This window comes from Sphaeramia orbicularis, chromosome 21 (assembly GCF_902148855.1).
Source record: "Sphaeramia orbicularis chromosome 21, fSphaOr1.1, whole genome shotgun sequence".
NCBI classification, from domain to species: domain Eukaryota; kingdom Metazoa; phylum Chordata; class Actinopteri; order Kurtiformes; family Apogonidae; genus Sphaeramia; species Sphaeramia orbicularis.
The window spans coordinates 15,826,935-15,899,023 of NC_043977.1; the positions used below are offsets into that span (position 1 = coordinate 15,826,935).

A 72,089-nucleotide genomic window follows, 5' to 3' on the forward strand; every position below is an offset into this window, starting at 1 on the left:
AGTTCATGTCAGTCAACGGTCCTTGTTTGTTTCTTAACATTATCGCAAACATCTTCTATGCGTTTTGCTTGATCTTCCCACCGCTCAACAGACGACCGAAACCGCCTTTAAATTTTCTACTGGGCTCTCTTGTTTGGTGCCCGATTCTGTTTTGTGGTTTTTTGCTTCCTGTGAGTCTGGAATCTAGTGACGATGATTTTTTTGTTGTGTTGCATAATATTGTCGTGTGCTTCGTGGATCACAGTATGACATGTTATGTGTGGCTCAACTTCTACTACTACATCCAGATTGTTCCTGTTCAGTGTGCTCCTCTCATGTGGGTGAAGAAAAACATCAAGACTGTCATTTACATGTTTTTGGCTCTTGATGTGACTCTGTTTTCACTTTATGGAACCGTAAATGTTTTCCGTCACATTTCAATGGACACTTTTGACTCCCACGGCAACCAGACAATGACCATATATCCCATACATTATACAAAGGTTGCATTTTACTTAATCACCAGAGTGTACATCTTGTTCTGTCTGTGCATAAGCGTACTGTCTAGTTTTTCCACCATCCGTTACCTGCACAAACACATGAGAAGTGTGGCCCAGAGTGGCAGCGCCTTCTCTGCAGCGAGGCTTCAGAGTCAGATGAGAGTCACCATCACCGGGATTTGTCAAGGAGTGCTCTACCTCTTCTTCTCCATTTATTATTTCATGGATTCAGTCTCACTATTTTATGGGGAGTTTTCCTTCTGCTCTGAGACAACCTTCACTGTCACTTCACTGTACATATCAGGTACCACAGTCACACTGGGAGTTGGTCAGGCTGTGTTTAGGGAAAGGATAACCAGTGTGTGGAAGGCACTCAAAGCCCTCAGGGCTAATTGTTCTGCCATTAAACTGAGGGAATATTTCGATTAAAATTCTCTCTCTTTTTTTTTTTTGGCCTGGGTAGCAACAGTCAGTCTATTGATTTTGTGTAAATACAGTCCATTTATTCCATTCTTTATCCAGTTGTGGTTTTTGTAGTCTCAGTCTGTGTGTTCATTTTATCATTAGAAATATTTCTTCAGTTGTGGATATCCACTGGTCCTTTGATGTTTTAAGGCAAGAGGTGGTAGATGATGATGTCGAATAACACATTAAGGTTGAAATTTTGAATTTCTGAGTATTTCAATAAGTGCCCTAAAAAGGGTTAAGGTTGGATTGTAAGAGTAGACGTTTAACCCTCAAACACCTAAACAGCCGCAGGTGTCCAAAAGTATCTACTGATCTCAAATGTTTAATAACTTCTTAACCACTAATAATTCATGTAAAATACAGTTTCCCAGCTTTTCAACAATAAACTTAGAAACATATAGTTTCTTCATGGTTGTGGAGACACTGACAATTTCACAACACTGATTCACCAACAGAACTGTCAAACTGTTCCTGTTCAAACAGGAACAGTTCAAACCAAATAATCTCTACCAAAGTAGAAACTATTCTTCCTAGGGTCCATTCCCAATATTAAAGTCTTTCAATTTATACATTTACAAAGCACATAGACAGAAAAAAAATGTAGTTACAGCAATTTAACATTGCTTCATTATTGACTATAGGTTTCTTAAGATGTATTTTAAAAACAACATGATTGCTTGTTAACATACTTTCTGGAGGTAACATATTCCAATATGAGATGGCTTTATGTTCACTTAATAATGCATTTTATTTAATAAGTCATTTTGCTTCAGTTTTCTTTCTGCTCTGATAGAATTTTCTCTGAAAAATGCAAAATGCAGAGGATAATATTATAATACATGGTGATAGGTTACTCGGGAAACTCAGGAAAAATTAATTTAGACGTCACCACAAAATTAGCTGCAGTATTTAAGGGTTAAGTTAGGTCTATCTATTGCATATTTAGGCAAAACCACAGGTAGAAACACATAAAAACAATCAATCAGTCAAGTAGCAAATTCATGATGAGGCAGGTAACCCCAGAGGTGGTGGTTTCTGCCAGAGTGGAGCATCTTTTCTGTACTTTCCTTTTGTTTAATGTTTGATTCTGTTATTATCTCATGTAATTTGATGTGTTTCTACGCCTTTGTAAAGCACTTTGAATTGCCTTGTGGATGAATGATGCTGTACAAATAAATTTGCCTTTCCTTGCCTTGCCAGTGTGTTTCTTTATGTACAGGTTCTGTCAGTGTTCCAATCCCTGGTTAATCCTTAAAGACCCAGTGCTTCTTTTGAGGCAGTTCCCAAATGATTATTTCTCTCTATTTCACTTTTCTTAAGCAATTCTTCAGTATTTATCATAATATTGTCTTGAGTGAGAATCATGTATTTTCCAATATTTAGTTCACTGATCATGTAGATGTTCATATACGCTCTGATTAAAGCTGAGGGTTAATATATTAAAAACAGAGAAAACTGTAGAAAAAGTGACTTGTTCAGCCAAATATATCAATAACAATAATAATAAAAAAAAAGTGTCCATCCACTATATTTGATCCAACTCCATGGGTTTTATTGATGAATCAATGTTGTAGAAGATGGCGGTGTTTCTACGTTCACTATGGAGCCTCTGAACGTCCAAATGGGTCATATCTGACGACCATGAAAAGATGACAAACTGTATTTTACACCAATTAATTATATGTATTGATAGGATTAGTGGATCAACAGGTATTAAACATTTTAAATCAGTAGATGGTTTTGGTCACCAGTGTCTGTCTGGGTCTTCATGGGTTTAACTTATAGGTTGATGTAGTAGTTTACACTCAGAAGAGCTGGCGCTACTATTATTGACCAGTAGGCCTACACTGTGATCTGCTTACATTTACAAATCTGGCCAAATCCGGCCCACCGAAGGCTTCAATCTGGCCCGTGGGTTGAATTTGTAAAATGAAGAAATTACACTGAAGATATTAACGATCAAAGATGTTAGAATCATTTTAGGTCAATTCAATCTAAAGTGGATCAGAACCAGTAAAATACTATCATAATAACCTGTAAAAAATTAAAACTGCTAATTTTTCTCTTTGTTTTAGTGTAAAAAAAGAGTTACATTCACAAAAATGTTTACATTTACAGACTAGCCTTTTACAAAAAATTTGAATAATCTGAAATCTCTTAACAGACCTATGTGGAATTTTAAAAATATTCTCCCTGTTATTAAATGTTTTGTGTATTTGTAGATAAACTATGATCTGTAAGTTGTGATTCACATGTATTAATGATAAACTAAGGTGTAATATTGTTAAAACTGCTCTGATTTTGCTTAAGAATTTGCACGTTGTTCATATTTGTTCATGTTATGTTCAAGTACAATTCGTAGATTTAGACATTTTCATTACAGAATTGTGCATTTTTCACTCAAAAGTTCTTATCCTATTATTTATATTATTTTACTGGTCCGGCCCACTTTAAATCATATTAGGCTGAATGTGGCCCTGAACTAAAATGAGTTTGACACCCCTGATCTAACCCATAAAGACTCAGTGGTACTTATGTGGCAGTTGCCTAATTCATTTTTCTCTATATCAAACCTTTAATAACTGATTTATCACCATTGTTGTGGTGTTATCCTCTTTATTTTGTTGTTTTTGCAGTATAAACTATATATTTTCCTATATTTAACTCACTGATCATGTAGATGTTCATAAAGCTCAGAGTAAATTCAAAGTTTATTATATCAAAACAGAAAAAACTGAACAAAAAGTGACTTTTTTAGCAAAATATAGCTTTAACTCACAGGTGTCAAACATGCGGCCCGGGGGCCAAAACTGGCCCGCCAAAACTTCCAATCCAGCCCGCGGGATGAATTTGCAAAGTGCAAAAATTACCCTGAAGATATTAAGTCAAGGGCATCCCACTCAAAAATAATAGCCTAATAACCTATAAATAATTACTCCAAATTTTCTTGTTTAATGTGAAAAAAAAAGACATTATTCCTATAAATAATAGCAACACCAATTTTTTCTCTTTGATTTATTGCATAGAACATTAAATTCTGACATCCTTTAACAATAAAATGTCAATAAACAGAACAAATATGAACAACCTGAAATATCTAAAGAAAAATAAGTGCAATTTTAACAAATGTTTTGTGCCTTGGTAGATGCACATGTGTAAATCATAAGTTGAGGCAAAATATTGACAAAATTGTGCTTATTTTTCTTCAGAAATTTCTTTTTTTTTTTTTTTTTAGATTATTTACATCTTTTTTTGTTTTGGATAGTTTGTAAAGTGTAAAAATTTTCGGAATTGAAGTTATTTAAATTGTTTTTTGCACTGAAAATTTTGGAGTTGTCATTATTTATAGTTTTTTCTTTATACTATTATTTTAATGGTTTGGCCCACTTGAGATCGAATTGGGCTGAATGTGGCCCCTGAACAAAAATGAGTTTTACATCCCTGCTTTAACTGAACATAAACCAAGTGTCTCCATCCACTGTCATTGATCCAACTCCATGGGTTTTACTGGTGAATCAACGTTGTAGAAGATGACGGTGTTTCTATGTTCACTTCGGAGCCTCTGAACGTCCAAATGGGTCATATCTGATGACCATGAAAAGATAAACTGTATTTTACACCAATTATTTACATGTATCGATAGGATTTATGGATCAGCAAGTAAATCAGTAGATGGTTTTGGTCATCAGTGGCTGTTTGGGTTTTTATGGGTTAAAAAAAAGATTTATAAACTACTACCTATAAATGCTGCACTGGGGGATAATCATGAATTCCTAACATTTTCTGACAAACTGCCTACTTCAGTCACTGTGCACTTAGAAATCTGAGCTCTATCAGGGGACCTTGAAGGCACCATCAGTCTGGTGCTGTTCATCCTCCTTCCATTAAAATGATATTGAGGGAAACAAATGGCCTTTACTCGTTCACAGCTCTGCCTGGAACAGCCCTTCATCAGTGTCAATTCATGAAGAAGAGACTGTCTCTAGCCCATACTCACCCACACACTGGACATCATTTCTCTTAAACTGACACAGGTGATGTGTAATGATAGTTTTCTGTCACGTCAATGGCATTAATGGCTGTAGAACCCATTTGACCAGCTGTATCCACACCACGTACGGGAATATGAGTGAGTGAACAAACTGCCATTAGTACGTTTTGCAAGTAAAATGTATTTTCAATATAATGTACACTGTCTGTGCTTTTGCATGGTGTGGCTCATTTATTTTAAATTAAATCAACAATTGTCTGTCTGTGTTGATGATACTTTAGTGTCTAATGCTGTCATGCAGGAAGCCACTGATTTCCATTAATATCACCGAATCACGAATAACTATCTGCTGACATTTTTAATATGACCAAGCATCCTTACTTTTCTCTCATTACAGTGTTGTTATTTTTTTAAATGTCATTTTATTTAATAAAAAAAGAAAAGAAAAAAAAGGGGAAAAAACCACAGTATTGTTATTGATAAATGTAGATTAGTTCCATCTCCATCTCATGTACCAAGAAGTAAATGTATTTTTGTTAGCTTTCCATAAATAAAACGAATTTGAAACAAGGAAATAGAATGTGATCTGTAGTAAATAGACAAAACATGCAAAACCACTGATCTGGTCGTTTGAAAGAACTTTGACATAATTGAAAGGGGCTTATTTGCTGAACTGATGCAAGAGTTAATCTGTTGAACCATCCGTCTTTACTCTACAGTTCATAATCTACATAAACAGAGTGTTTTGCTCTAAACCTTGGTAAATTAAAGGGATTTTCAGTAATAATTTCAGTCAAAACAAGCCAGATCTTATCTTATCTTATCTTATCTTATCTTATCTTATCTTATCTTATCTTATCTTATCTTACCTTACCTTACCTTACCTTACCTTACCTTACCTTACCTTACCTTACCTTACCTTACTTTTTCTTTTTACTTTCATTGGATCTGTATATTGTGATTTTGCATCCTGAACCTTTTTATTTTTTAGAGGACTAGCCTGGCATTTGTGCATCGGCTAATGGGGATCCTCAATAAAGAATAAACAAGAATAAACTTTACCTTACCTTATCTTATCTTATCCTATTTTATTTTATCTTATTTTATCTCATCTTACCTTACCTTTATCTTATCTTATCTTATCTTATCTTATCTTATCTTATCTTATCTTATCTTATCTTATCTTATCTTATCTTATCTTATCTTATCTTATCTTATCTTATCTTATCTTACCGCAACGCAACTTATCTTATCTTATCTTATCTTATCTTCATTGTTTGTACATTAAAATAGGAGCCAGTGTCAAATGGTCCAGAAGACTGACAACTATCGCTGAGTCTGACCTGCTCTCCAGGTACGTGATCTGATGCTTTCTCTGTGACTCTCATGGCCCATTTAGTTTGGTTTCCCGGTTTGCTATAACATCTGTGGTTGTGCTCCTGGTGTTTAGAAGAAACCTGAACACACACGGAGACACAACTACCTTTTACTATTTGGACTTTTCTATATGAAAAATGTCATCTTATCAACAGGTCTCTCTAAACAAGAAGCTGGCATTAATAGGAACCCCTCTGGTATTTAACTTTGTGGTGAACATCTTCTACGCCTGTTGCTTGATCTTCTCACTGTGCAACAGACAGAGAATGAAGCAACCTCTGAGTTTTCTACTCGGCTTCCTCCTCTGCTGCTCCATTATGTTGTGCGTGTCTTTGGCCGTGTTGTCAATTAACATAAAGGGAAAAGCAAACCCCGAGCAGGTTAATCTATCGTATATGGTTTCCAAGTACTTGGTAGATCACAGTATAACATGTTATGTGTGGCTGATCTTCTACTACTACATCCAGATTGTTCCTGTTCAATGTGCTCTGCTTGTGTGGGTGAAGAAAAACATCAAGTCTGTCATTTATACGTTTTTGTTTCTGGATGTGGCCATTTTTTTATGCGGTAAAGCGAACAGTATAATTTTTCCGACCTCCTTAAATGAAACTGGAATCAAGGATGACATTTTTTTCACTAAATCAAGCAGGAGTTCTTCTGTTGTCACCGTGTACATCTTGTTCTGTCTGTGCATAAGTGTACTGTCTAGTTTTTCCACCGTCCGCTACCTGCACAAACACATGAAAAGTGTAGCCCACAGTGGCAGCTCCTTCTCTGCAGCCAGGCTTCAGAGTCAGATGAGAGTCACCATCACCGGGATTTGTCAAGAAGTGCTCCAGTTACTCTACGGCATTTTCTATTTCTTGGACTCTGTTAGCATTTCTGATTGGACATCCTTCTTTGTCACATTGCTGTACATGTCAGGTACCACAGTCACACTGGGAGTTGGTCAGGCTGTGTTTAGGGAAAGGGTAACCAGCATCTGGAAGGCACTCAAAGCCCTCAAGTCCTAATGGTAATGATAAAATACTCATATGTATGTTAATGATGTTAATGATGTTAACAAATATATCAGTGGTTCCCAACCTTTTTTGGCTCGTGGCCCCATTTTAACACCACAAATTTCTCGAAACACCAGACATTCAAAACAGAGACTTTGTTTTTTTTTTTTGCTAAAATTAACTTGTTTTTGATTATGTAATAGTTTGCTATACTATGTTGCAAATAAATGTTAATTGTAGATGACATTTAGGCTATATAATGTATATTATTATGGATGGAGGCAGAAAATCCAGGTGCAGATTACTGCACAAAGTGAGAATTTTATTTTCCTTTCCTTGTACAGTCAGTCCAGCTTGGATTTACAAGGCTGACAATTAATACTGAACAAACAATAACTCAAACTATGAATTATGAAAGAGCTGCAGCATCTGAAACCGACCACAATGAACATTTGACAGATAAACAGTACCACAGTGCTTCAGTTTCAGACTCACAGTTTGTCATGTCTTTTATGGATTGGCATTGTCTCTCTCAGCTCACCATATATTTTTTATTAGTAAGTTTTTATTTTTATCAATTACTAGAAATCAGGCGACCCCATTTGAATTCAAGGTGACCCCACATGGGGTCCCGACCCCAAGGTTGAAAAACACTGATATATGTTAACCCATAAAGACCCAGTGATACTTTTGTGTATATAAATTTTTCTCCATGTTTAACCTTTCTTAAGTGATTTATCACCATTCATTATAACATTATCCTCTGTATTTGGCATTTTTTCAGTGAAATTCAGGTTTCATTCTATATTTAATTCACTGATCATGTACATGCTCAAAAAGCTTAGATTAAGGTTTAGGGTTATTAAAACTGAAGAAAAAGTGACTTTCCATAAAATATATCATCAACTGAACATAAACTGTCTCCATCCACTGTCATTGATCCAACTCCATGGGTCTTGCTGGTGAAACAATGCTATAGAAGATGATGGTGGCGTCCCTGCCTGTCTTCAAGAAGCTCTTGAAGACCCAGCTCTTCAGAGAGCACTTTCACACAGTCCATGTTTGAATGTATTATTATTTTTTATTTTATTGTTTTATTTGGTATTTGGTTTATGTTTTATTTTTATTGTTTTTAATTGTAAAGCTGTTTTTATGTCTTTTTAATCTATTGTTATATTTTATTCTATTGTTTTGCTTTTTTTATTCTTCTGTACAACACTGTTTTTAATTGTACAGCTGTTATATGTCTTTAATCTATTCTTGTATTTTATTCTTTTATTTCGGTTTTATTTATTCTTCTGTACAGCCCTTTGGTTCACTGTAGTAGTTTTAAAGTGTTTTACACACAGAGAGAGAGAGAGAGAGACAGAGAGAGAGAGAGAGAGCTTAATTGTTATCTTCCCCTGTAAGTCGCTCTGGAAAAAAATGTCTGCCAAATGCATAAATAAAATTAAATAAATGACGGTGTTTCTATGTTCACTACGGAGCCTCTCAATATCCAAATGGGTCATATCTGATAACCATGAAAAACTGACAAATAAATAAATAAATTAATTAAATAATAATAATAATAATAATAATAAAACTGTAAATATAAAATAATATATAATAAATAAATATAAACATATAAATAATAATATAAATAATAAATAAAATAATAATTATTTATCCCCATGGATGCAAGATGGCCTCAGAGCTTGGACTTAATGTCAAACAGTGTAATTTATAAGCCTACTTATAATATTGGTTATGCATTCATACATAAGTAATACAGTGTCACGCTTGTCTTTGTATTTATATAGTATTTTGGCCAAATGGGTGAAATAGCTGAAATATACTTAAGCATGATAGCATTTGTTACAAATGTTATTTATTCCTACTAGTACTTCTGATGTGCAATTCTATTGTTTTTTTTTTTTTTTCAAACTTGTCATATTCTTTTCTTGAATTCATAGACGTGAATTTCTCCTTGTGGATTAATAAACTGGCTAAAATTTACTTAGGGGGTCAAATGAGTGGCCATTTTTGTCTAAAAAAAAAGTTGTAAGAAATACATAGAACTGTGTTGAAATAATGCTAATACATTTGTGCACAGACTACTGATATTATTTGACAGTGGAAGCTATATTTTCAGAAATATTGAATTTTGAATAGCACGTGTATGTGAAACCTTTTGCTGGTGGACGGACGTGACGTTACCCATGATGATCTGGTCAGTACCAGTACTTTATTCGTAATAAAGTTATATACTTACTATTAATAATTATCCTCTTATTCATAAATATTAGTATTGTGGATCTAAAACAATAACAGCTTAACAAAAACACAAAATGTGGCAGTGGACGGATGTGACATGGTTGTTACGGATCCCATCATACTGATGCTCGGCAGCCATGTCACCGTTTCCACAACTGATCCCTGTGCAAAAACTAGGATCAGAATTATTTATTGTATAGTTTATCATCATACTAAAGAGTAAATAACAATATAGAATTGTCATTTCTTCATAAAAATGCTTATTATTAGAAAACTGTTGATTTAAAAAGTGATGTGTGACATTCTTAATGTATATATTCAAGTAACATAAGCAGGATGGATCAGCATGATACTCAATATTGTATGTACACTGTGCTGTCAAATGACAATAAAGGAATCTGTAATCTGTAATATTGCAACCTGTACAAATAAAACATGTGATATGTAGTATATAATCTTGTAAGAAAGTTGGGGAATCTAAAAGAATAGAATATTTGTTTTTCAGGTAAATTCAGTTCAAATATAACTTGGCCATTTGTGACATGAAAATATAGCATTAATTGTGATGAAATTGGACATTTTTGACCTGAAAACATAGTTCATATGACCATCAACATGTTGCAACAGAAGTGAAATCCTGTAAATTTGCATAACTTGCATTTACCAACACAAAGTTCCTTTGGGGATTCACTTCTATTGATTTCTTATGCACAAAGACATAAATAAGACCTGTAAGCAAATTTTAGCTGATAGGTAATCTATATCTCATGTGCATTCAACTGGGTAACATTTATTGACAAAAAGGCCTATTTCAGTCTCTTTTTATTGCTACATATTATTTTATAAACACAGATGTATATGGTTTTACTTAACCCTCCGGTATCCGGGTGCGCCTTTTAGGCACACTTTGCACTACGTTTTAAAAAAACTTCATATTATTTTTCACAATTTAAATAAGGTTAGAATTCAAAAGTTGTTCATTTTTGCATGATCTTTAAAATTCTGGCCACCAACTAGAATTTGCACATTGTAAACAAAAGAAAATGATCAGACTAGCATCTGTCTCCCAAGTGTGCCTAAAACACACTATTCCTTCCATTTGATCTGTATGATTAGGGCTGACCTTGATTTACAAAAATAAAATAAAATCAGAGCAGAAAAATAAATCAATATATAATATTTAATAATTTGATTTATAGCTGTGCATTTTACGCACACTTGGTGACAGATGCTAGTATTTTTGAACATTTGACCTAGCGCCAAAAATAATAATGCAAATTAACCGATGTTGGAGTTAATCATTGACATATGCCAGGCTGCAAAAATCAAATAATATATGGTCCACTTTTTATGTAGTATATTGAAAAAAAAATTGTATGTGTGTGTTTTGTTTTGTTTTGTTTTTGCATCCAAAAAAAATGGTTTGTTTACATTACAAACACAGCATTTAAAGGGTTAAAAAATGTGACAGTTATTGAGTATTTGGTATTTTTATTTACAGCTCAAGTTGATGAAATAGAAAAAAAGTGTAAAAGAATTAAAAACAAACTATGATTTATTTTATTTTATTTTATTTTTTTAACATTATTCCACAAGTGTGCCAAAAAGGCACACTTGGTGCTTAGTAAGGGCCTTGCTGGACGGGATACCGGAGGGTTAAAAAGCCTCATGGGTGGGAGGATAATTATAAGATCCCATGATATATATGTAAGATCTGTTTTTTTCACTTATCATATTTCACATGGTAAGATCCTATAAGTGTTTAACAGACGCTGTATGCTGTAAATTCTGAGCTTGATTCGCGGACCCTGAAGGCACCATGGGCTCCTCCTCCTCAGATGTGTTTGGTGTCGGCAGTTGAAGGAGTGAAGGAGGCAAATGTCAGCAAAAAAAAAAAAAAACGACGGCAGACACAAACTGAGGACATTCTAGGCAAAAAATACGCTTAACTTCCATCAAACAGACCTGGATTTCTTCAATTTTCTTAACGTCAACAAAAGAAAAGACGTCTTCCGGTGAAATTCTGCCTTAAATCTCAGGAATAAGCGATGTTAAGTCATCGTTTTACCTCCTGATCAGGTAGGGGATTTCACATTGAACGTTATTTTTGACAGTTTCGTCCGTTATTTATTGTTTTTAATAGGATTTTTAGGTGGGTTTTCTGTTAAAACCTGCAGTTATTATCCCGGTTTTAACGTTTGGTTTGGTGCACGGTTCACGTACTGTTTGTGTACTAACTTGTAGTCAGCGTTACCTGGGTTTGGTAAAGGTAGATCTGTTCAGGTTTGTTAATGTTTGGCTATAATATGTTCCCCCCCCCCTAGATGTCAATCATTTTTAAAGATACAGAAATATGTGTTAAATCAATGAGGTGATCAAAACAATCACTAGACCGTTAATTTGTTATGTTAACTAGCATATTTGTACCTGGAGAAATGATCAACAAAATGTTCAATAAGGAGAAAAAAAAAGTTATTTGATGTATTTGTTAATATTTATATGTGGGATTTAAAAGTCTTCATTTAGGATCCTTTAACCATAAACTATAACTATCAGTCAATTTATCAATAAGTCAATCAATACCCTACAAAATAACAGAAGAAAATGATTAATATCCACACTACATGGTTGCCATTTATTTATTTATTTATTTATTTAGTATTGTACCACTGAAATGATCTATCTATCTATCTATCTGTCTGTCTGTCTGTCTGTCTGTCTGTCTGTCTGTCTGTCTATCTATCTATCTATCTATCTAATCGAGTTTTGCTTTCTGAAAATCATGAGAAATTCCTAAATCGCTAAGAAAAAGAAGATATTTGATGTATTTGATATTTGTATGTGGGATTTAAAAGTCTTCATTTAGGATCCTTTATCCATAAACTATAACTACTAGTCAATTAATCAGTAAGTCAAGCAATACCCTACAAAATAACAAATGAAAAAGATCAAGTTCCACACTACATGGTTGCCAATTATTTATTTATTTATTTAGTATTATACCACTAAAAGTATCTATCTATCTATCTATCTATCTATCTATCTATCTATCTATCTATCTATCTATCTATCTATCTATCTATCTGTCTGTCTGTCTGTCTGTCTGTCTGATCGAGGTTTGCTTTCTGAAAATCATGAGAAATTCCTAAATCGCTAAATCAAAGATTATTCCTCCAGACTACAAGGTTGCTTCTTATATTAGTTTTGTGTTTGGTTCACATAGCTATTAATTAATCAATTAAAAGCATAAATTGTACACGCTAAAGGGAAAAAAAAACGGGGAGATTAAATTTTTTTAGCCATCTCACTCAGCTCTCTTTGTAATTTTATCAATACTAAAACTACTGTTAACACATTGCATTTCTGTGTTTTTTTTTTTTTTTTAATTTCGCTATTATGTCATAATAATATAATTACAGTTCGTTTCTCTATAATGGCTTATTTTGCATCATCAGTGGAGGTTGACACACAACGTATGTTTGTGTTACCAGCCCATGTCAGATGAATGATGATACATGTCTGTAAAGTCTCCTCTCTGGCTGTGTCTATAATTAGTGCTTCTGAAACGGGGTATGGCTCCAGCCCTAACCAAAATCCTGAAAGATGGCCATGGGATCCACTTGTCCTCTCCTGCCTCAGATGGGAGAGTCATGGAACTGGATCCAACAGATGACCTGAACCTCCAGAAGATGTTGCTGAACCTGCCTGCATTCCCCTCTCTGGATTCCTATCTCCATTTGAACCCCCTGGACCTCCCTTCCAACACCGAGGTTTCTTCAGATCTACAGCCATGTGCCAGCCAGTGTGAGCTGCCGGTCCTCCCCAGGCCAGGTTCTCTACTCATGATCTGCAATAAAGGCCTGAGAGATTCTCATCAGGTGGCATCCATGTTCCCAGGTGTACCCGACATGTTTTTAGTCCCTGTTCCTGAGCACAATAGCCAAGAGGCTTGTTTGCTGCGTGGACACACTGCTGCTTTTCAATGTGAACCAGATGGTGGTGATGTGCATCAGTCCCTCCCTACTCTCTCAGCTATCTCTGTTCCGTATGCTCAAGGGGATTTGAAATCATCTTCTTTCTTTGCACCTTCATCGATGTCTATCCAGGAAACCCCAGCTCCTATGCACATGTTGGAGTGTGATCAGCTGGTACCTAGTGCTGTACTCGAGGGGAAGCTGTCCAGACAGGCAGGACTGCAGAACCGAGCTTGGACGCTACAGAGGAGACTGCAGATCCTGCTAGGAGAACATGCTTTGCTTCACTGCACCCAGCAGCTGCAGGGGCTGAAGAGACACTGTTGCAATGGAGGTGTACTTTTTGACTCCATTCCTGCTGGGGTACCGCTCTCACAGGTGGGCAATAAACACCACTATCCTTGGCTGGAAAACCTGCCTTCCTTCACGGAGCTTGAAAAGTTCGCCCAGTCCAGCCACGCAGTGCTCGGACGCCTGCAGGAGGCCTTGGACTCCGAGGCCACGGCCAGCAGCAGCTCAGACGAGGAGCTGGAGGACTTCAAGACCAGAGAAACCAAGGCCTCAACTATGTAAGTCCACTGCAAAGAAAAAATGAGACGTGCATCTGCAGGATATTATAGTCCTGAAGATTTCATTTGGTGTTATTTTTAGTTTTTCAGCTTGTATTTTGACTTCAGTTGTAACCAGGTTTAACTAGTTGTGGTTTAGTTTTTTTCAGATATTATGAGGAAAGTTTAGATTTTTAAAGCTGAAAAAGATGGGATAAACAAATGTATGACATGAGATGTTTATTATAATCTTAAGCAAAAATATCTTGTTCTTGTCCATTATGAACCACTGGGAAAAAAAAACAAAAAGAAAACACATTTTCCAATCAATTTTATATATTTTTTGTTTGTTTTTTTGCAGTTCATGTTCATTTTAGTGTCTTTTTTTAAAATTTCAGATGACAAAATATTTTTTTTCACTGCTACCTTTAGTTTTACTCTTTGCATATATAGTTTCACTGGGACACTCTCTTTCCACTCTTACTAAATGGACCATACAAGCATTAAAACTGCTGGATCTCTGCAAAGCTAAACTCGTATTTAACTTGGCCTTGAGCTTGAGTTTACAGTGTGGCGTCATGAGTGCAGGTTTTGTCCTCCCAGCTGTGGAGAGTGTGATGACATATTTTAGCAATGCACACACACTCTCCGTTACTTTTTCCAGCCTGCAGTCATAACAGATTCAACAGCTTTCCTTTACCCTTCAGGCTAGGAAATAAACAAGGATCTGCCAGCAAGCCTGCGAAAGGCTAGCCATTTTTGTGCCATCTCGCCTCAGCTCCTCCTTTCAGCTGTGAAAAAAAGAAAAGTGTGTGTGTCTGTGTGTGTGTGGTTGGGGTGCTATGGGGGGAATGCTGTTCTTGTGTCCTTCCTTAGAGGGAGTGGCAGTGTCCCAGAAGAAGGAAAAAGGCTTAAACAGATTGCACGTCATGTTTTCAGGGACGTGTTGGTGAAATATTAGTGTTTGTTTCCTTTATTACACAGTTGTCAGCAGAGAATTACAGAAAACACAGTGAGAACGATGGTGTTAAGTGCAATAAACAGAACCCATTTACAGAGGCAGAGGGTGTTTACTAGCACTGAGAAAAGAAATGTTGTTTGTGTTATGTGTTGTGTTCTATTTGTTTGCCAGCTCTAGTCGTTTTGTCCTCCCATAAGGAACAATGCTCAGTGCTCTGTGGTCCTTCAGTAAACCTTGCCTTAGGGAGATTTTTTTTTTTCTTTTTTTTTTTTAATGGCAGGTTCCTCCTTGAAGAGGATGTCAGTTCGCTGGAGAGCTCACGGGTCACTGCTCTCCTTTAGAAACAGTTCACCTTTAAATGCTTTAAGAATTCACTTGTAAACAGTTTGACTTCTATTCAGACACCCCGACAAGCTGTCATTGTTCATTTCCTTCCTTCTCGAGCAGCCGTCCTTTACATCTGTGGCTGCCGCTCATGTTCAGTTTTCAGTCTGGAATGCACAATAGTGGAGTGCTTGAGTGTTTGGCAGATTTTTAACACCCATACACACCCAAAATAAAAAAAAAAAAGCTGTGTCTCTGTGAGAGCCAAGACACCCTGGTTCAAGTAGGGGAATTTAGACCTGGAGCGACTTGCTGAGGCTGGCCTTTTCATTCAACCCAGATTTCCGTCTGATTGCTCATACTTTCTCTTTGTCGAGTACTGCTGTTGAGATGCCAGGAGCCACATTTTCTTTAGCAATGTCTTTATCGTCATTAAACATAGTGTATGTAATTTGAGGAATAGTGAACTTAAGAGTTCTCCGTGTGTTGCCTGTATTCGTGGGTCAAATGCTTACCAAATATTCCTGGAATTTTCTCATAATACAGTTGAAACGCTGCAGGGTAGTCAGGTATTCTTACCGTCTTTTGTGCGAGTGAGGAAGACAACTCCTTATTGCACAGTTTTTAGCTGAGGGTTAGCGTTGGATTAACAAATTACAGGTAATCTCTGTTCTTTTTCAGAGCAAAGTTGCCCTTCGTGTTGACCGTAAGCTGGTTGAAGTGAAGGTTGTCAGGTTTTGTTCTGCGTAACTGCTGTATTGTCTGGCCCTCGCTGTGTGTAGCTACACAGTGAGTGATTGGCCTAACCTTTCTCTGTCCTGTATCGCAGCGTTTGAAGTGGGGGAGTCCCTCCGTGTCCCAGCCAAGGTCCAAGAGCAGTGCCATAGCAACAATAGCAAAGTCAGCCAACCAAACACACACACACACACACACACACACACACACACACACACACACACACACACACACACACACACAGGGTAAATGCAAAAGGGCCCAGTGCCATGGAGACACACATACATACATCACACAGGTCTTTTATTCCATGGCCCAGATAAGCCTTTGTCCTTAAGCAAAATTCATCTCCACTCTCTGTTTGGACACTAAGCGTGGCTGCGTAACTAAAGTCTTGAAGTCACTAGCGCAAATAACGTGTGAACTGATAAATGGTTCAGTCTGTCCATGTCTGTCGCTCATTCTTAACTCACATATTCCTTCTGACTCTTATGTGTAACATTTTATATGTGTTTTTTTTTCCCAGTGGCCATGGTGGTGCATAGTAATTTGATTTTATGCTGCTTTCATGAGTAATTTTCAAAGAATTATGAAGATTAAAGTACCACAGCATAATTTTTTTTTTACATTCAGATTCAGGGTCAAATTGACTTTAATGATCTCTAGGGGAAATGAGTTTGTCCTTCAGCTCTTAGAAATTAAAGTAAAGTTAAAATAACCTCTGTAATTTTAGTTGGTTTTAGATCATTTCAGTTCATTATCAGAATAAGCTCATTAACTCACTTAAAGACTGTAATTTTCAGCTCCATGAAACATAGCTTTTGTGCTGACTTTCGCTTGTGCCGCATCATTTTCCAGCGTTTAAGGCTCAATATGTAACATTTGCATCCATTTACTTTGTGGTGAAGTTTGTGTTGGGGTCTTACTGCGCTAGGAGCCTGTTTTTTTGTGTCCATACTAAGCTAACGGTAGATAAAACTGCAGCTGTAGAGTAGCAGATAGAGTCTGTGAAGAACTTGGGAGTGAGCAGGATGATTTTTACAGAAAAAGTTACCAGAGTCCTCTACATAGACTGTTTTTACATGCACGGTAGTATCCTGGTTACCGCGTTTATCCTGGTTTTTATCTTATTTGGAATGTGGTGTTTACATGGAACGCAAAGGAATCTGAATACTTACAGCCCCGTATACATGATATATGCTAGCATCCCTGTTACTTATTACTGCTAAGCCTGTGATGTTTACAACATATTAATGCACACCTGTTAATTTAATCTTACATTTCAGTAGCTGTTGTATAACTTTGAAGTTATTATGACTGTAGAAAAGGAGGCCACTTCAGTTGTTAGCAGACTTAGCTCTATTAAATAAGCCATACTCTGTTAAATTTGTCGTACTGGTATTCATCTACTGTCAGCAACTTGAGATGAGATCAACGGGTAAGCATGCCTTCCTGTTTTTCTGTTACTGCCACCACATGGATGAGGATGACGAGAATGATGAAGATCTCAGCTGTCACTGATGGGAGATGGTTGTCATGATGGAGTTCAGTGACTGGTTTTAATATTAACTCATATAGTAATGTTTCTGTGGTGTTTCCACTGTGACCTCACTTTTCCTGTTCGTGTTGTTACTCTGACATTTAGGTGGTTCTTATGAATTTGAAAAGGTCAGCTTCTAATCTGCCAAGTGTGTTTCATTTTTTCATTACTTAGAGACAAAATATGGTCTCTGTTGCTGGGATCCAGTGTGGATACTACTGGAGTAGCAGTGTACTGTTGTACCCAGGTTTGTTGAAACAGGGATACAGTCTTATCCAGGTTATTGATATTGGGATATGATGCTCGCATGTCCAAATAAAAAGACAGGATACTTCCAAAACCTATAGGTGAATAAGTGCGTGTAAACATAGTCATAAAATCAGTGTCTGTTTTAATGGATGCAGGCAGTCAAGTCATCTCCAGCACAAACTTCACATAGTCACATGACCATATGCAAATCTTCCATTTTATTCTTTTATTTGTTAAAATGATGGAGGTGTTTTTCAGATGAAGCTCTGAAATACCCTGTGGGCTGAATTTTTCACATGAAATTCTTAGAGAAGTTTGCAAAATATTACAAAAGGGTAAATATGGTTGTATTTTTTGCAGAATTACTGCCACTAATAAACATTGGAAGCAGATAGTTGGTATTTGCCCTAAACATGCAAGATATAAAATTTAACATATTTCCTCTCATCACACTTAATGTGGGTCTAAAGGTTTTATAGAAAGTAGTCTAGTATTAGGATACTGATACTTGTCCTGGGTCTATGTCCTCTCTTGTTACCCCCCTGCCTGTCCTGCCAACAGCTGTGAGAGGCGTTGGCTGGAGGAAAGAGCTGAGCTGGGCAGCAGATGGAGCTGGTTGCAGCTGCGTTTGGCGGAGCTGGACGGGAGGATACAACAGCTGGGGGAGCTCCACAAGCACCTTCGCTCCACCAAGGTAGGGACAGGTGCAAGGTGTTAACCAACCGCCATTCTCTGAGGGCCTTTTGTCAGATTGTGGTATATTTGACCAGGTCTGTGTGTAAAGATAACATGTTTGCAATAATAAACCAGTAGCTCACTGTGTGTTGTCTGTTTGGTCTTAGGGTGGTGTGGTGCTCGCTGAGTCTCAGCCAATGACTGACAGGCAGATTCAGCAGACGTTGCTGAAGGAAATGGCATGGTTATCCTGCACACCCCTGGATGCTGACAGTGAACCCTGCAGCCCAACACGCCTTCTCCACAACATCGAGAGACAGGTATGAAGAAGCAGCAGGCACACACAGCCCTGGGCATGCAATTAATGAGAAGCCGAAATGTTATTTTAGACATCCTTCTGTTTAATATGTGTAACCACATCACATACTAATCTTATTCCTAATTTGTACTTGCCTTTTAGTTGTTGAGTATATCCAGTCAGGACCGTAAGAATTTGGAGAGTGACACACATTTTGTAATTCCCTCTATACACCACAACAGTGAATCTGAAATGACGCGATCAAGATGTGACTGTGGGCTTTCAGCTTTGATTCAAGCGTTTCAGTAAAAATATTGCATTAACCATTTTGGAATTACAACTAGAGCTGCACAATATATCGTTTGAGCATTGTCATCGTGATGTACATGTGTGCAATAGTCACATTGCAGTAATGTAGGAGACAAATGAACTCAGCGTGTTCTCATCTAATTCCAAGGATACCTGACACACACTACACGCAGCGATTCACCAATCACAATAGTTTTTAATCAGTTTGCCGAAGCAGACCACGCCCATGCACATGGAATGGGTCGCTGGTAACAACATTAAAAAATGAGCAACGAACAAGAGAAAATCAACAAAAACAAAGACTTGGTGCCAAAAAGAAAAGCAACGTCAGTTTTGTAGAATTCTTTCAGCTACAAGAAGGATGACACTGAAACACGTGTTCTGTGTCGATAATGCCTTGCACCTGTTGCGACAAGGATAGGTAACACAACTAATTTGTATGACTGTTTATGTCACCACCACACAGCTATTATATCCTCCTGAGGATTTTTTTCATATTGGAGGGTTAAAAAAAATGGCTCTGTCAGTTTTTTCCAATATCATGCAGCCTTAACTGCAACCATTAAACAATGTAGGCAAAGCAGAACAATTTGTACCAGACAAAATGACACAATTTGGGTGGACCTGACTAATTCTGAATGTAATATGAGAAAGGCCTGTCGAAATGGTCATTTTCTATTGAGTCAGTCATTTATTTAATCTTCAGAAAGTGTGCTGTATTCTGATATGCATCGTTATCTGGATATTAAATAATATTTTTATTAATCATCTGGATATGATATTTGCATCATGTGGCACAAAACCTTATCTTTGGTCTTTCTCATGTGACTTTCTGAGAGCTTCTAGGCTTTTTTAATGTATTTCACTCTTCAGTTGAAATGCATGGTGTCTCTGATGTCTTTGTTGCAGAGTGCTCAGCTCAGCGAGATTGTCAACAGTCTCATGCTCCCTCTGAACTTTTCACCGCTTTCAAAACAACCAGACACTTGGAAAGGCAAGAGAGGCTTCAATAGGTAGAGGATATACACCCACCCACCCACACACACACATACACATACACACATTAACAGAAGTTATAGTTAAAATGAGGTAAAATACAAAAAAAAATAGGTTAGTCCATGTTTTATTTTAGTTTAGTCCTGGGCTCAAGGCTAATTTATCTATGCTCCGTCTTTGAAATCTAACCCACTGGAACACCCACCATCTGGCCCAACTTGAATCACCCCTTCATTGCCTTTTTTACTCGGAAGATGAAAGCCATGTGAAAAAGAAAAAAAAAAAAAATAAAGGACTGGTGCTTTTTATGCATGTAAGACGAGGTTAGAAGCCAGTGTTGTTTTGTTGCTGATAGTTTTTTTTTTTGTGAGTGCTTCTCTGATCGCATCTGCTGAACCTCTCTGTCCTGTCGTCTGCAGAGGTCACACAGAAGTGGAGGATGTTGGACTTGGGAGCTCTAAGAGGAGGAAGTTTGGGGCAAGAAGGCAGCAGCTCCTCAAAGCCGCTGCGTCTTGCGTCTGTGCCCGTACCCGACCCCTGGTGACCTACCACAAACCCAAACTGTTCAGGTTTAACGCCTGCAGAGCAAAGGTAAACCATACACAGTCCCATCGACAGCCCTGTGTGGTCATCTTATAACGTTCACGTCTGAACCTGAGCATGTAAATGTATTTGAGGATTTGCATACACATCTCAGAGCGGGATTTATACGGTTCTATTTGCACTATATCCAGTTAGTGTAATTACTGATTTGCGTGTTCCAGTTCTTTGCCCTTGAAGCAAATCAGTTTCCACCCAGGCTTATGTTAGCCTCTGTTTAGATTCGTGGACTGTTCACAAAAAACAAAACCTTTGCTTTATTGTTGCACAGTTAACCTGAATCTGTATAATGCTGCATGAACAGCTAATTTTTAGAGGTGAAATTGTGGCTCGTGCATTTGGAGTACCAGATTCTGTTTGCAATCTAAATTAATTTATTTACAAGTATTCCTGGGAGGTGCAGCTTCAAAGTAGCTGCTCCTCGGGCGTCAGATGTCGAATGTCACTGAAATAGCTCCCCGAATTAAACAGGAATTAATGCTGCAATCCTGACACCTGCTCCTAATGAAAACATAATGTCTCCTGGATTGGATTCAGATCGACAAATACGTGCGATTGTCTTAAATCTCAGGTGCCATTTTTATCGCTGCACAAACAAATGTTTGGTAACGATGCTTTAAAGGGCTGTGGGAAATATCAATACAAGGGTATTGAACTGGAGAATTACAATAGAGCTGGATAATATCATCACAAATGTTATCATGACTACATGTTTTGATGTGTTGATAATTGTCAAAATAAATGCAGAAGCACATTTAAAAGCTCAGAAGAAATACAGAAGCAGACCATTCAAAATAAATATAACAGCAGACCCACACTGGACACCGAAGTAGAATATCTAATTCTCGTGCAATTTTTTTATGAGTTAGAATTCTATTTTCTAAGATGTGTGAAATACTTATTTATATCATAAACAGAGACACTCAAGAAAATGGAAGTGATTAAATGTAAGTGTCTGCTGGGGTGTATTATGCCTGGATAGCAGACTCTACAGGGATTTAAATAAAACTGCGTGTCCTAAGACCTCGAACTTTGAGATTTTGACCCGAGGATGTATAGGTGACCAGGGCAGATTGTGGTCAATGTTGATCTACTTGTCATGATTTATCATCAAATTATGATACAAACATAATCACAAACAAACACAGAGATATTTGCATGGGTTATGGTGAAATATGAAAATATTACATTTGGTGAAACAACAAAAACAATGAAACATTTAGTGTTTTAAGGTAACAATATGAAATTAAAATAAACCCCTATGATAGAGTAATATTGCTGTACCGATAATTATTATGTTGTACAATTATATTATGGTAATTATCATTCAGCTTTAAATGACTGCCTGTCTTTACTCTCCTTTGGAGCTTTTCATTGTCCTTTAGTCCATATTTTTCCATTTGAGTTGGCATCAGCTGTAGCTGCAGGTATTATGTTTTCACATTTTCTCTTCTAATACAAGTATTTTTAGGCTAATTATGATGAAATTTAAGTAAATACTATGTAAAATAGGATAAATTATGAATGAATGAAGTTGCATTTCATATACGAAAGGTCAAAGATACTAACTTCACTTCCTGGCTGTTACTCAGGAATATAAGATCAGTATTATTATACTGGTCTATCAGTGTACGTCTGTGCTGATGATGTGTGTGAGACGTCCAGATCTTAGAATTTGTGGCTTTTTTGCAACAACATCTCAAGATCATTGGTTTTGCTGATATTACATTTCAGGCCAAGTGTAAAGTTACTCACTGGAAATTAGAGTTAACTTGCTGAAACTGCTGAAAATGACCAGTGGCAAACTTAGCGACTGGCTGGGTAACACATCTTCACTAAAGTTTTGATGTGTAACACTACGGCTGATTGATTGGACACAGTGGAGCACGAATCAGTGTTAATTCTGACTGGAAGCTGTGAGTCAGAGTTCCTTATCTTTCTGCCTGTTTATGGACTGAACGCTCATATTCAAACTAGCATCGAACCCGGAGTTACTATTATAAGAAGCAGTACTGAGCCAAAGCTGGCGTGATATTTCTAGATGTCAGAAGCAGACTTCAACAACGAGTTTATTTTAAGACGTGCTTGAACAGAGATCAGCTTCTTTTACCCCTACACAAAACATAAACACAAGCTCTGTATCACCACTTGTTAACATGTTAAGTGGTTTGTGTTGTAACTTCTTTCCTTCTTGTATTTCAGAGCTCAGAGAGAAGCACATCCATCCACTCATCTCTCATCTCATCACCGTCATCATCTTCCTGCTCACGTTGTTTCTCTTGTAACCCCGTGGCGCCATGCTCCAATCTGGACTGCAGCTCCAGCAGGACCCTGCCCTCCAGGACTCCCAGCTCAACACCTCACCATGTGGTGTTTCCTTTGTCTGGTAGGAGAAATGTACACATAGCTGCATAGTTTAGAAAGTAGAAATGTTCATTAGTACCTTAAGATGCTTGAAAAAACAAGTTTTAGAGTTATATTTTCCGATGCTGTCTTCTGAAATGTTATTATTGATGTTGTCTGGGAAAGTTGATGGATCTGTATCATAATCTGATCTGATCTGAGTCACAGTTTTGCTCAACTTTTGATGTGTAATGTTTTTTTTTTTTGCTGCTGTGAGTGGATACAGTGCATTTTTGCCTATTTTTAACCAATTTTATTCCAATATTTAGACAGTAGTTAGAAGAATCACGAAATAATTGCACTCACTGATGAAGTAAACACCATGCAACTACACTTACACTGAGGTACTGCAGCTCATCATTTCTCTGACAGTTCCCATTGTTCACATGGGTTCATAATCTGTAGCAGCTGTTAATTGTTGACTGTCAGACATTCTATGATTGATTGGGGCAGTACACTAGTTGTCAGTATACACTGTATAAACAAAAGGATATCGCAGTGCTGTTTTCTCCCACTGGGAAAGTATGAAGCCAAAATTAGATGGTCATGGGAGCTGCCCTGTTGCATAACTGACAAAATATAGAGTCAGAGTCTGCCCATTTGAGACCGTGGATGATATGTGCACAGAACTGATTGGTTCCTCGCTACATATCTGAGAGAATCTTACCACAGCTGGTCGTTACAGGTGTTAACCCTATAACGCCAAACATACCATATTTGATACATGAGTTTTGAAGCCCACTACATGATCATTGTGATATATTTTTTCTTGAAAAACCTGATGTATACAATTAGATACATGCAATATGCAATGGGTAATCCACCAGGGGGAGGAATTCGTTCACCAGAGGCCTTTCCAGTGACACTACAAGATTGTCATTAATGAGGAAGGAGGCAGAACTTTGGCAATTTTGAAAAGGAATTACCAGTTTGTTTGACATGTTTGTGTTATATTATGTTTTTGTTTGTTCAAAAATAATAATATTTGAGCATTGAGACCCGACGTATCAAATATGATAAAATATTTAAACTCATACATGGAAATTGATGTTTGAAAAAAAATTTTTTTGGTTGTTCAGAAGGACCAATAAAGGCTCCAGTTTCAAAGAACTGGAATTTTCTGTCAATGATTTAATGGTTCAGGCTTTACAGGGTTAATAATCCATATTCATAGCATCAAATTATTTATTCAAACAAACTGATAAGAAAAATAACAATTTGAACACCTGATGACATTTACCTAAAAAGTCTGAAATCACCTTTGGGAACAATTTAATGGATGTGTACAATGGGTTTTAATTTTATTTAAAGACTCACTCGATAACATGAAGGAGGTGGGGTTTATAACCTTTACTGCAGCGAGCCACCAGGGGGAAATTGACATGTTTTGGCCTCAGAAATGATTTATTGGTTTTCATTCGTCATTACTTTATTTCCTCAGTGGCAGCAAAAACATGTTAAACTCCTGCAGGTTACATTGGACTAACAAACTACTTTTACTGTGGATGAACACTTAAGAATCACCATTAACACACTTTAAGAAACCCACAGGATTTTCAACCTTTACACTACGAATTATCTGTAATGCAGCACCAAATGGTCTAATTACAGTAGTACTCTGGCCATGTAAAATGAACAAAACTGGAGTAGGAGCATTTGAACAGTACTTTCACTGATTTATTTAATCCTGCAATATATGCGATTCAACATGAAAAATCAAGATCATCCATAATATAAGATAATCAGATCACCCCGCCCTAATGTTGCATTAAGAGAAGACTTATTTTCTCAAACAGCTGTGCCTGTGCTTAACATAATTGCTGAACATGTTTTTTTTTCTTCCTCCCAGTCATTCCACAGTGCAGTCACTTCAACAAAGTCCCAGCCAGGGAAACATGGTCTCAGATACCTCTGGTTATTAACACCCAACCGCTGAGGTCTGGACATTACAGCAGATACAGCCCCACGCCCCTGCACAACAGTAAGGACTACATACAGTATGATACAGTACATACACTGTCCTGTTACATTGGATTTACTTTTATTTACATGTTTGAGCTGCAATAAAATCTCTCATCAGTCACTAATGAAGACAGCATTAAACAGGGACATATTATATTATCGTTAACCCTTTTAATATGTTTTTTTAAGACACAGTGGGATAAAATGTCAGTAATTAGTATTAAATTAACAAATCATTAATAATTTATTCATTCATATATTCATTTACTGTAAGCACTTAATCCCCTGTAGGGTCGTGGTGGGTCTGGGGCTTATCCCAGCAGGCATAGCACCACAACAAAAATGACAACATCTGTTATTTGTACATACTTTAAATATAGTATTCTCTTAAATGACACACTTTGATTTGTTGGTTCTAAAAAGAATGTAAAAGTAAGTACCATTAACTGACAGTTTAGCATATTTACACATTCCATGACCTTAAAGAGTGAGAAATGAGTGTGAAATAAAATGGCTGCTTTAAAGTCTACCACTGTGTCGGCTTGTTATCTCCCTGCGGACCGACATAATTGGTTCTTTGCTCATCCCATTTCCCACTGGGTGTGTATGAGGCTTCCAGCTGAGAGGGAGATAGAAATGAAATCACATGGCATTTCACCAGTGGCATTGTGTGTCTTGTCACATTAGACGGTGCTAATGATTTTTTATTTAGAAACCTCTGCTCTTACATGTCTTTGGCATTTTCACCACTGTTTCACCGCTGTTCACAGTGGAGGCTAATGATCCAGATAAAAACTGAAACTATGATTGGTTGGGAGTAGATGTTTGTTTATCCTGGGGTGGTGGATTTTTAGGGCAGATTAGAACATGATGTAAGCACCACACACCCTTCATGATTTCCTGCCTCATTTTCCTTTGTCTGCTGATAAAACATTTTGACATTTGATAAAACATCTGGAAGAGGAACAGACTCCTCCAATTGTGAAGGAAATGGAAGACAGTTATGTGCTTGTTCTTATCGTTCTGATTACAAAATGATGTTTGGGTTCTTGGGTTTTTTTAAATCTGTGTGTGTCATTATAGGCCACAAATACAAGCAGCATGCGCGTCCCCATGAAAATAGAGTTCTGGGTCCGTCACCCATCAGGCTGTTGGGCTCGGCTCAGAGTCAACACAGGAAAGCATATCAGAGGAAAAGGAAGAGGAGACGCATTCACAGGCTGATGGGAGGTGTGTGTTTGTGTTTGTGTGTGTATGTATATGTACGTTCTTGTTGCAAGTGAAATATGTTGAAACTTAGTGGCTTCATCTGACACTATTACAATTTTGCTGTTTTGCTGAGTTTTTAGTGACAAGTGAACAGTTACTCACAGAAAAAAAAATTGAAATGTTGGCAAAAACGTGTTCAAAATATTTTTTTCCATATTTAGCACCATGTGCTCAAAGAAATTAAAAATCTGTGACATGCATTTTGCAGGGAAACATGGATCAAATCAGAAATCTTCAAAAGTCTTATCAACCCTTTAAAACCATTTGTATCATATTTGCTACACCAGGTTGTGAGACCTCTATCTTATCAACATTAAGCACTTTCCTTAAGAACTTATTGTATGTGACCTGATATGTGTTTTCTGCCCCCTGGTGGATTATCATCCCACTGCAGCCAATAGAAAGGCTTTTTTCCCCCCTTTTCAGTATGGCCGTTATCGTTAAATCATCCAGTACACATTTTGTTGGACAGTCTCTGGTAATTTTCAAAAAGTTTGGGAGGAAACTAAAGGAAAATCACCACGACATCGGAAACAACAGTTAAAACAAGAAACCCCAAGGAAACACAGTGTTTAAACAAAAAAGTTCAAACCATCTATTTTTATAGTGAGTCGGTCTCACTCACTGCTCTGTGTTTTACCCACCATTCCACAGGTGGCGGGGGGTGAACTGAGCATGCTCAGATGTCTATGGAAAAAACAAGGTGTATTCTATTAGCACAATTGGAAGTTTTTCCTACTGAGCAAATGGTGGAATTTACATGAATATTTAAAATAAATCATACATTCAGAATGCTCACCGCAGACACGTCAGGGGTCAAAGGGTTTATGAAAATCTGTAAAAAAATGATGAAAATCTGCAAAATTATGAACTTTTGGGTTCATTCCACTTTAGTCATTTTGATGTTTACTGGAGAAAGCACTCTTATTTAGCGATTAAAAATCTGCATACTAAATTATTGGCTAAATAAACCTTTTATGTGTATGCAAGTGCATTACAAAGGCAAAGCAGTGGCAAAAAATAACGGTTTAAAAACATTTTACACATTGTTTGACCCACCAGTAAAAACAGCTACATACAGGTTGATTCTCCTGTCAGTTCCTCTGACCACAGTGTTTATGAAGATCTGGAGTTGGTCCCTTAGCCCCTTCAGTAGCACCTCACTGCTCCTGATGTGTGTTATGTGCTAATGCTAATTGCTAATACTAATCCTAGGTGCCGTGTGTAATAAGATGGGTAATGTGTGGAGTCCGAATTTCCTTACAAGGATAATACACTGAGTTAACCCTTAATACTTCTTTCTTTCTTGAGTGGTTAGTGGACTGAAGACTACTAACCCTCTTTTCCAACACTCCCCACTATTACCATATTGCAATGATACTCCTTTACAGTTTCCAGGCTTGCTGTCCAAAGATTATATACAAAAATCAGATGGTGTGTGTGATTAAATTCTGTTAACATTGAATCTAATAAAACTGCCGGTTGGAAAAGGTATCCTAACAATGACTGAAAGCTGAAAAGAGTGGGTTAGATAAGGACAATGCATTATAATTTACTTAAACAAAGGAAAATAAAAAAAACCAAACAAACAAACATGTAAATCTTGCATGTTTTAAACAATGCTTATAGACTTACAATATTTGAGGACTTTTGAGTTAAGATTTCAGAGTTTCACGGTGCACTGGATGCATCATATGACTGTGTCTGTCAAACGGAGACACAGACAGCAGCAGGATGTCAGCAAATGACTCAAGGTTACAGTGTGACAGGGGTCAAGTAAAATATTGCCAACAGGTTTCAGCACATTTACTCAATGTGTGCTTACGGTAAAGTTTGAATTACCTCTTGTCATTAAACGTTTTGCTATATCCTTTAATGTATGATATACCTGTATATGATATCATGGCCATTATAACAAAATATTAATATGATTACGTCTAGATGATGATGACGTCTCATATTGTGACCCAGAGGACAGTTCAGATGAAGTACTGGAGGAGAGCTACACACCAGCCTCAAAAAAGCAGGCCTCACAGGTAACATGTGAAGCTTTCAGGATTATTATCTTAACTGTGAGAAATCTGATTAGAAACAAAGCTGAGTCAGATAATATTTATTTGTGTGTATGTTATCTTAGTGGAAATTGTAATGCCTTGTTCTTCGGTTCCTTTTCAGGGCTCTGTTCGCAGACGTCAGGGACAGAACATGTTCAATATCAACAACGTTGTCATCCCCATGTCACTGACTAAAGTAGAGAAGCTGCAATACAAAGATATCCTCACACCCAGGTATGAGGAAAACTCTGAAACCAACGTTCTAATTGTATGATGTCCACAGAACAGATCTTGCAGTTTTGCTCCTAATTTTGTGTCAGGATTCTATGAAGACCTACAGAAGTGAAAAACTGATGCGCAATAATGCTTACAGTCAGTTAGCTGTCATTTAAACTGCTTCATCTTTTTTAACCTGATTTTTTTTCCCCCAGTTTTTAGGCTATTTGATACACATCTGGTATGCGCTTTTACTTCCCATCACTGCTGTCAGTCACTTTAAATGTTATTTATGTCACTTTTTCTGCAGCTGGCGAGTTGTTGACACCCAATTTCTTGTGAGAACTGAAGCAGAGATAGATGAGGACAAGGACGAGCAGGTAGTGTCTCATCTTTTTATGCAAAACCGATTTATTCGTATGTGTTAAGTCAGTGTCATCCTTATCTCTATGTGTTGATGTGTGCAGGTAGAGATTGTCACTGACGAAGTCTTTGCTCAGAGACATCTAGCTTTGGAGCAGAAAGAGAAAAGGCGTTGGCCTTTCTGGGGAAAGAGAAAAGGCTGCAGGCATCCTACAAGGTAAAGACACCGCCTGAATACAGGTACTGGTATATATCAGCTGACAAAGTGTTTCCACCTGGAAATTCCCCTTGTGGGACTAATAAAGGCATATCTTATCTTATCTGAACAGAAAATGTAAAAGGTGGAAAAGAAAAGCACATCCATCAGCTGAGTTGAAACATCAGTAGTGTTCATCAGTATTTGATATTTACTAGTATGTAATTATTGCAGACACTAAAGACATTTGATCTATAGGCCTAGACGCAGATTTAAACAATGATCCAAAGCTGGTAATTAAAGTTAGTATTGTTACAAATGCAGGCACTTTTGTCTTGTATTTTGCCATTGACACCATGTGCCCTCAGTCTACTCGTGGCAGAGGTTTTCACAGGGTGGCATCAGAGCATGGTAGGTGGGAATATATGTAAACGGATGCAGCAAAAAATCATCAAAAATACTTGATTTGTTATTATATAATGCCCTGTTGCAAACACTACTAAGTGTTGTTAGAAACAAGACCAGTCCTAAAACGACAAAAAAAAGTGTAACTCTTAAGTATTAATAGAAAAATGAAAATATTCCAGTTTTGCTGTGTAAAATATCGCAGTTAATGGCCTTTAAGATGTAGTGGAGCAGAAGAACAAAGCATTTCTAAATCATTTTTGGCAAATTTATTGTTTGCTTCCATGGATTAAAAAGCTTGTAGACATGGTGGTGGTTTGTTTTTACAATTACAGCTTTAAGAACACAACAGTTAGGGGGGGTGAATTCTACAGTGGGGACAATGTACCTTACACACTCCCCATTACTGGCAAAAAACCCCGCCTAAGTTCAGTTTAAGCATCAGAACAACCAAATTAATGGCTTAGAATTAATTCCTTCCCATGTGCATTGCATTGTTGCGTTGTTGTTGTTGTTGGGATCCTGGTAAATTACTGTGGGAGATTACACAGGTCCCAGTAGAATACTATGCATGAGCTCTGCAGATACGGTGTGTTTCAATATTTAGGAGCAAATGGAAAGTGATAAATAGATGCAGCAGGAAACTCCTTAATATACAAACCATTCACATAAAATTAGTACTTTATCACTTTGCATTATACTTTAGAAAACCTGATCTTAACACTTTCAGTGCCATGGGCCGATTAAATCGGCTGTACGAATACAACCTTTAAAGTGCCACGGGCCGATCAGATCAGCTTTGGAGAACACGCCACATTTGTGTACAAACAAACCATCCACCCCCATTTCTTTCTCACATTTCGATGACGTTCTTTCTGTGTCCCCCTTTTGAGACCAATCAGATGGGAATTTGAGGTCACGCGACCGAATAATATTTTTATTTCTTTTTAATGTTTCTTATTCTCCGGTGTTTCATCAGAGGGAGCCCTCCATGCCGGGGGGCGGCTGTGGACTCCGGGGGCTGTGGCGCCTTCTCTCACTGGGGTCCGCTCCTTTCTGGTGGGTGGGGGTCCCAGTTGGCCCTCTGCCACTAGTTGGGATGCGGGGCTGTGTTGCTGGTGCCTGGTCGCCGGGGTCGGCGGCTGCATCCTGGTGCGGATGGCTCCTTGAGACAGCGCCTCCTAAATTGATGTTTTACTTTTACTTGTACATTTTTGTTCTGGTCTACCCGTGCTCAGTCAGTCTTCTTAAGTATGTGTGAGCTTGTGGGTTTGCATGTATATGTGTGTGTGTGTGTGTGTGTGTGTGTGTGTGTGTGTGTGGTGGGTGAGTGGGTGGGTGTGGGTGGGGGGCGGTACTGATTTTTAAACTGATATGTAAAGCACTTTGTGCTACAGTTTTTAATGTATGAAAAGTGCTATATAAATAAAGATTATTATTATTATTATTATTATTATTATTATTATGAATTATGCAAATTATGATCAATAATGAATCGGCTGCGTCCGGTGTGTTTTGAATCTAATTAGCAATCCGTCGGATGTTACCGAGCGGTTTCCTGCAGGATTCTTCAAATATAAAAACGATGAGAAATACTGAAAAACGGCCAAAATCTGTGGCACTTTTAAGGCTTATTAGCCCCTTAACTGTCTGGCACCGAAAGAGTTAAAAAAAAACCCATTAAATCACAATCTATAAACCTAGTATTTGTAGATGGTGTTAAGACCTCCCTACTGTACAAGGTGACATGTTAGAAGTGTTTCCCAGTAAAGTTTTGCGAGGTTTGTTTGTTTTCCCATTCCAGATCTGGCAGCAGGTTGTCAGGCAGTGGGGGTGGGATGTGCACATCAGGCGAGGAAAGCTCTGTGGAGTGGAGTTGTGCTCAGCTGGATCCTGATGAGCAGCCAAGCTCTGAGGAATGTTTGGTAAGATCAAAGTGAAACAGCTGGAAACCTCAGTATCCAAAACAAACTGAGAATATCACAGAATGCTGATTCAGGTGCAAATCATGCTGAGTCAATGTCATTTCCCATAAACCTTTGTGTTATGATGTCATGCAAACCATGTCTCCTTTCTCTGTTTAACACAGTGTAAACACAAGCACGAGAAAGTACACTGAATTTCCCCCTGGATTTTTTGCGATTTTTTTTTTTTTTTTTTTTTTAAATAATGCTGCTAGTTTTGAGAATATTCTAGCAAAGTTCATCACAGTGGCCTCTGTTGGTAATAGGAATCATTTTGTCCAAACAAAATACAACACTTCTACTTGCAAACTACCATCTCCTTCTGGAATGCAATCATAAATATCAGTATGTGTGGATAAGGTTGGACTTGGTCAAGACTCATGAGGATTATTCAAAAAGAACAAAAAATGTATTTAACTGGTTAAGTCCTATGTTTCCAGTCGGGATTATTTCAATGTAACAAAACAATGGAAACTTCACTCATATAAAATCAAGTTATGATCAGAAAACAGCAAAGGATGGACAGAATTCATAATCATTTCATAATGTAAACTATTTTGTCCAAACAAAATACTTTTACTTGCAAACTGCCATCTCCTCCTGGAATAAATAAGTAAAGTAAACATAAGCAAGTAACTTGATGGTGGATTTTTACATATAAGGCCAAAAATATTTCCATGATAAGAATTTCCAAATCAGTTGATGATGATCATTATCACAAACAACTTCCAGTCATTGTTTCCTACAGGTTTAAAGGCTGATTTTTTTCTATCCTGATTGAAAAGTTTCAGAAGAACTGGATGATTATCTGTGGTTTTAATCTAATCTTATTGTCAGGAAATCACACAGTGTAAAGGTCGACCAGATCAGTATCAGAATTTGTAAAATTAGAATTATGAAAAAATAAAATTAAGTAACAACAAAACATAGAAACATGACTGAGTCTGCTAAGATAAAAGTGATATTGTGATCATGTGAATTATCAGAATATTACTATCAAAATAATCATAGCCACAAGGAAAACAATATAATAGAAAATGGATGTATTTATGTATTCATTTTTAATTTTATTTTTTTATTTCGAATATATATAAGAAAAACAAGTTAAAAAAAAAAAAAAAAACATTCAAAATGAAGTACAGGATGAAGGATGGGATGAAGTACACCCCATGTCAGTTCCAAGTCAGTTTCTCAAAGCACCTTATCAAATCTTACACGTCAAAACACAAAAAATATTATACATATCAAAAATAAACTCAGTCCATTTCGTAACTGCAGAGTTTCAAATGTATCTCAATCAATTCATATACTGGAAATTATAGTTAGTTATACCTACGTGAAGCATATAAATGTGCAATTTCAGTCTAATTTTTTGCCTGATGTATGTTTATTTATTTTCTAGTCAACTCTAGTTTGTGTTTTTTGTGCTCTATAAGACACAGGTAAGATGCACGAGAGCAAAAACTGGTTACAGAACAGTCCAAACCATCTCCCAGTCGCATTGTGTGAATTTCCCATTTGAAACCCTCGATGAATCCTTGAACCCACACAGACACTCGTGTCTGATCTGCTGCCATTGACGACGCCCTGATTGCAGTGCTTTCTTCCACTTGGCTCGGATTGGAAAAGAAATGAGTCGCTATCAAAGCAGAGTGTCCCAATCAACCTTCTCCAGGCCACGCACATATCTTCCATTACACTGTTTCTGTTGTCCCTGTGCACTCCAGCAGTCATGCAAACCCTGATTAGAGCACAGCCGTTGTATAGAATAATCATGTGTTAATGCTATGAACACCTCTGACACAGCTTTCATAATCTGAACTCAGTAGATGTCTGATATGGGAATAAGAATTACTAAAAGTGATTTGTTAATTCTGTATGCATTCAATGAGTTTCAAAGGCACATGTGTCAAACATACAGCCCAAGGGCCAAAACCAGCCCGCCAAAGGGTCCAGTCTGACCCATGGGATGAATTTTGGAAATGCAAAAATTACACTGAAGGTATTAACAATCGATGGTGTTAAAATCATTATATTTCTGTAGTCACATATGAGCCAATACGATCTAAAGTGGATCAGACCAGTAAAATACTATCATGATTAACTATGCAAAATGTCAACTCCAAATGTTTCCCTTTGTTTTAGTGTAAAAAGTAAAATTCCATAAAAATGTGGCCATTCATAAACTATCCTTTCACACAAAATGTGAATAATCTGAACAAATACAAACAACCTGAAATGTTTTATGAGAAATAAGTGCAATTTAACCAATATTCTACTTGTTACTTTATTTTATAGATCCACTGTCATCTGTAAGTTTTAATGCACATGTGTAAATGATAAACAGAGCCAAAATATTGTTCAAATTGCATTTATTTTTTGTAAGAAATTTCAGGTTCATGTTATTCACATTTTTAAGGAAACTTTAGAGATGTAAACACTTTCATAAGGGAATTTTACTTTTTTTGACTGTTATTTAACTGGTCCAGCCCACTTCAGGTCATATTGGGATGAAATTGGCCTTTGAGCTAAACTGAATTTGACACCCCTGCTCTAAGGGCTGGTTTTCATTTTGATCCACACATACAGGACACTGTTATAAAATATTTTATTCAGTGTAGTAAATAAACCTTTCAAACATGGATCAAATGAACACCAGACCTCTTTGTCCTCCATCAGCCTCAAGCCCCCTGGGAGCCACGAGTGTTTCCCTTAAATGACGATGAGGAGCAGCTCCTCCTGTCTGAAGAAAAAACTCCAGATCGTATTTCTACCTCCTCTTCATCAAAGAACTTCAACTTCCATCTCTCAACACCTCAGTCATCTGGCGCCACACCGCCCTCTGGTGGACAAACCAACGGCAGCTGAGGAAGCAGTGCCTTGTCTCTTACATGTGAGCAATTTCATTGTTTATATTGTTTGTTTGGAAGTATTCCTTTCCATTTCTGTTTTTTTTTTTTTTGTTTTTTTTTTTTCAAATTTTGTATAATTTGTTTGTGTCTTATGTGATATGGAGACAATGTTTGCGTCTTCTGGTTGTGCCTCAATGCCACCAAATTTTGGTAAAAACACGAACAGTGGTTAACCCTTTATAGGGCACCCATTGAAATACTCTGAAATCAAAATTTCAACCGTAGTGTGTTATTGGACATCGTCATCTACCTCCTTGTCGGTTGGCGTGACAACAGTCTCCCTCTTCTTGCCATAAAACATCCGAGCAGCCCTGGCTAAAAAGTAAACACATGCAATAAAACAACTGTTATAAGGTCATAAACTGACAAAAATCACTCATATTCACTGTTTACAGCCTTGACTATAATACTCTTTTTTTCTGAAATAAAATCCCATGGGGCAAAACTGAAGGGGCGGGACTTCATGTCCTCATTCCGGTCTTAACAAGTTACTGATTAGCATAAATTTAACTCATTACTTTTTCCTTTCGATGCATTATTAATTCATTACGCTGTGAGTGATTGACTCTGGCCATACTTATTTAATTAGGTATGTATTCGGTTATTATTCATTCTTTAATTTGTTTCATTTATGAATTAATTAATTTGTGCCGTTGTTCATTCATGCATTAATTCATCCATTAATCCAGGTTCGTATTTGATCTTTTGTTACTCTCTTTGATGCATTCATCTTTCTGTTAAGTCATTCACTGAACTGGCTCCTAATCTTGATGTCTGGGGTCATTTTTTTTCATCACGTATCTCTGTTAATTAATATAATTACTCATTAAAACTCAATCAAGAGCATACATGTCAGTAAGTGAGGGTGAGAGGCATGTGTCATGGGGTTTTAACACATTAGAGCTCCTGACACCTAATAACATTGTTTTGATGTATCATGACTGTATATTTTTATAATAATAATAATAATACTGTTTATTTTTTTTCAGATCCCCTTAAATGTTTGGGACCATGAAGAGAAAAATCTGTCCTGGAAATCCTAATACAAATACTTCCATTCCATGAGTATGACGTTTTTAATATTATTAGTCTTATTACTGAGCAGAAGTGTATATATTTGAGATTATTATATGTTATTACGTTGTGTCACAATAGTTATAACAGACTACTGTAGCTCCTGCAACACTTTCAGGTTTTACTGTACGAGAGGTACTACTGTACGTTCAGAAATACACACCAGCGCAACCCTGTTATCGTCTCAGGAATGTGTAATATTTACAGTCTCCATGTTATATTTATTTCCAGTTGTACACAAAAGCCTGTATAGAAAAACTTCAGAATATATATGTAATCTTTATTTTATTTACTTGTGCTGTCTCTTAGCTTTTTGTATGTTGCCATTTGTGTTTATATTTTTATTACAAATTGCATTTTATTATATTAAACATAATCAGTTGTAAACATGGAGTGGATGTCATATTTCAGCTGGAACGTCTTCTAAAGTTGTCCAGTATGAAGTAGGTGACGGATCACATCCTGGTGCCCTGATCGTTGATTTAGAGGGTGGTGAGGGTAATAGCTGGGAGACAGCATTAACCTTCACATATGTTCGCCTTTTCATGACTCCTGTGATATATCTGCAGAAGCTCTCTGCTTGTACCGTCACAGAGCACATTGTAAATTGAAGCTGAGGGGGGAAAAAAAGGAGAGGACAAAGAGCATGTTTCTTCTTGACCTTAAATTGATATACTTTGGTTACAGCTCTGAGGATTTTAGATTTTTTTTTTGTTTTTTTTGCTCCAAGTCTTTTTATTGGTATTCATGCAGAGACTATACAGACAATATGTTACAGACATGAGTCAATACAAACAAGAACAGTCCCCACCCCCCTTCCCACCCTCGCTCCAACAGAGCCCCACCCCTAAAGAAAAAAAAAAAAATTTATTACTGTACCATTGAGCAGGTTGGCTTTAATTCTGCATACAACCACATATATTATATACATTGTAAAAGAAAAGGGGGATACATTTTTTAATTATACATACAAATCGAGCAAAAGCGGTCCCTATGAGTCATAAGTTCTCAATAATGAAGGGTCAGTCTGAGGATTTTAGATATTTTTGATGAAAATTTTCCAAAGCCACTTACATATGTCTACAGTTGTGGAAAAAATTATTAGACCATCAAAAGTCATCAAAAACAATGGTTATGCAATCAAGTACTAACTCTTGTGTGTATCATGTGACTAAAACAGACAGAAAAGAAAACATGGAATGCCTAAAAGCACTGTTTTTGTCAGTACAATGTCATAGATATTGATGTAAGAACTGAAGTGATTTTGGTTATTATCAAGTAAACATGGAAAATGTCTAGAGATCAGCTCTGAGATTAAACTCTTATGAGCTATTTTTGTTGTTATCATTATATTTGTCCAAACAAATGTACCTTTAGTTGTACCAGGCATTAAAATGAACAAGAAACAAAAGAAAACAAGGGTGGTCTAATAATTTCGGAAAATGGCTGGATATTAGCTCTGAAATTAAACTCTTATGAGCTATTTTTGTTGTTATTTTTTTTAAGATTAAGATCCTTTATTTTCAGTTTAAAGTACATTTTATCACACACTGAAATTCAACCTCTGCTTTTAATCCATCTGTAGAACATGCAGGAACACACCACACACTGTAAACTAGGAGCAGCGGGTTTGCCATAGCAGGCGTCGGGGAGCTAAATGTTGTGCTCAAGAGCACATCAGCCAACAATTTTTTTCTGCCAGTCTGTGGAATCAAACCGGCGACCCTTTGATCACAAGCCTACTCTCCAGACAACTCTCTAGGCCATGGTTATCATTATATTTGTCCAAACAAATGTACCTTCAGTTGTACCAGGCATTAAAATGAACAAGAAACTGAAGAAAACAAGGGGTGGTCTAATAATTTTTTCCGCAGCTGTACATAATGATTCAAATATAAGCATAAGAAGAAGAATTATGAAACGGGAAAAATTTTAAATACACTCATGTTAGAGACTTAATGTAGAATAATGCTGCTTTTGCAACTTCTGGAGAGTATATTTTCTGTATCTTTCCCACAGTGAGTGTCTGATTCTCCAGTTTCATACAGGTCATCGTGTCCGTTATCCACTGTGCGAATGGGAAGGGCAGTGTCGTTCCACAGGGAAACAAAAACTGCAGCTGATCGCAACTCCTCTACAGTGATACCAAACAGAGCAACTGAAGGATTTGGTTCCAGTCTCGCATGATGAATCTGGATGTTGGATGATGAAAGCCGTCTGTCTAGTACATAGTGACACTGGGACACGACCAGTACTGAGGCATAATGAGGAATTTCATCTTCAAGCAAGAATATTAGAAATAGTGAACAAAAGTGTACACAGAGGACCTGAGATAGCCTGTATCCCTTGTGTCTCACTTAAAAAACCTTCTCTGAGTCTAAAAAGATGGCATAAAAATCTTATATATTCAAAATTTTTTCCCTTGAAATGAATTATATATTTTAATGATCTGAAGTCCTGACTATAACTGTCAAATATTCATTATTTTCTGGAAAATGTTAACCCTTTATGTTCCATTCGAAAGAATATGACCCTGTTTTTTACACCTAAAAACATGATTTTCCATTTAACAAATGCCAGATGGATTTTTAATTAATTAATATATTTAATTATTTCTTTGTTTTTACTTTTGCAGTCCGGTGAATAATGGGCACTAACATCAGTTTTGATCCATTTTTATTTTTTCCAGGGTCAGTTTAAACAAAAATAAAATAAAATAAAATAAACAAAACAAATCTACAGGGTGGGGAAGCAAAATTTACAATGAACATTTAGTTGTTTTTTCTCAGCAGGCACTACGTCAATTGTTTTGAAACCAAACATATATTGATGTCATAATCATACCTAACACTATTATCCATACCTTTTCAGAAACTTTTGCCCATATGAGTAATCAGGAAAGCAAACGTCAAAGAGTGTGTGATTTGCTGAATGCACTCGTCACACCAAAGGAGATTTCAAAAATAGTTGGAGTGTCCATAAAGACTGTTTATAATGGAAAGAAGAGAATGACTATGAGCAAAACTATTACGAGAAAGTCTGGAAGATACTATTAAAGAAGAATGGGAGAAGTTGTCACCCGAATATTTGAGGAACACTTGCGTAAGTTTCGGGAAGCGTGTGAAGGCAGTTATTGAGAAAGAAGGAGGACACAGAATAAAAATATTTTCTATTATGTCAATTTTCTTGTGGCAAATAAATTCTCATGACTTTCAATAAACTAATTGGTCATACACTGTCTTTCAATCCCTGCCTCAAAATATTGTAAATTTTGCTTCCCCACCCTGTACTACTTAGTACCATAAGGACAAAACTGTCCTTGTCAAAATGATGCCATAAAAATGTTATATACTGTATTAAGGCTATTTTCCACTTTAAATGAATTCACATTACATTCCATTTATTTCAGTCCTCATCATAGCTATCAAGAATGATATTTTTTGCAATTTTAACCCTTTACATGTCATTTTAAAGGTATATGACCCTAGATTATTTACCACCTAAAAATCTAAAAGGTGGATTTTTTTTCCCTATAATAAACTAAGTTGGTTTTTGAACTTTTGCAATCTGGCATTGATTGGCACCAACATTTTTTTTAAAATTTAATTTAATTTAACCCTTTCATGCACGAATTATGAGAACCTTAATCAAGATTTTTTTTTCCTGAGTGTTTTTATTTCTCTTTAGGCATGAAAAAAAACAATGCAATTGAAAATGTTCTTATGAAAAATAAATAAATAAATAAACAAACAACAACTATTAAAAAAAATAAAAAATAAAGTTAAAAAAGACATACAACTACTACTACTAATAATAAAAATGATCTTATGAACCTATTTTACATGAAGTTGCAAAAATGTCCATTCAGCTGGACACCTTGCATTTAATTTTGAAATGAAGAAACATGTATTTACAGATAAATTGTGTGAAAACCGGGGGGAGGGGGGGGGGGGGGCTTGTAGTTCTCGGGGCTCAGGGGAGATCTACACAATGTTACCAATTCATGTCAGAAAAGATATGTAGTGTCTTAAAACTTTAATAAAGATATGTACAAAAACAAACAAACAAAAAAGTCCATGAATATATAAGAGAACAGCTGTAGAATAGCTGTCCACTGTAGTGACCAGTATACATGAAAGGGTTAATTTTATTTTATTTTCATTCATTTATTCATTTTCTGGACCTGCTTTATCCTCATTAGGGTCCCTGGAGCCTATTCTAGCTATTTATGGGCAAAGGTGGGGTACACCCTGGACATGTTGCCAGTTAACCACAGTTTTATTTTATTTATTTATTTTTTTATACTTTATTTTTAACAGATTTTACATTTTTTAACAGACAGTAAAACAAAAAAGTAAAGACGTACGAAACAAGAGACGTCAACTAGCACAGACAAGGCGGTATCAAAACTTAAAATACAACGATAAAGAAGTGGGTCAATGAGTCACAATATTATCCCATTATAATTAGAGGGTTGAGTTCGTTTGGGTATTGTCCTGTTTCAGTCCATGTCAGATCATTCAGATAGATTCTCATGTTGCATCGGATCATGTCCCGTAAACCTGTTGACATAATTACATCCATCATTTTCATAAACATTTGTGCTCGTTTTCCTGGAATGATAGTAAAACACACAGATGTTGAGATATATGTGTATTTCTCATGAGAAAAACAAGGTGTTGTCCTATTGGGGCGTCACATCTTCTGGGATAGATGTCCATTTTAGCCAATAATTAGTAAATCTGTCCAAATTATGGTTCAAGGAAAAAGTTAGCTTTTCCATATTGTATATTTCTTGAATAATTCCAATCCATTCCTTCTTTGTTGGGGGTTCTTCACTCAGCCATTTTCTTGTTATGGCTTTTTTACAGGCTGCCATCATATTAATCAGGTATTTGTCTCTAAAATTGACTGTGGGTGGTAGATTTCCAAGATAAACTGTAGTATTTTATTTTATTTTATTTTATTTTATTCTTTTGAAGGGCCAGTTTAAACAAACAAAAAAACACCACTCATCACCTTTCTCAGTGTGTTATTTCACATCAACCAAAATGCTGCCGCTCCTGCCAAGGCACCACAATGACACCGATAAAAGCTAATATTCAAAGGTAGAAGGACAGTCAGTGATCAGTACAATTAACATTTATGGAGGTCATTTCTGTTTCAGGTGCCAGTGAAATGGCTCTTTCTCTGATCCTGTATGCACAACCTGCTCTTATGAAATTCTTCACAGCTTCCAGGGAGTCTGGGGGGGCAGATGGTGGTCAAGGTCATCCCTCTCATCTACATGTGAATGTGTGTCACTGGCTTTAACCCAAAGATGAAAGCCTATAGGTGGACAGAATTAGAAACTCGATCATGTGAAATACATTTGCAAATTGTACTGATCTGATTTTAGACTGAGAGGAGAGTAGGTTTTTTTTTTTTTTGTACTTTCATTTTCTAATGCTGCAGATGTCTTTTAAGGGAAGTCATTATTTTTCTTCCATCTCTAATGACTTCATCCCTGGTGATACATCAGCTACTTTACTGTCTGTTTTTTTTTTTTTTTTTTTTTTTTTATAACACATTTAGTTAATCCTCAAAATCCTAAATGGCCAAAAAAAAAACATCTACTGATCTAAAATAAGATAAGATTAGTTAGTAAAAAAAAAAGTGGTCAAAGTCACCAAGACAATCTCTAATCAGTGCCTGTCATTGTAAATAAATCTGACACTACATACCACAAACATGACAAAATGACTTTATAATACATGTGACCCAAGTTGGAGCTATTTCACTTCATTTTATCAGTTTTCATCACTGGTGAAATGGCTAAATTAGAAATTTTCCCCTTTAGTAATTATATGTCTGGTTTAACTGACAGTTACCATGGTAACAATGGTCTTAGGTATAATTTGTCAGTTTGTGCTGCTGGGTAATTAATGAATTTATGCAATTTTTTTTTCTATTTTTCTTCTTCAGACAGAAGTGATCATATAATCTCCATGGACGTGGGAAATATTTAGCACAGCCTGTTCCAACACAAGTATGATAAAAACTGGAGCAGACTGATCATTTCAATGCCTTTTGTCGGTACAAACAAGATAAGATAATTTAAAATAATTTAAAATAAGATCAGACTTTATTTATCCCACCATGGGGATATTTCACAGTCAACAGCAGCAAAGTACAACAAGCAACTGCAGAGAGAAAGACAGGTAGAAAAAAAAAACACGAGTGGAAATGAAAAATATAAATAGAAAAATAAGAACTTTTGTATTTATATAAATATTTATACAAATAAAGAATTTGAAATGCAAATTAAATATTATTTGCATATTGTGTTTAAAAACTTTTGAACCATTAATCCTATCAGACATTGAAATAATTCAGGTAAAATGCAGTTTGTCAGTTTTTCATTGGCATCAGATACGACCCATTTGAATGTTCAGAGGCTCCATAGTGAACAAGGAAACAGTCATTCATTCACTACAAAAATCCAAGTCGTTTGCCAAATGACAGTGGTTGTAAAATATATGCTTATTTTCATGTTCAGTTAATGATGTATTTTGCTCAAAAAGTCCTTTTTTCTTCACGTTTTTCTGTTCTGATCTAATAACCTTTGAATTTACTCTGAGCTTCTATAAACATGCACATCATCCTTTCATTATATATAAGAAAATACCAGCTTTTCACAGAAGAATGCAGAGGATAAAATAAGAAATAGTGAGAAATCACCTAAGAAAAATTAGATTTAGAGGAAAAATGTCTTTTAGAAGGTGCCACAGAAATTCTTCCAGGTCATTAAGGGTTAAAAATGTGTTTGATGGATACATACAGTCATGGAAAAAAATTATTAGACCACCCTTGTTTTCTTCAGTTTCTTGTTCATTTTAATGCCTGGTACAACCAGAGGTACATTTATTTGGACAAATATAATGATAACAACAAAAATAGCTGATAAGAGTTTCATTTAACAGCTGATATTTAGCCATTTTCCATGTTTTTCTTTATAATAACCAAAATCACTTCAGTTCTTACATCAATATCTATGGCATTGTACTGACAAAAACAATGCTTTTAGGTATTCCATGTTTTCTTTTCTGTCTGCTTTAGTCACATGATACACACAGGAGTTAGTACTGGATTGCATAACTATTGTTTTTGGTGACTTTTGATGGTCTAACAATTTTTTCCGCAACTGTATATAAGAAAATATCAGCTTTTCACTGAAAACTGCAGAGGATAAAATAAGAAATAATGAGAAATCACCTAAGAAAATTAGATTTAGAGGAAAAATGTCTTTTAGAAGATGCTGCAGAAATTCTTCCAGGTCATTAAGGGTTAAAATGTGTTCGATGGATACATACAGTCATGGAAAAAATTATTAGACCACCCTTGTTTTCTTCAGTTTCTTGTTCATTTTAATGCCTGGTACAACTAAAGGTACATTTGTTTGGACAAATATAATGATAACAACAAAAATAGCTCATAAGAGTTTAATTTCAGAGCTGATATTTAGCCATTTTCCGTGTTTTTCTTGATAATAACCAAAATTACTTCAGTTCTTACATCATTATCTATGGCATTGTACTGACAAAAACAGTGCTTTTAGACATTCCATGTTTTCTTTTCTTTCTTTTTTAGTCCCATAATACACAGGAGTTAGTACTTGATTACATAACCATTGTTTTTGATGACTTTTGATGATCTAATAATTTTTTTCTGCAACTGTATATAAGAAAATACCAGCTTTTCATAGAAAACTGCAGAGGATAAAATAAGAAATAGTGATAAATCACCAAAGAAAAATTTGATTTAGAAGAAAAATGTCTTTTAGAAGGTGCTACAGAAATTCTTCCAGGTCATTAAGGGTTAAAAATGTGTTTGATGGATACACACAGTCGTGGAAAAAATTATTAGACCACCCTTGTTTTCTTTTGTTTCTTGTTCATTTTAATGCCTGGTACAACTAAAGGTACATTTGTTTGGACAAATATAATGATAACAACAAAAATAGCTCATAAGAGTTTAATTTCAGAGCTGATATCTAGACATTTTCCATGTTTACTTGATAATAACCAAAATCACTTCAGTTCTTACATCAATATCTATGACATTGTACTGACAAAAACAGTGCTTTTAGGCATTCCATGTTTTCTTTTCTGTCTGTTTTAGTCACATGATACACAGGAGTTAGTACTTGATTGCATAACCATTGTTTCTGATGACTTTTGATGATCTAATAATTTTTTCCGCAACTGTATATAAGAAAATACCAGCTTTTCACAGAAAAAAGCAGGGGATGAAATAAGAAATAGTGATAAATCACCAAAGAAAAATTTGATTTAGAAGAAAAATGTCTTTTAGAAGGTGCCATAGAAATTCTTCCAGGTCATTAAGGGTTAAAAATGCGTTAGCTGGATTCATACATACATACATACATACAGTGTTGAATAAGACTTCCAAATAAAGTGACATTTCTGACCTTGTTCTAAATGCTCTAATAAAATACGTACAATTTAGGAGGTTTGGGTGTCAATACAGCAGGTTTTGAGTCCAAAATGTGCAAAAAAAAAAAAAAAAAAACCCTCTGGAGGACACTCACCCTACATTAGTGTGGTGCTCCAGATTTCCTGTGTGTGATACCAGCTCAGGGAGTCCCTGGTTACCACATGGGGGCCACATCACTTTGCAGAGACCAGCTCCGTCCAATCCTGTCAGTCCTAAAAATAACAACAGAAGCAACAGACTCAGACGTTCATCAGAGGCCAATTACAATTTCTATACACTGTCTCAATGAAGGAAGAAGTGTATGATGGGAATGATGTACAGTAGACACTAGATTTCTACAAAATGCAGCCAAATACACGGCTGTTGTAACTGCAGAGGTTGAACTCTGGGAGGCGCTCTTCAATATCTGAGAACAGCTTGGAAAATCCCCACAATGACTATGTAATGTTGTGTAATAATGGGAATATTAGGATTAAAGAGACAGCTAATGCATTTTCTGGTGCTTCTGTGTCAATTCGCACAAATCCTGAAGGTTTAGACATTATTAGTATGAAGATGTGATTCAGTATGTTATACAAGCTCTGATAATAAAATAGTATAAAGGTGTTTCCTGTTTGTTCCTTTTATTTTCTGAGGTCTTCACAAATGACAGAGATGAGAGGCAATAACGGTATTTTGTGTTCTGCTTTTATATATTCATTTTTATCATGTCCTCAGTGGATGGATGTATTAAACTACCACAATTTAAAACCATAAAATTATATTTAAAAAAAACAAAACAAAAAACAAACATCAAACTATTGTGTGTTTTATTTATAATCATGACATAGAATGTGCTACACTTTCTGTAGTCATACATTTAAATCAGGTGGTATCTGAGTATTTTCATTTTATTTATTTATTTTTTTGTGTCCCTGAAGTCATCATATTCTCTGTTAAATACACAAATGACTTTATTTCAGTTCAGGTTCAGTTTATTCACAAATAAATAAAAGACAAATTCAGTAAGTAAGTGAGTAAATAAATAAATAAATAAATAAATAGTAGATTTGTTAACTGGGACACTATGAGAGAAAAGCTTCAGATTTTCATAAAATGAATCCTAAAAGCTACCCCTAACCTAAACCTAAACCTAAGCCTTAAACAATCACTAATTGGCCCAAAGACATTTTTTCTTCACCAGTTAAACCATTAAAATATCAGTTAAATAAATTGAATCCAATCAACTATTGATAAATAAATAAATTAAAAAAAAATAAAATTATTCATTCATTTATACATGACAATGTTTATAATGATGATTATGATTATTGTTACATAATCAAAACATTTTCTGCATCTTCAGGGAGTGAAAAGTTTCCCCTTTTTTCCTTTTCTTTCTTTTTGTTTATACATTTATTAACTTTAACAATGACAAATATTACAAATAAATACAAAATCAGAACATGCATAGCAAATAAAATTAAAATAAATGAATATATCACATCAAAAGCATAAATAAATACAAAATAGAGCCCAAAAGCATGAAAGAAATTGAGCTTGGTAAAAAAATTACTGAAATAGGAGAATGTAATACAATTTATCGGAATGCAAATTATTTAATCCCTAAAAGTTATAAAAAGAAATTGATCTTGGTAAAAATTACAGAAACAGGAGGATGTAATAGATTTTGTTGGAATGCAAATTATTTAATCCCTGAAAGTTATAAAAAGAAATTGAGCTTGGTAAAAAAAATAAAAAAAAAATAAATAAAATAAAATAAATAAATAAATAAATAAATAAATAAATAAAAATTATAGAAATAGGAGGATGTAATAGAATTTATTGGAATGCAAATTATTTAATTATAAAAAAGAAACTGATCTTGGTAAAAAAAAAAAAAAAAAAAAAAAAAAAAATTATAGAAATAGAAGGATGTAATAGATTTTGTTGGAATGCAAATTATTTAATCCGTAAAAGTTATAAAAAGAAATTGATCTTGGTTAAAAAAAAAAAAAAATAGAAATAGAAGGATGTAATAGAACTTATTGGAATGCAAATTATTTAATCCCTAAAAGTTATAAAGAAGTTATTAAGTTATTAAGAAATATTATGACCCAAGATGTAGTGATTTCTGAACTTATTTTATTTTATTTATTTATTTATAAATTCCTACTTTAAGAAAATTATTTACTTATTGTAATACTTTGCATGCGATTTTTTTTTTTTTTTTTTTTTTTTTTTTTTTACATTTCTGATCTTTAATGGAGTAACTGTAACGAACCCTATTACCCCGACAGATCATTAAAGTGTTCTAATTGTGCTCCTGGTTCCACGGCTGGACCACATTACCGTAATTACTTCCGCATCACGCGCGCTGCCTTTACGTTCATTACGGTCGATGCGAGCTGCGGAGCCTGTGTCCAACAGAGCCGGAGTTGCACTGGAAGACACTGCGCCGAACAGGTAAAAAAAAAAAAAATCCCACTTTTTTTATTTTTTATTTTTAATTTGTCTTAACACTCTAATAATACAGAACAACATTCCCGAATATCACTGACAAAAAAAAAGAGGGAAAAGCATGCGATAGAAACAGGAGAGTATTTACGCACCGATGGTACATGAACGTGTCAGGGCGCAGTGGAGCTGAAATGATGAGGAGCCCCTGGTGTGGATGGAGAAAGGATCGCATTGTTCGTGTACAGGAGAACTGGGTCTGGGTTTCATCTGTGTTTTCAGACCGGTTTAGGTGGAGGAATTCTCCAGAAAAAGAGAAATAAAGAAAGGAATTCCACCTGAGCTACAGATCCACTAATCTAACGTGTATGCTCTGTGGTAATAGGTAAGACTGATTGAATTGCTTTGGATTCCTAAAGGTCCAGTTACGTACGGAATTGCATGGATGCTTGTCGGGATGTCATGGTAATGTCTGCATTGTGCTACATGAAGGCTTTACCTATTGCGGTCACTGCGGGAACTTGGCTCGCTGCGGTGGCTTGGACCCTGTAGTAAAACCTACATCACATGAAAGAAACATAAGATAAGGTCAGTGTGTGTTTAGTGGGAAACATCCAGATATAATCAGAGCTGGAGATGTCTTATCTGAGCAGTGCATGTGAGGAAGAGGAGGTTGAAAATCCAGGTGCTGAGTCATATTGGCTTGTTCTTTTTTTTTTTTTTTTTTTTTTTTCTGATTGATCACAAATATAGCCCAATAGGGGTGTTTAGTATTAATATATTAATTTAAAAAAAAATAATAGCACAATACGATGGTGTAATCCTGTTTTTTTTCTTTTCATTTCTAATCAATGTGGTCACTTTGCATTCAGATTTTTTTTTTTTTTTTTATTGATCACCTGCTTCATCATTAACTCATCACAGGACACACAGCTAAAACATCCTGACATTTAACACCTAAATGGATAAATATTAGAAACAATGCTTTTTTTTTTTTTTTTTTTTTTAAATTGACTGATCCATGTTCGTTTGCATCTGTCAAGTGTGTCCAGATACATTTTAATGCCTAAAAAAAACACAAAAAACATTGAGGATGAAGCTGGGGAGCACTGAGTCATGAATGGTCAGGCAGAAAGCTCAGAGCTCCTCCTTTGTCGAAGGGGGTGGGCTTCGCTTTCCTGGTTATCTATTGGTGATTATCATTCCAGTCGGATTCAGTCTGCTTTTTGCTTTCAGGATCTTAATACACTGTATAGAAGGAACCGAGGAGAAGCTACTACTTTACCTTAGGACCTATTTTTGTTGTATTACTCTGTTAAAAAACGGGAATAATTGTCATAAAGATAAATATGCATTCGTTATCTTACATTGACACCCATTGTGCAAAACCATCTTATTTTAACACTAAATATTAGATAGAAACACAATCAGTGACAATGAAAAGGTAAATGCTGTGTGTACAGATTGGATTTGAACACATCATCATAGACATGGGATTCATTCCATTGTATCCATTGTATCAGTGATTACGTTTACATGCATTCTGGTTTTCCCATCATTTAACCCTTTCATTGATACTGGTCACTACAGTGGACAGTTATTCCAAGCTGTTCTCTTGTATATTTATGGATTTTATTGTTTTAGTTCCATATCAGCCAACACAGTGGACACTTATGCAACATCCCATAATACACTGCAATTCATACCATTACTATAACTTTGCTGTTCTTGATAAACCTGATCTGCAGTAACATTTTTAAGTGTAAATCAGTTGTTATTCGTTAGACAAAAAGAGTTGGGTTTTTTTGCATATTATTATATGAGGTACTAACTAGCATTAGAGTATGTTAAAATGTGAGAAAACATCAAATTAGCAGCCTTAAAAATGATTTTATTTCATTGTTTTCATTTTACTTTCTGATATTGGGTTTTAAATACATATTTCTTTACTTAAAAAATTAAATGCATGGACATTTTTGTAACTCCATGAAAAAAAAAAAAAAAAAAACTTGATCGCAATTTTTTTTTTTTAATGCCTAAGGAGGTATAAAAACACTCCAGAAAAAAAAATCTTGACTAAGGTTCTCATAATTCATGCATGAAAGAGGTAAAAAAAAAAACAACAGACAATATTCCAAATAAGCTGTTTACATGGCTAATAAAAATAATTACTCTACAGACCTCATTAAAATCAGCTCGTACTTTTTGCTATTTGCTCATATCTGTGAACAGGTTGATGCCTTCTGTCTTTATGTTTAGCATGAAGAGCGTCCGTCCACCACAGAGGAGCTTTGTCTTCGCTCCAGTTGACTGTAAACGGGGCCGTGTGTTGCATTCTGCAGTCAAACACACAGATTAGATTGATTTTCTGAATGTGCCGAATACATGTCCAAAGTATCCTCAGAATATTGGAGTAATTTTGTCACATCCCACATGTCTGAATCAGAAAACAATTAACCCTTTCATGCATACTGGTCACTCCAGTGGACAGCTACTCTCCAGCTGTTCTCTTGTATATTCATGAGTTTTGTTGTTTTAGTTCCGTATCAGTCAACACATTGGACGCTCTTGCATCATCCCATACTCCACAATTCATACCATTACTGTAACTTTGTTGTTCTTGATAGACCTGATCCGCACTAACATGTTTGTTTGGAAATCACATGCTTGTTATTAGACTGTAATTAATGTAATTTTTTAAAAAAAACTAAAGTCATTTTTTTATGTTATCTTCATAAAGTGAGTAATGACTAGTATTGGAGTATGATAAAAATGTGAGAAAACATCAGATTAACAGCATTATAAATGTTTTTATTTCATAGATTTCACACAGTATATCAGTAAATATGTGTTTCTTTGCTTGAAATATTAAACGCATGGTGTCCAGCTGAAACTCCATGAAAAACAGGTTCATACATTTTTTTCAAACCCTTTTTTTTTTTTTTTTTTAATGCCTAAATAGAAATAAAAACACTCAGGAAAAATTCTCATAATTCATGCATGAAAGGGTTAATCTGGAAAAAGGAATAATGAGGAATATCCTGTTTACGTTACACCTGTCAAAGTTGGAATAATAGTGGAATATGTCTCTTTATAGGAGACAAATGATAGACTCTTTTCCATTTGCTGCTTGTACACCAACATTTCCAGGAATTTATTTACCTGGGTAAAAGTGTTCCTGCTAACCTGGTGAATTTACAGATTTCAACCGATTCTTTCACCCCCATAGTCACTTACATAAAATTGTACGTGGTGTTGTGAACATTCGGACATTAAAATACTTCTCAGATGCACAAATCAGGAGAAAATAGATTTTATTTTAAGTCTCTGTCTTAATAATAAACTCGCTGTGAGATCTTGCAACACAAATATCATCTTAAAAAGCAGGAAAATTAAACAAATGATAATTATGAGAGAATAAGTTAGTTAGTTACCATAAAGAACATGATATTAGAGCCCATTTGACCACGCCCATTTAGGTGACAGGAAGTGAACCATTTATTTATTTATTTATTTATTTATTTATGTATTTATTTTCTTTCATTTCTTTTCTTTTTTTGGAAGTTAACCATTTCATCATCCTAAATGGAGGATCTTTGTGTAAACTGCCCGTTCTTACCATTTTTACTTCGAAATATTCCCTCTATACTTTTTTTTTAGGAATTCTACTCATCCTTTTTGCACAGTGTAGTGAAACGCAGATTTACAGTAATGTAAAAGTAAGTGAATCCTCATTAAGAATTTATCAGCTGTAGAGACATCAGTGTAAAGTGCACATGTCAAGGTGATGTATGAGCTGGTTTACACCTGAGCTAATTAATCACGATCTGTTTGCCGCGTAGTCGATACAGTAAGATGGTGAACTGAAAGGCAGTCGGGATGTCGGACACAGTACTTGGACCATGAACTAAACATGGGAAAGTAGCCAATTTTTTTTTTTTTTTTTTTTTTTTTTCCATCGTCTTTGTCCCTTTTTTGGTTGTTCTTTTCGTCAAAATCCAGAGTTCAGAACTGAAGCTAACACTCTTTTTTTTTTTTTCTTTTTCTTTAACCTTTATTGAAGCAACACCAAGTGACAGAGATTTATGTACAGTATGATATAATATTTACATTTACATTAAATCATCATAATGTGGGGGAAAGGGGAAGGTAAGATATATTGCATATAATATACAAAAGAAACAAAATGTCAGTCTAATAAGAATCAGTGTCCTGTTTTGGTTGTGTAAATGTTTTGTGTGTGGTGGATTGTGTATGATGTGTATGTGGGATGTCGGACACAGTACTCAGACCATGAACTGAACATGAGAAGGTAGTCTATTTCTTTTTTTCTTTTTTTTTTTTTTTTTTAATCATCTTTGCCCCTTTTTTGGTTGTTCTTTTCATCAAAATCCAGAGTTCAGAACTGAAGCTAACACTTGATTGAAAAACACTGTTTCTGTTCTAAAACTACAGTATATGCAACACATGACTGGACACATTTACAATGAATATATTACAAAAACTGGTTGTACTTTGAAGTTTTGTTGAGCAAGAAAGATCGAGGAATAATCTCGATCAACAAATTAATTCAATTTATTGTCACGTCATATCTTCCTGAGACCCAGCAATGCATTTTGGTCCTCTGTAGGGGACAAGAATTTCACAGCTTTACAAAAAAACAAGAAAAAAACACTGTCCACTGCAACAGACATTCCATAAAAAAAAAGAAAAAAAAAACCATCATCTGAAAAAAACATTGCATTATGCTGTGTCCAATCAAGGCAATTTTTAAATGTAAAATAATAATAATAATAATAATAATAATAATAATAATAATAATTTTTAAAAATTACTGTCCTGGGTCTCAGGAGGATAAAGAAAACTGACACTACTCACCCAAATTTCTCTGTCAAGACACAACGTAAAATCATTTCCAGATCATGTGTGATGGAATTATCAGTCAGTCATGTATTTAACTATCCTTCCTGGCTGAAAATACCTGTAATTAGCCAATGTCTGCATCACGGGGTAGTTTTTCTATAGAAGGCCAATTGAATTATAATACACTGAAAGGTAATCACAGAATATTTACCCAAGGATGCTAAAATAAAAAAAGTATCTTTCACTATAGCATTAATCAGCCAAAGGGATTAACTTCATAAAACTCTTAATGTCCAAGAGACCACAGCTTCAGAAGCACGACTGAGTAGAAGGTGAACACAATGGAGGTGTGTGTTTTTAACTGGACACTGGCAAAGGGCAGTTTGGGAAATGTACTGTAGCTCGTGGTAAGTTTGTTTCCACGTCCTGATAAGACTATTTAGATAATTAGGTTAAACTGGGGATTGTTGGTGGACCACATGTTTTTTCTCATGCCTTTACCTGTGCATTCACCGTAAACGGCTTAAATATTGATGATAAACAACACAATGCACGTTCCAACGCATCCATTTCCCCATGACTTGTTTTACATTTAGATTTGTTTGTTGATTCTGTGCTCGGTTTTGCAGTTCTGCATAAGGCCAGTACACGGCACCTGTGTACAGTAGGTCAGATTTACATAAGCGTCATGTGTCAGTCAGATAACCTAATCCTGATTCCTACAAAGGTACTTAGTCAGCTGGACGCACACTTGTCACAGTCACAGCATGACGTAACACCGTGTGTCTGTGTCGCTGTGGAAGTGGGAAAGGCCCGTTTGTGTGCTACCCGGTGGTTACTTTGGCAGGAGGGTACGCTTATCCAAACACCTTGTCTGCCAGTGAGCTGCCAATCCCCACCCCCCCACTGGTTCTTGTTCTCTGTCTCTAGGTTCTACTGTATATGTGAAGTGTTTCAGGTTTTTGGTTTTTGGTAGATTATCCCTCTGGCCAATGTGCTAAAGTGGTGAGAAAATACTCCTACACTGCATGCTAAAAATCTAGACTGCTACTAAATAAGTATTGTAGTCATTAATTTTCTTTCAATTAAATGACCCAAAAGCCCACATGGCTGATATACATCATCAAATCATGTAAACTCTTTATTTATGTGGATAAAGCCCCATGTCTGACTATTAAATTATCTGAGAATTTTGGAATATGCTGACGACAACAGGACTCAGGAAAAGGACATGAAATGAAACATCATTAGATAGACAGGTAGCTAAATATTTTAATTCCATCACACATGATCTGGACGGGATTCTGCTGTTATATTTTGTCTTGATGGTGGTGTTTGGAAAAGTATTGCCACTTCTATAGCTGCGTAGGTCTGGGTATAAAAAATCAAGAATGAATCATGAATGAATGAAAATCAAGATTATTTTTCTAGAAATGTTTCTTGCTCAACAAAAGATCTAAATGCAGTCAGTTTGCTTTTTATACTATATTAATTAAAGGAATGAATGTTTGTCCAGTCATATGTGGCATATTGTTTTACTACAGAAATGTGGTTTTTCAATCATGTTTTATTTTCGGCTCTTAAAACTAGAAAAGAATCGACTAAAATCAGAAATTGTCCATAATACAGAAATAAGGTTGCAATTTTTGGCTATATTGCCCAACTTCATCTTAATGCTTAGTCTTTTGATTTAGACTGTCCATAAATTAGAGCCCGACCGATATGGGATTTCTGGGGCTGATGCCAATATTGGGGGCTTAAGAAGAAAAAGAAGAATCTTTATTTTGTCGGTAGGTTCACACACATTAACATGCACCACACTGAAATTTGTCCTCTGCTTTTAAACCATCACTAGATCATGCATACATGCATCACACACTCCATACTAGAAGCAGTGGGCTCGCTGTATCAGGCGCCCGGGGAGCAAATGAGGGGTTAAGTGCCTTGCTCAAGGGTAAATCAGCCAACAACTCTCTGCTAGTCCAGGGAATTGAACTGGTGACACCCCACCCCCCCAATATCTGATATATCGGCCGATATCCGATGGTGGTGGTGGTGGTGGTGGTGGTGGGGTAGTGGTCCATGATTGTCAAAGTGAAACTGAACATGCTTTACTATTCCTCTAACTCTACTGTCAGTGACAGAATTCCAGCGCAGCAAAAACGTTAATCAGCTAAAATTTACTCAGGGGTTCAAATGAGTGGCCACTTTTGTCAAAAAAAAAAAAGTTGTAAGAAATACATAGAACTGTGTTGAAATAATGCTAATACATTTGTGCACAGACTACTGATAATATTTGACAGTGGAAGCTATATTTTCAGAAATATTGGATTTTGAATAGCACGTGTATGTGAAAACTTTTGCTGGAGGACGGACGTGACATTACCCATGATGCTCTGGTCAGTACCAGTACTTTATTAGTAATAAACTTATATACTTACTATTAATAATTATCCTCTTATTCATAAATGTTAGTATTGTGGATCTAAAACAATAACAGCTGACACAAAAACACAAAATGTGGCAGTGGACGGATGTGACATGGTTGTTACAGATCCCATCATACTGATGCTCGGCAGCCATGTCACCGTTTCCACAAATGATCCCTGTGCAAAAACTAGGATCAGAATTATTTATTGTATAGTTTATCATCATACTAAAGAGTAAATAACAATATAGAATTGTTATTTCTTTATAAAAATGCTTATTATTAGAAAACTGTTGATTTAAAAAGTGACGTGTGACATTGTTAATGTATGTATTGGCGTAACATAAGCAGGATGGATCAGCACCATACTCCATATTGCAACCTGTAAAAATAAAACGTGATATGTAGTATATAATGTAAGAAAAACTGGGGAATCTAAAAGAATAAAATATTGGTTTTTCAGGTAAATTCAGTTAAAATATAACTTGGCCATTTGTGACATGAAAATATAGCATTAATTATGATGAAATTGGACATTTTTGACCTGAAAACATAGTTCATATGACCATCAACATGTTGCAACAGAAGTGAAATCCTGTAAATTTGCATAACTTGCATTTACCAACACAAAGTTCCTTTGGGGATTCACTTCTATTGATTTCTTATGCACAAAGACAGAAATAAGACCTCTAAGCAAATTTTAGCCGAAATGCATGAGCTACATATTGATCAATGTTAATTAATCAGTGATATGCTACATGGGATGTTTAATTGGTCTGGCTTTACTATAAATATATCTACAAATTATGATTAATATTTAATTTTATATTTAATATATGTATCTGTAAGCCTGTGTAATATGACTGAAAACAACTAACCAGTATTTTTGTCACTTGTTTTCCAATTCATCTCATCAAAATATGTAAAATTTAGCGTATTTTATTTCTAAAGCGGATAATTCTCAAACTGTAGACCAACGTTATTTATTTTGTATTTACCTTGTTTTAGATATTAATTTCAACTGTTCTCCAGTGTCTAATAAATAAAAGATTGTTCATTTGCGACACTTTTGTTAGTCGTTAATATTAGACCTTCTCCCGCTCCATTACGTCATCTTCTAGAAACGCACCATCAGTCGACTTCAGTGATTTTCTTTGTTTACATCAACGTTCAGATATTTGTGTTGCGTCGTCTTCCATCAACCGCCACCTGTGTTTCCTGTGGAAACGGGGATGAGTTCCCAAAAGGATATTTAAAGTATTAGACGAGTCAAAGCATAACTGAAGTATGGCAATCCTTGAGGGAAAATCCCCAGTTCCTTAATGTTTATTTTAAGATTAGCTGACTGAGGTGAGAGCAGCAGATGTTCCGCACAGATACAAAAAACTGTTTCTCTTAGTTGTACGAGGAGTCTAAACACACATCATATAACGGAGGGATTATTTTACCGAACTTACCCTTTTGACTGTACCAAGCACCACTTTAAAAACCCATTTTGCTGAGCCATAAGTTTTTCCCGCAGTAGACTACTATTAATAACAGTTTATTGATTGTTTAAAGTCAATCAGTGACTGCAAACTGCCCCGACACTGAGAACCAGGATTGCTTCTGTTATCTCTGCACTTGGTGTTGACCTCCGCTGTTTTCAAGGATAGGAAAAAACCCAATGTGCAATACAGGCTCCATAAACAACTAGCATGTCAGTGATAAAGGGCCTGGCTTTGTGCATGAGCTGGCTGCTTATACTCCGTTGTATAGTTTAGGGCAGAGGGCCAAGGATGCCTGCATGGTTCAACAAAGAGGTCGGCAAATTACAGTCACCAGAGGTTGACCCAAGTTTATGATCAGTAAAGCTAAAGCAGTAAAGCAAGGTTTTTGAGGCTTTGTTGGTAAAATTGGGATGTAAATGTAGAGGTAGTCAGTCCAGTGGAGTGACTGAGGAGCAGATATTTGAGTATTTAAAGGAGTGATATTTTGCCTTTTTAAATGAAATTATGCATTTTTAAACATTTCCCTGTGGTCTACATAAACTGTAAATGCTCTGTTTGGGTCTGAATTCTTCATTCATTCAACTCCACAGGTCCATCTTCAACCCTATTTCTGAGTAATGACACCAGAAAGGTCATTTTGAGCGCTGGCCCTTTAAATGCAAGGGAGTCACTTCAGGCCCCGCCCCCTCCACGTTGTTGGCTGTGCTTTCTGTCCCGTTCAGCCATTTGTATTCGTTCGTACAACCAACAACTGAACGTTTTAGGTAATCGGCTCAAAGTTTGGAATTATTTTCAGTTTTTACTACAACCGCTGCTGCTGATAAACAGTTATGCCGTACTCAGAGAAATGTTTGTCGGAAGTCTTGACCTTATATGTGCAAATGTCATGATGTAACTAGGTATAAAATGTAGCAAATTATGCAGGAATTAATTAGTTAGTTAATTAATTAATAATTAAGTAATTCTAAATTAAATAAAAAATGATTTACTAACCTGATCCCCAACCAGGAAATGAAACAAATAGGGGTGGGGGGTGGAAGTGGGATTGTTTTGATTTGTTTGTTCAATACATGTGTAGAAGCCAATAATGTAATAACAACCGAGAACGTAATAACGGCCAATAATGTAATAAATTTGCTATTTTTTAAATGTAATGGGTCAGTAACGTAATATCTGGCCAATAAGTAATAAAAGTCCTGAACCGATAACGTAATAGCTTTTGGCAAATAACGTTATAACTTATTACGTTATTGGCTCAGTTATTACATTTGCAAAGAATTTTTGTTTTTTTACCAGGCCAGTAATGTAATAATCAACCAATAAGTTATAACACTTTTGGCCGAAAGTTATTACGTTATTGGTTCAGGACTTTTATTACATTATTAGCCAGATATTACGTTATGGGCTTATTACATTTTAAAAATGTCAAATTTATTACCTTTTTGGCCGTCATTATTTTATCGGCTGTTATTACATTATTGGCTTCTACAACATGTAATTGCGCTTTCTTATTTTGTGTGAAAATAATAAAAAGAATCAATGTATAAAATGCATAATATTAACCACAATATTAGTGCAGCATAACGTTTCAATGTTTTAGGCTGGACAATTTTTTCTTTACATTTTTATTATTTATTGTCGGTTTTATCAGAGCTGGAGCCAATAAATACAGTACCTGGTGACTACTGCACAGTCATTTGGAGTGAATATTGATTGACTGGATGGTAACCTTCTACACTCAAGACAAACAGTAGTTGCATATTGAGTTAGTATAGTGAACCTTCACTAGTCTCTAATGAAAGGGGTCATATTTTGCTAAACCCACTTTTATTAGTCTGTGGTTCATTTATTTGTGTATTTGGACCATAACAGTTCATAAAGTTTGAATTTGAACCCTCCAGGTGCTGCAAAGCTAATTTTATATTAATTCTGGCAAAACTGAGTGGATTTCTACAACCTGTTTCAATTTCTGCTTAATTTGTTATGTTTTATAACTAGTTACGTCACGACATTTGCACATATAAGCAGGGTGCGATTTGTCAAAAAAACAGAGGGGGGAATGTTTTTTTTTTTGTGTGTGTGTGTGTGGGGGGTTATATACGTGGGCGTGTGGTCCATAACTAACGCTGGCGTGAAACGAAAGTGAAACTTTACATACTTCCGATGTCCAACTCCCAGGTTCTGTTCCTCTATTATACAGCAGATCTTACACGAAATTTTCACAAACTTCCTACTTGTATCCACTGGACAGGGGATGTTTGCGAATTCTGAGACTGCTGACAGTTCGGTTCAGGTTAACGTTAGCGCCAGTAATGTAGGATATACAGGGTGGGGAAGCAAAATTTACAATATTTTGAGGCAGGGTTTGAAAGACAGTGTATGACCAATTAGTTTATTGAAAGTCATGAGAATTTATTTGCCACAAGAAAATTGACATAATAGAAAATGTTTTTATTCTATGTGTCCTCCTTCTTTCTCAATAACTGCCTTCACACGCTTCCTGAAACTTGCGCAAGTGTTCCTCAAATATTCGGGTGACAACTTCTCCCATTCTTCTTTAATAGTATCTTTAAGAAAGTGGACATTGCTGTGTGATGTTCTATTGGTAGCATGTTCTAAAACGCCCCTAAAAAGCAGAATCCAGAGGGTTTAGATCTGGGCTAGAAGGCGGCCATAAACATGATTCCCAAAAATTGCTAAAGTTGCATTTGTTGCTGTTGTCAACAAGTGTTTTGGTGTTCTTGTGTAAGATTTTAACTTCAAATCATATTTTACTGCATTTCTAACGGTCTTGTTGTCTACCTCAAGTTCAATTGCCATTTTTCTCATGGATTTGGTTGGATCCTTTAGGATTTTGGATTTGAGAGCTTTAATAAAAGCTTTGGTACGTTATTTTGTTGCTTCCTCCACTTCCAGACTTTCTCATAATAGTTTTGCTCATAGTCATTCTCTTCTTTCCATTATAAACAGTCTTTATGGACACTCCAACTATTTTTGAAATCTTCTTCGGTGTGACAAGTGCATTCAGCAAATCACACACTCTTTGACGTTTGCTTTCCTGATTACTCATATGGGCAAAAGTTTCTGAAAAGGTATGGATAATAGTGTTAGGTATGATTATGACATCAATATATGTTTGGTTTCAAAACAACTGACGCAGTGCCTGCAGAGAAAAAACAACTAAATGTTCATTGTAAATTTTGCTTCCCCACCCTGTAGGTATAAGAAAACTGTCACAAGCTGCTTATTATTTACATTGGTTGGTTGTCCCCCCCCGAGGATGAAATTTATGGAGCAGAAGCAGGGATGTAAAAAACAGAGTGGGGTTGGTCCCCCACATCCACCCCAATAAATCGCACCCTGCATATAGTCAAGACTTCCGACGAACATTTCTCCGAGTACGACATAATTGTTTATCAGCAGCAGCAGCGGTTGTAGTAAAAACTGAAAATAAGTCCAAACTTGGAGCCGATTACCTAAAATGTTCAGTTGTTGGTTGTATTAACAAACACAAGTGAATGAATGAGACAGAAAGCACGGTCAACAACCTGGAGGGGGCGTGAAGTGGCTCATTTGCATTTAAAGGGCCAGCGCTCAAATCGACCTTTCTAGTGTCATTACTTAGAAATAGGGTTGAAGATGGACCTGTGGAGTTGAATTAAGAAGAATTTAGACCCAAACGTAGCATTTACAGTTTATGTAGACCACAGGGAAATGTTTTAAAATGCGTAATTCCATTTAAAAAAGCAAAATATAACTCCTTTAACATTTCTTGATGCATCTCAATCCTCCGTTTCCGGTATTCCCTCACAGGGCTACATTTTCATCAATGAGAACAATTAGTTAGGTAAACGTGAACTATCTTGTCATTTAAGAAATACTATAAAAACCTGACACTGTACGTCTATAATGGAAACAGCCTTTTCAGTGCAATGTTACAAAACTTAACATTCTGCAGTGCTTTATAATCTGTGTATCATTCGTTCATTCATTTTTCAGTTTAAAACCAAAAATCAAAAAACAGAAAAATGACTCGTTTTTTTTTGTTTTTCATTTTCAAAACCAGAATGAAAAATGGATAATGGTTCGTTTTTACATTTCCTGATTTTATCCTCAAATAAAAAATGAAAAAAAAAAACCAAAAAAAAAAAACAGATAACAACCGTTTAATCCAATTTTGCTGTTTTGAATATAGTTAAGTTGTCTGACCTGGAAGTAGTCGTAACTAGGGAAAAAATAAACAAACAGAATCATGGCCTGACTGGAGGAATATTTTGCAATAATTAAGCAGCTGTTTGATACAGAAGCGTATTGCATTCACACAAAAAAATAAATTCGGCTCTATTTTTCTGAGTTAACGAGATTAACAGCAGCTTAATTATAGCAAAATATTCCTCCAGTCAGGCCATGAGTCCGTTTGTTTATTTTTTCCATAGTTACGACTACTTCCGGGTCAGACAACTTAACTATATTGAAAATAGCAAAATCGGATGAAACAGTCGTTATCTGTTTTTTTCCATTTTTCATTTGAGCACAAAATTGGGAAATGGAAGAGCAAACCGTTATCTGTTTTTCATTTTGGTTTTGAAAATGAAAAACAAAAAAACAAGTCGTATTTTTGATTTTTGGTGATTTTTGGTTTTAAATTGAAAAAGGAATGAACAAATGAAACATGGATTCTTTATGAGCGCTTCAGCTGTGATCAATTTGCTATGAGCACCTCTAGTTACCGTACGTCTTTTGTCCACTGTGAAAGGGGATCAGTTCTTATGCTGACCTTGCAGTGAAACGTCCTCTGCAGAGAGTTTTCCCCGTCCCGTATGTTTTACCCCTGAGACTCTCCTTTTAGTGCGTTTACAGTATAATGCTCACTGAATGGAAATCTCATTGCCTTATCTTTAAAGGGAAATAAGCCATAATTTTACGTCAGTGCTCACTCAGATGCTGCCAAGCTGCAGAACGCTGACTTCAGCCGTTGTGTTCTTGACAGCTCTGTGAGAATTCAGACAAGCTAAAAAAGGCATATGGGTGCTTCTATGAAACTGGTCCCTAAAAACAGGACATGGGGGCTAAAAATTCAAACCAGATGCAGACTAGTGTAATGAAGCAAGTTTGGGTCTGTTTTAAAAATAAATATTTGCTGAGATAAAACACATTTTTATATTATTTTCATATAAAAATCCACTTATAACATGGTAAAAAGAACACCAAAATTACTCGCTATTTTTTTTTTTTTTTTTTTAATTCTCTCACAGGTACATTTTGGGAATCAAACTAACTATGCAAGGCAGAGTGTTTCACAAAAATGACCGCTGTTGCATAATCACTCACAGTTTATTTGTGTTTAACTGGGCAGGTTCAGCATGTAATGTGAGTGGACACGATGGGTTACACACGAAACCTGGACTGAGATTGCTGATTCATAAAAAACCCACATGTCTGGGTTAGAAAAATCACTAGGATCATCAACTTTAACACAGTGTCTTTATTTATAGCGGTATATAAGACCATTTACAGCCATGTTTTCCAGATCAAATGCACTGACACCTAGGTAACTTTTCTTGTCCCAATTTTGGTCCTATTTTTGGCCCCAGTATTTTATTAAAAATTCATTAATTTTTGGGATAGCTCAGAGCAAGAGTATCTTTTTTTTTTGCATTTATCTGAGGTTGGAGGGGAAATATGTCTAAATTTCTCTTTTATTATTGGGTCTAAAAAGCTACAAAAGTGCCAGATACCAAAATAAACCCAGTTTCATAGAAGCACCTATTTACATTCTTGGTTATGGCTCAGCATCATTATGGTTGACCTCACCTGACCTGCAGGTATGGATATCTGCTTTGTCCTGATATCTACCTGTATTATGCACAGTCATAACAGTCTTCTTCTTTTAGAACCGTTTTCTTTGGCTTCTGTTTCTACACTTTGATTTTCCTCTGCTCTCAGGGACACTTGGGGTCAAAGTAGCCGACCTTTAGTGTGTGGGGGGCTACGATCAGTCAAGTCAGGACCACAAGGGTCTTTCCCAGCACTCTGACTCAATCTGTCTTGCTGACAGCTCTGCGTTTAGGATCGAGAGGATGTTGGTGGTAGCATACTAAAATTCCATAAGTGTCCTCCTCAGTGATGTTACATAAACAGTATATGAAGGAGCTGTCATTTTTTTTCCTGTTTTTTTTTTTTTTTTTTTTGTCTCAGTGTCTCTTTAGTCGAGGTGGTTCTAGCTGTCACATTGTTACTTTAACTGCTCCATTTATGACAGAAAAATACTGGGAAAAAAACTCTTGTGTTTGTTGACAAGATGTAGTTACGAGAGGTTTGGCTGACAGTAAACTCAACGGTGTCGATTTTTCAGTTTAGACTGTCTCTGAAATATATCAGGCTGCTAACGTTAACTAGACGTTAGCCTGTAGGTATGACGCTGATGTCTTGTTAAAATAAATACCCAGTGAAGGCCTTGAACTCAAAGGAGTGGGTAGTTCAAGGACCTCAGCTCTAAAACAAGGCTTTAGGAGCGCATTTCTAAAACCGGTGGTCGACACACAGCACCTCTGTCCACTTCGTCTAACATTTAGCCTCTAGTTTTTTTTAAATTTGATTGATTTAGTGATTTATTCCAAACATGCAATGAAATTTAACATATATGCGAACTAGCAAAACATACTGTACATACTGTACGTACAATAATTTTGGACAGAAGAACAGCACAATAGTTCCATTTACATGCCTATTAACTATTAAAGGAGTTATATTTTGCTTTTTTAAATGGAATTATGCATTTTAAAACATTTCCCTGTGGTCTACATAAACTGTAAATGCTATGCTTGGGTTTGAGTTCTTCATTAATTCAACTCCACAGGTCCATCTTCAACCCTATTTCTGAGTAATGACACCAGAAAGGTTGTTTTGAGCGCTGGCCCTTTAAATGCAAATTAACCACTTCACGCCCCGCCCCCTCCAGGTTGTTGACTGTGTTTTCAGTGCCGTTCAGCCACTTGTGTTCGTTAATACAACCAACAACTGAACATTTTAGGCAATCGGCTCAAAGTTTGGACATATTTTCAGTTTTTACTACGACCGCTGCTGCTGATAAACAATTATGTTGTACTCAGAGAAATATTTGTCAGAAATCTTGACTGTGCTGTGCAAATGTCGTGACGTAACTAGTTATATAACAAATTAAACAGGAATTGAAATAGGTTGTAGAAATCCACTCAATTTTTTGCTGGAATGAATATAAAGATAGTTTTGCAGCACCTGGAGGGTTCAAATTCAAACTTTTTGAACTATTACGGTCCAAAAACACAAATAAATGAACCAAAGACTAATAAAAGTGGGTTTAGTAAAATATGACCCCTTTAAACTGAGCAGTTCTGAGAAGCATCACTCTTGACACTTATTTATTTAGTTATTTATTTCGAATATGCAAAGAAACAAAATAAAACAAAACAAAGCAAAATAAGACAAAAACTAAATAACATTTAAATGAGCAGAATCTATGTTTAAGTACGTGCAAGTGTGAATTTTGCATGGTCGAAAAGGAGTAGTGTCGTGTCAAAAAAAAGGTAAAAATTGAATGCAGTTGCTGTTTTCATAGACTACATCCTTATTGCCTATAAAACTAAAGATGGAGTGTCTTGAATTTTGAATGGGGGATGTATTTATGGCTCCAGTCTATTGTCAGACGTCTATAAGCTGTACAGTAGCTGTTTCTATAGAAGCCCGTTCTCTTTACCAACAGTCAGTGGCAGAAACAGGAGATAGAAAAATGTGTGGGTTGAAAAATAGGAGAGTGACTCACAACTCCCCGAACTATTTAGCTTCTCCTCCATTCTCCTCTCTACATTTTTCCACTTTTTATTTCTCCTTTCCTTATTTCTCCTCCCATTTCCTTTTTTTCTCTTTTGCTTTGTTTTATCCCCTTATTTCTCCTCTCCTTTCCTCTCTACATTTTCCTCTTTTCATTTCTCCTTTCCTCATTTCTCCTTTGTTTTGTCTCCTTATTTCTCCTCTCCTTTCCTTGTCTCTCACTTCCTTTTTCCTCCTCATTTCTCCTTTCCTTATTTCTCCTCCCATTTGCTTGTTTCTCCTTGCTTTTTGTCTCATTTCTCATCTTCTTTCCTTGTCTCTCGCTTCCTTTTTCCACTTTTCATTTCTCTTTTCCTTATTTATCCTCCCATTTCCTTTTTTCTCTTTTGCATTGTTTCATCTCCTTATTTCTCGTCTCCTTTCCTCTCTACATTTTCCTCTTTTCATTTCTCCTTTCCTTATTTCTCCTCCCATTTCCCTTTTTCTCCTTGCTTTGTTTGTCTCCTTATTTCTCGTCTCCTTATTTTTCGTCTCCTTTCCTCTCTTAATTTTTCCTCTTTTCATTTCTCCTTTCCTTATTTCTCCTCCTTGTTTCTCCTTGCTTTGTTTTGTCTCCTTATTTCTCCTCTCCTTTCCTATCCACATTTTTCCTCTTTTCATTTCTCCTTTCCTCATTTCTCCTCCCATTTCCTTGTTTCTCTTTGCTTTGTTTGTCTCCTTATTTCTCGTCTCCTTTCCTCATCTCTTGCTTCCTTTTTTCCTCTCCTCACTTCTCTTTTCCTTCTCTTTTCTCCCTGCTCCTCCTCTATTTGCTTCTTGTTTTCATCATGTCTCCTCCTCTCCTGCAGTTCATAAAAAAACACAGTCACTGTTTTTCATTTTGATACCTCTGATTGCATAATAACAAATGCATAACAGCAATAAAAGGCTGTTATTTATTCCAGCTGATGCATTTTTCCCAGAATACCTTCTAATAACACCTATATGTGTGCAGCGGTGAATAAGCCATTTACAGAAGCATGGTTGCTGGAGGAAAATTCAGCTGCTTTCTCTATTTATAATAACTCAATAGCCTCATCTCTATCATAATCTTTAATGTCATAACAATAAAATGGATGTAAACATTTATGGAAGCATATCAAATGTTACATCACGGCTGGATATCTCTTCACAAACTGATGTCAAATCTATATCGGTATGTAAATTTTAGAGAAGAACTGGTACATTATATTTTTCGGATCCGCGAGTGCAGGAGAGAGCGGGACTCTCTTGGCTCATTAAGGAAAAAGCCCGAACCCCAGAGATGATCCAAAGATAGAAAATGGTGAAAACAGCCATCTTCCTACCACTCGCACATCAATTTCCCTCCACCCACGTTTGTTCATGAGGGGTTAAAAAAATGAAAAATACTGCAGAAATCAGTCACATATCCTGGACATCCCCAAACTTCATCTATCTTTGTTTTTCTTTTTAATCTCTTGATGGGAAATTTGTCATGTGCAGATGACAGGCTTAGTGCAGCTGCCAACGGAGAGATGCTGTCAGTCAATAGAGCAATAATTAAAAGCAAAGCCAAGCAGAACAGAGATGTACTTAAAGGTGGAACGGTACAGTAGAAAAATGCTGTAGTGGTTTTATTTCATATACACTGTAAGCCCAGACTTTGTATTTACTAAAATGCTTTAATTACAATGTACTTAAATGATTTCAGTTTTATTACATTACTATAAAATGTTCAGTATATTCTACTAGTTTGTAGACATAGTTGAAAGTATGAAAAAGTTGAAGCTGAATGGATTTAAATCACTAAGTTTTAGTCATGACCACACCTTTTTGTCTCCGCATTGCATTGTGGGTATTGGGCATGTTGTTGAAAATGTGTTGTTTTCATGTGCAGGGGTTCAGTGGGGTTGTGGTGTTAGTGTTAATTTTGACTTAATGTGTGTATGGCAGTGTTTATTGGCCTTTTTGTGTTTGTTTTTGTATTTTCGTAGAGATGCACCTTGAGTGAGAGCCATAGGAAGAACAAATAGTTTAATGTTCATCTCAAAGTGTTCTCGTTTAATGTAAATTTTTATGCCTTGCCAAATTAAAAGCACTATCTGTACTGGCAAATTACACTGAGTTAATTTACTGTCAAACTTCCATCCACACTGCAATATATTAAGTTAAATAATTATACAAAGCAATTTATATTGTAAAAGATTTTAATTTAAATCAACTTGGAATTAAGTACAATGAACTGGTGATATTAAGTCTAATGGTTTTACAGTGCAACTGACATTGCAACACATTTTAAGTTAAATTAACTTGGCATTTAGTGTGTTGTACTTAACCCTTTCATGCATGAGTTATGAGGACCTTAATCAACATTTATTCCCTGAGTGTTTTTATTTCTCTTTAGGCATGAAAAAAACAATGCGATTGAAAATTTTCTTATGAACCTATTTGTCATGGAGTTCCAAAAATGTCAGCGTGACACCGTACATTTAATTTTTGAAGAAAAGAAACAAGGATTTACTGATTTATTGTGTGAAAACTATGAAATAAAAACATTTTTAATGCTGCTAATCTGCTGTTTTCTCACATTTTAACAAGCTCTAGTACTAGTCATTGCTCACTTCATGGAGATAATATGCAAAAAAAAAAAAAAACCTTTTGTGTAAAAAAACAAAAAACAAATAGTTAATTGCAGTTTAGTAACAATAAGAAGCAATTGATTTTTTTTTTTTTAGTTTAGTTTATTTCGAATATGCAACAAGACAAAGTAATCTTACTTGGTCTTTAGAAGAAAAAACAGGTAGCAAGAGGTCATGGAAGAAAACAAAAAAACAAAACGTATATGTCTACATGACTTCATTTGCACATTCGAAAAGGAGTGGGAGGAAGTATAATTTATTTAATCCCACCCCTTCAACACTCAAACATGTTACTGTAGATCAGGTTTATCTGAAACAGCAAAGTTACACAAATGGTATGAATGTCTGTATGGGATGATGCATCAGTGTCCACTGTGTTGGCTGATATGAAACTAAAACAACAAAACCCATGAATATACAAGAGAACAGCTGTAGAATAACTGTCCACTGTAGTGACCAGTATGCATGAAAGGGTCAAAATAGCAAGTCCATTCAAATCAAGCATTTAAGTTTAATACACTCAAGTTTTCATTACTTACATACTTTAAGGCAACCGGTTTCCTCAAATTTTTTAAGTAAACTCAGCTTTTCCGGTCTTACAGTGTAACATCTGTGGTACTTTAGGACCAAATCCACATTAACACTCCCATCATTCAAATTCCCATCATTTTATGGAAACAGTTTGTATGTACTGTATAATGTCGGCATTGGATACCATCAGGTGTTGATGCTTGTGTTCCAGTAATAGCACTCGAACTGAAATGCTTTAAAATTACTGCTCTGTCTCTTTTCCATCTTCACTTAATGGCTTTTCTTGATGGGCTGCAGAGGTTGATGGTTGCACCCCCTAAGGTCTGAGCTACAGAGCAGATGCAGGAGTAATTTAATGACAGGAATTAAAGCCTTTTTTTTTTTTTTTTACAGCTAAATAATAAAACTGGCTGGCAGCACTTACATTATGACCTTCTTTTACACCTGAGTTTACACAGATAATGGATAATGTAAAATATGAACCATCCCTTTGCATCCATTTTCAGCTATAATTGCATCATAGTAGAGATAATCTAAAATGTACAACTGTCCAGATCAAGAATAAATGTCAATGCTTGTAGATGAAAACAAGTAAGTTGAGGAAAATGTACTGAACTGTTATAACATTAAACTGCTTTGAATTTGCTACAAGATGAGGATGAACATGTAGTGACTGGACTGCATTACCACACCAAAAATGTTCCACCTACTTTAACATATTTACCTCTGCCAAGGAACGGCAGAGGTTATGTTTTCACCGAGGTTTGTTTGTTTGTCTGTTTGCAAGATGACTCAAAGTTATGGACGGATTTGGATGAAATTGTCAGGAAATGTTGATACTGGCACAAGGAACAAATGTTAAAATTTTGGTGGTGATCGGGGGGGGGGGGGGGAGACGACAACTGATCTGCCTTTGCGGAGGTCTGCGAGTGCTTTTGTTGTTCCATTTAAAAAAGCAAAATATCACTCTTTTAATGGGGGGGTGGATTTTGATGAAATTTTCAGGAAATGTTGATACTGGCACAAGGAACAAATGATTCAATTTTGGTGGTGGGGTTTGTTTGCTTGTCTATCTGTTAGCAAGATAACTAAAAAAAGTAAGTAGATATTTATTTTTAATCTATATTTATCGCGTTTCATTTTGCATGAACAAACAGACTCAAGAAAGAAGGGAATATATATGCACTTAATGTGTATGTCCAAGCTGGGCGACGCGTTAGGTGAAGTGCTAGCAGAATTCCTGACTAATGTACGCTTGGCGTTAATGTAGTATTTTAAGCTGGAAGTGCTTTCGGTGAAAAGAAACTCCTTCCTGCAGTGCGTGTATAATACTTTATGTTGGTTGACTGTTCCGTCTTGGTTTTTTTGTCCTCATATTTCCATCCAGAGGGCCAATGTGCTGTTTAGAGTCTTCCATCTTTATGGGTTGGTTCTGCTGCCTGTCACTACCAAGGTTATTATCGTTAACGAAATGACGAAAACTAGAATTGAAAAAACATTTTCATTAACTGAAATAAATAAAAACTATAATTAAAAGAAAAAAACAATAACTAACTGAAATGGTATTGTGTGCTTACAATAAACTAACTAGAACAGATAAAAATTATGGATAAAATTCCCTTCATTTTCATCTTTGTCAATGTCAGATTGATACAAAAGCGATTTATTTCGCTCTAGCAATTTTAGCCAGCAGCACCGTACGACACTTGACAGTCCGTCACTTGTGGTCACTTGTGGTTTACAGTCATCTTGTGGTCCCCACTCTACCTGGAAACATGGAGACTAAAGCTGGGAGAAAGCAGTAGAGTCCTGTCTGGGATTTATTGGAATACGACGGAGAAGAAGAGAAAAGATATGACAAAACTAAAATTAATAATAAAACTAAACTAAAACTAAACATTTAGAAAAAAATGAAAACTAATAAAAACTAGCAAACCGGCTCTAAAAAGTAATTAAAACTAACTGAATTAGAGAAAAAAAAAGTCAAAACTAAATAAAACTAAACTAGAATGAAAAATCCAAATTATTATAACCTTGGTCACTACCAGATCAACTGACCATTTGTTCTTGTGCGATGCTAACTCTACTTGGACAAACTGACCCAAATGCATTGGCAGAAATGTTCAGAGTCAGTCAGTCGTTCAGAGTTAATGATGTTAAACTTTTTCATCAGATTAATCATGATGATGGATTAATCTGCGTTAACTTTGACAGCCCTAGTAAAAACACAGACAGCTGCTGAATGAACCAGACATGTAAATGAAATCTCAATGCATTTGTTATTGTATAAACTGGACTTAATACTGAGTCACCGACTGGCAGCATCTGACTTGTGTTTTGTTTCATGGCTGGCACGTCGGCTTTCCCCATTTTCCCACCATATTGCTGGAAATGTCACCAGACGCTTTGTAAAGTGTGTGATCTGCGGTTCTGAACTTGTTGGAAGATTTGTGTGAAGTCAGAGCATAAAAAGCTTACAAGTTACACATGAGAAAGGAGCATGAATTATTCCCTAGATGTTTTGAAGTGTCGTATTTCATCTTTTTAACCGCAAGTATTTCAGGAAGCAAGTAGTTCGTCTCTCATTTATGTGGGAAAATGTGTCGACACATGTACAGACGTGCGCGCAGAACAAAGCTGTCAGGAAACAGATACAAACACACATGTAAACACACATTAACATCATAGAACAAATGACGAGTAGTTTCTGAACTGTGTTGTCTGCTCTGTGTCATGACATGTTATAGCTGACTTTTATTTTCTTGACAGGTCAATCCCAGCACATGAAAGACAAAATCACTTCAAACCACAATTGACAGAACTCCCAAATACCTCATAGCTTCAATGTAATGACACTATCAAGCATTATTACTGCTATAGTGTGTGTGTGTGTGTGTGTGTATGTGTGAGTCTGAGCTTCTCTGGACTAACTGGATGCAGCTCTTGTCTTCTTTTAGACTTTAATCTTTGACCATCTGCTCTGGCCAAACACTGATTCTTTCAACATATCGCACCATATTGAACTGATGCACAGGTAACTGTTAAATCAGCTTAAATAAAGTATCAGGGAGCACTGTATGCACTCGAGTCACCAAGAAAACACATGGCAGTAAATCTATTTTAAATACTGACTGAAAAGCGATGTGTGAGCAAAGAGGTTCTTCATAATATCTTCAGTCAAGGTGACCCTAAAAGAGATAAAACAAGTGGTGCCAGGTACAACAAACCCTGCCCCTCACACATATTTCACTCATTAGAAGTAAATGGGAAGATTTAAAAAAAAAAAAAAAAAAAAAAAAAATCCTTAAAAAAAAAAAAAAAAATGTGACCTATCTTTCCCAAAATGTACTGACATCTGTTCTAGGTCACTGGCAGTCTATAAGGTTCAAGGTTCGAGGTGACTTTATTTATACCTGTGGGTAGATTTGTTTTGCAGCAAGCTCTCACTCACTGCCGGTCGCTGCGTGCACATGCACCCAACACAAATCCTTCAAAAGAATTACAGTGAAAATAATGCAAGCATATACATCACATACATAAGACATTATAAACACAGTACACGTGGTCATGTGATGGAACTTTTTAAATGGATTTGATTGTGGGAGGGGGACAGGAAGAGAAGAAGAATGTTGTGAGGCAGACGGAGATGAGGGTGGGGGGGTGTTAAATGCTTGTATGTGGTGTGTCCTTGAAAGTGTGTTTGTGTATGAAAAATAAGAGACTCAGACTTCTGCCCTTATCAGTTCATTCAGTCCTGTGTCTTGACCTTGGAAGGATCCCAGTTTGGTCCAAATTGAACCAATACTTTTGCTGCTAAAGTGTAAACAAACAAATAAACCAAACCAAAACCAATACATCAATATTCTGTCTTACAATGTTAATGTGCGCTTGTTGTTCATCATCTAGTTGATTTGTGTTGTCCATTACCTTCTGCTATTGTTCTTACCATTGCTGGTATGTGCTGCCCTTTGTCATTAGTGCTATTGTAGTTTTATTCTTAGCATTGTTGGTGTGTAATTATTATAATGTAAGTTGACGGTTAACTGTTACCTGTGGTAACACCACCAGGAATGTACTTGGTATTTTGAATGTACTTGTACTTCTATTTTTCACACACATTTTGGTTATATAATTTAATACTGTCGAATGAGTTTATTATAATTTGGTATAGGCCTATTTTGTTCATTGTTCTGGCTTGAAGTCTAAGGACAGCAGTGAGTAAAGTTATTATGTTAAGTTATTTGATGATGAGAATGGGGGTGGGATTAAAAAAGTTTTTCTTCTTCCCACTCCTTTTCGAGTGTAAATGAATGATTTTGGAATTTTTGAACTTGCATGTATTCTGTAAACGCCGAAATAAACAATAAATGAAATAAATGGATGAATACCCCTTGCCTCCCCTTTGGGGGACGGAGTAATAATATTCATAGTCATTTTCTAAATGTTATAATGCAAAACATTTTCTTAGTCGTCGACATTGTTAGTTAACACGATAAATGTCAATTCATTATGTCTTGACAGTTTTAGGGCTGATAATGAAGATACTGTAAAAGACCAAATAAATATGCAACACAGGAAAAACAATTCAAAAGGTACAAGAAGATAAAAAAAATGTGAGGCAAGGTAAAAAAAAAAAAAAAAGACTAATTAGGGGCAAATAAGATTAGTACAACCAAAATTATTTCATTTCACTATTGAGGTATTCATGATTTTGCACCGGCACAGTGATACACAGCTGCAGAGCATCCCAGTTTCTATGGTAATTAACTTTGACTTTAGTCCAGCTGTGCTGATTTGACACTCTGCTTTATCGCACAGATGTATTATGTTATGTCAGTGTCCTTTCTGGAGAAAAAGGACGAGTCAAACTAAGCATGGATCAGTTTCTTTAGGACATTCCAAACTATTACGATGATAAAATATGTTGAGAATTAAAATATGCACAAAACAACAAAATATTGAAAATGCTTGTATATTTTTTAATAAGAATGTGAACACCAAAACCCTAATGACAAAAGAGAAATATCACAGTAAATATAATTATCACAATATAAGAATATATCACGACAAAAGCAGTTAGTTATTGTTAGTTTTTGTCAGTGTTCTCAGTAAAATTTAATTCCCTTTCTTTGAGCCTATTGAAATGTAATCTCATATAATATAGGCATATACAGTCGCAGAAAAAAATATTGGACCATCAAAAGTCATCAAAAACAATAGTTATGCAATCAAGTACTAACTCCTGTGTGCATCATGTGACTAAAACAGACAAAACAGAAAACATGGAACGCCTAAAAGCACTGTTTTTGTCAGTACAATGCCATAGATATTGATGTAAGAACTGAAGTGATTTTGCTTATCAAGAAAACATGGAAAATGTCTAGATATCAGCTCTGAAATTAAACTCTTATGAACTATTTTTGTTGTTATCATTATATTTGTCCAAACAAATGTACCTTTAGTTGTACCAGACATTAAAATGAACAAGAAATAGAAGAAAACAAGAGTGGTCTAATAATTTTTTCTGTGACTGTATGTCTAAATTTTTCCTTTATTTTTTTATCGGGTCTAAAATAGCTGGCAAAGTGCCAGATACCCAAATGAACCCAGTTTCATAGAAGCACCCAAATAGTAAAGATATTTATCACAATATAAAACTATATTATGGTATTTTTTGTCATTGTTTTATAGCCTAGACCCCTGTTAGAAAAGAAACACCTGAATTCAACATGTCCCAATACTTCTGTCCATATAGTGTATGTATATATGTAGTGGTTATTCTCAAGAAAACATGGAAA

General features: G+C 35.8%; 2 protein-coding genes across 3 annotated transcripts in view; both read left to right on the plus strand.

The window, feature by feature from the left end:
• Positions 1-11,421: 11,421 nt before the first annotated feature.
• Positions 11,422-35,974, plus strand: kansl1l (KAT8 regulatory NSL complex subunit 1-like). Of its 2 annotated transcripts, XM_030125834.1 has the most exons (17): positions 11,422-11,651; positions 13,128-14,115; positions 18,465-18,597; positions 18,746-18,898; positions 20,095-20,198; positions 20,601-20,772; positions 22,984-23,167; positions 25,034-25,165; positions 26,230-26,376; positions 27,847-27,849; positions 28,357-28,451; positions 28,591-28,703; positions 28,996-29,065; positions 29,153-29,265; positions 31,454-31,574; positions 34,293-34,506; positions 35,515-35,974. In XM_030125834.1, exons 2-16 carry the CDS (start codon positions 13,145-13,147, stop codon positions 34,479-34,481), a joined length of 2,700 nt encoding a protein of 899 aa, XP_029981694.1. In that variant the 5' UTR covers positions 11,422-11,651; positions 13,128-13,144; the 3' UTR covers positions 34,482-34,506; positions 35,515-35,974. The 2 variants fall into 2 exon arrangements, with proteins under 2 accessions (XP_029981694.1, XP_029981696.1); XM_030125836.1 differs by lacking the exon at positions 27,847-27,849 and having other exon boundaries at positions 11,423-11,651.
• A 16,185-nt stretch (positions 35,975-52,159) lies between these two features.
• The window catches only part of map2 (microtubule-associated protein 2), a 222,421-nt gene continuing 202,491 nt past the window's right edge, over positions 52,160-72,089 (plus strand). Inside the window, exon 1 of the mRNA XM_030125520.1 lies at positions 52,160-52,274. The gene's annotated coding sequence lies outside the window, so the exon portion shown is untranslated. The remainder of the gene's footprint in view (positions 52,275-72,089) is intronic.

Coding starts and splice junctions, on each gene's coding strand:
- kansl1l (XM_030125834.1), top strand. CDS start 13,145: ATGGCTCCAGCCCTAACCAAAATCCTGAAAGATGGCCATGGGATCCAC. Junction 28,452..28,590: donor CAAAAAAGCAGGCCTCACAG/GTAACATGTGAA, acceptor GTTCCTTTTCAG/GGCTCTGTTCGCAGACGTCA. Junction 28,704..28,995: donor AAAGATATCCTCACACCCAG/GTATGAGGAAAA, acceptor CTTTTTCTGCAG/CTGGCGAGTTGTTGACACCC.